Raw genomic sequence first — 72,089 nt, 5'->3', positions numbered from 1 at the left:
GATGTCTTCTAAACTAAATTTTGAAAACAAGCAGGAGAAGGCCTCACATTCTTTAGAGTTAAGGATTCTGGTTTGAACAATGTGAGACATTGAGAGATGAGAGAGAGAGAGAGAGAGAGAGAGAGAGAGATTGAGAGATGAAGGAGAGATAGAGAGAGAGAAAGAGAGATATCTCTCTTTGCTACCTCTCTTCCACACAGGTGAACAGAAACGAAAATGTCTCTCTGCTGCCTCCTTTCCACGTAGACAAAAAAACAGCTACCATTAACGCTCTGTTAGAGCTTGATATTGACGTAGAAGCATTCATGGAACCCAATCCATTGGCCACGGTTTTCGTTCACCTCTATTACCGATTACAAAATTTCCATGTTTGATCAAAACACAGCAACGTTCTTGGTTCAGATTCGAAACTTACAAATCAGATTTTCAATGGAAAATCCATAAATCTTGTGTTCTCTTATTTTTTCAAGAAAAAAAAAGATTGAGATCCTATTCTTTTACGCTGAATCATGAGTCCAACGCCAATCAAAACAGCAACCTAGAACTCTTTCTTCGACAACGAGAGAAAGATTGATTTTTCTCTTGATTAAATCATTTGGACTCTAATCAGTTTCAAGAAGAGCTAATAGATTTCCACTCTAAATCGAAAGAAATCAGCGATTTTTTGTGGATTTTCAAATCAAACGGACTGATTTGGTTTGATCAACAGAGAAGACCGGTTTAGTCTCTATCGAGATAAAACACTGAAACCAGGTGCATAGCCTTTTAAGAAGATAATGTGGGGGGAGAACAAATAGCATTTTATTCATGACACACCAATTACATCAGCACGTTGCTGCTGTTAACGAGGCGTGAAGAAAATTAAAAAAAACTAATAAAAAAACTTTTATTCTTGCCCCCAACTAAGCTTTGCTGTTAACAGAACCCAAACTTTTTTTTTTTTTTTTTTTTGTTTTTTTGTTTTTTTAAATTATCAAATCACATATCAATCATACCTAAAAAATAAAAATAAAAATAAATCAAAATAATCTACACACGTAATAAAATATATGCCCCAATAATCACTACCCCTTCCTTAATAAAACCATGTTGAAATCTCATATTATTTGGGGTCTTTTCGAATAATCCTTGGTTGAACCATAGGAAATCATATGCCGAATCACGGCATTCAAAATCAAATTGAATGATGTTAATAAAAGATAATACAGACCCAATAATCCAAATAATATAAATGGGTCATTCCCCATGTCATTATCTTTCGATATCTTGCATTATCTAGGGTCATTATGAATGACCTCAAATTGAACCGTACCAAAGGTGTGTCCAACAAAAATATTCAACATCCCAATCAATGATCAACCATAGAGCCAAAAGAATGGTAAAAATAATAATAAATACATAACTAAAAATAAAGCAAAATCAAAACTAGGTCCCACTGGCAATGCTTCCCATACTTGAGGTTTTTCAAGTCTGATCCTCAATAGTCCCCAGTGGAGTCGCCACTGAAAGCGCCCTCGATCCGCGGATCCGCTTTTGACCCTTGAGGTTTGGGAGTCGCCACCTAGTTGTTAAGGTCTAGGAACCGAACAATGACTCTAAACGGATAAAAACTAATCTAAAACCAAGAAAACTGAATTCGGGGATCATGTTACGGGATTGGAAGGTGTTAGGCACCAATCCCGCCCGGCCAAAGCCGGTCTCTACTAAATTCCCAAGTAGATTACATTGCTAAAACCTAGATAAAAATAGAAAATAAAAAAATAATACCTTTCCGATGCAAGGACTTTACTCCCTCAGATCTGACAAAAGAGCTCCTTGTACCGTGCTCCCTTGCTACGTTCTGCTTCCGGATTTGACTTCGGATCTCCGAGGTAAGGTATCTCCTTGTTTTTTGAATCTGAACTCTTCAAGTTCGTTGCGGATTTGGGGATGTTTTTAGAAGGCTTTTGGGTGTTTTCTAGACTAAAATTGAAGGAGGGATGTTAGCTAAGGAGTTGGGGCTCCAAAACTAGGGTTTATGGGGGGCTAGGGGAGCTTCTAGACCTACTTCTCCTAGGGTTTATGATTTGATACGAAAATAGGGTGTGAGCACCTCTATTTATAGATGTTTTTTAGGGTTGATTTGGATAGAGTTAGTGTTTAATTAGAGATCTTTCAATTAGAGTTGTGTTTTAATTAAAATTGTTTTAGGTAGAATTGTGTTTTAATTAGAATTGTTTTAGGTAGAATTGTGTTTTAATTCAAATTGTTTTAGGTAGAATTATTTTTAAGTTAGAACTCTATTAGATAGAGTTATTATTTAATTAGATCTCTATTATGACTTTTGGTCTTATTTGATTGACTTTTAATGTTTTGACTTTAGTCTTAATTGATTGACTTTCAATATCTTGACTTTAGTCTTGCTTAATTAACTTTAATTTTGACTTCAGTTTCACTTGATTGACTTTAATACCTTGACTTCAGTCTTGCTTGATTTATTTTTATTTTTGGAGAACCCTCTTCCATTATTTCTTTAATTCTTTGGACCCCCAAATGGAGGGGTCCTTAAAGAAATATCCCACGAACCCTCAACGATTTTGCCTGAGAGCCCGATTAATCGATTTTTTAGGTTCAAATTTTTAAATTAATTTTATTAATGTTTAAATTTAATTATTTAATGTTTTATTTATTAATTTCGAATATTTTAATTATGAAAATTGTGAAATTACCGTTTTGCCCCCAGAGAGGACTTTTCACGTTTTAAGTCAGTTTTTAATGTTCCAGGATGTTTTAGAATCAGTTTTTCGTAAGGAATTCAATGAGAATGTTGGTTTGTGTCATTTATGAAAATTTTTTGTGTGAAATGGTTGTGAACTTTATGAGGGGCATTTTCGTAATTTTGTCAAATTCTGTTAAAATTGGCGAAATGATTTATTTGGTTTCGATTTGTTATTTTATGTGTTCGAATGGGTTTTCCTAAGCGTAACGGAGGCTCTAAGGTTGTTTTGAGGTTAGGGGTATTTTGATAATTTGTTCAATTTTTAGTGATTTTTATCGTGAAACTTCTTTTTGGTCTGCAAGATGATGATTTCTATGTTTCTGGGGTTGTGTTTTCCTAGCGTAGCGTGGTTTCTAAGGTTTTTTCAGTTCGAGATACCTCATCCGGATTTCTGAAACATATCTGGTAACAAAATAAAACAACGGAATACACATCCATCATTGGGAATCATTGCGATCGGGTTGACGAGTTGATTAATCAGGCGAGTGCAAAAATGGGGTGTCTACAGATCCCACTATATTAATCAAAATTCATTCGATTTAATTCTTAATACTAGATCCAAATGAGCTCTCGGGCTTATTTGGTCAAATTGGGGTGTCTACAATATGAGTTAAGTATTTAAGAAAATTTTGATTATTTTTTCAATTGGTACAAATTTCGACAAGAGGCTTCATTTGGTTTCAATATGACTATTTCTAACTCTCGAGGTGTCATTTTCCTAGCGTAATGGGGTCTCTAAGGTTATTAACATATAACAGTCCTAAGCATATATTTTCTACGTTGGGTATAAAATGTGGCAACTGTAGACACCCTATTTCTGCATTCACCTGATTAATCAACTTGTCCACCCGATTGTAACGGTTCCCAATGATGGATGAATATTCCAATACTCTATTTTGTTGCTAGATATGTTTTAGAAATTCGGATAAGGTATCTCAAACTAACAAAACTATAGAAATCACGTTACGCTAGGAAAATATAATCCTAAAAACATAGAAATCATCATTTTAGAGACAAAAAGAAGTTTTACGATAAAAATTACTAAAAAATGATCAAATTATCAAAATACCCCTAACATCAAAACATCCTTAGAGCCCCCCTTATGCTTAAAAAAATCCTTACGAACACATAAAATAACAAAGTGAAGCCAAATAAATCATTTCGCCAATTTTCACCAAATTCGACAAAATTATGAAAATACCCCTCATAAGGTTCACAATCATTTCATACAAAAAAATTTCATAAGTGACACAAACCGATAATCTCATCAAATTTCTTACGAAAAATTGATTCTGAAACATCCCAGAATATCAAAAAATGACTTGAAACGTAAAAGTTCTCTTCAGGGGCAAAACGGTAATTTTTTAATTTAAAAATTCTAAATTTTAAAATTAATAAATAAAATATTAATTAACGTAAAGTAAAACCTTAATAAAATTAATTTAGAAATCTAAACCAAGAAAATTAATCAATCAAGCAATCAGATAAAATTGTTAATGGTTGCTCCTTGATAGTTATTAAAAGACCTTTCCATCTGGGGGTCTAAATAATTAAAAATATAATCAAGGAGTTCTCCACAAAACTTAAAAATATAATCTTTCATTGTGCGTAATAATTAACACCCTAATCTAAAGAAACCAAGTCAATCTCTTAAGACTTAAGTCAAAACCATAATTAAAACCCTAATATAAAAAGACCAAGTCAATCTCATAAGACTTAAGAAAAACCCTAATTTACCTTATCTAAAAGAAACCTAATCAAACACTAACTCTACCCAAAAAATTCTATAAATAAAGAGCCTCCACAACCTAATTTCACAGGTCAAAGAAAATCCTAAAAAAAATAGGTCAAAAACCCTCCCTAACATTCTCAAAACCCTGATTTTGAAGTCCTAACCCCTTACCTATCATCCAAACCCTAGTTTTTATTCACAAACTCCTAGAAACTCTCCACAAAATACCCAGAAATCCATCAATAAATTTAGGAAACACTTTAATCTAATAAAGAAGTACTTCATCTTAGAGATCTAAAGCGGATCTAGTGATAGAAACGAAGTGAGGAGTATCTTATGAAGAACCATTCTAACAGTTCTAAGGGAACAAATTATTACGATCATATAGGTATTTTTTTTTTTTATCTTTTTTATTTATTTTATTTATTTATTTTAGATTTTTTTAGCAATATAATCTTCTTGAGAAATAGTAGAGACCGACGTTTGTTGGGCAGGGTTGGTGCCTAACACCATTCAACTCCGTAACGTGATTCCCGGACTTAGTTTCTTTTTGTAGATTAGTTGTTTTTATCCATCTTGAGTCAATGCTCGGTTCTTAGACCGTAATAATTAGGTGGCGACTCCCAAACCTCAAAATCAAAAGAGGATCCACACACCCCGCTGATCGAGGGCGCTTTCAGCAACGATCCAAAGCGTGTGTAATTTTTATGTATAGTGTACCAAGAAAGGAAATAATGGAGTCACTAAGAACATCGAGTACTTTGAGGGGAGTTCGGAAAAAATAAAAAATGATTCTAGAGAAATTGAGGAGGATTTGGGATAGATTTCATTCGAAATCTTGAATTCATTTTGCTCTCATCATTAGGAATCCACAACAATAATGTGTTAGATTGTCGGATCAGGCGGATTCAAAATAAGGTGCCTACAAATGCCCTTCTTTGACAAAGGGTGTAAGTAAACTAGATGGAAAAAATTCACATTGGTGGATAGTGCAGCATTTGAATACCAAAGCCAGTTACATTTTATTTTACAGTCTGATTTGACAATTCATCGGGGTGTCTGAATCCTTGAGGAAAAATTATCCCCGGACTAAAGGGTGTTAAGTCATGATGAGGGTGTTAGATCCTTGAATCTTGAAAATTCTCCTTGACTAATGCAAAGACAACGAGAATGCATGTGTGTAATGGTGTGATGGTATGATAAAATGATGCAATAATGGTGCATCTCCGTTTTGTACACTCATGATGATAAAACTGAGCAAGAACAATGAGTGAAATAAACAAGCAAAAAATCTGAGCAAAATTTAGTAAGGTCTGAGATAAATCTAAGTAAAAATCTGAGCAAAATCTAAGTAAAGTCTGAGCAAAATCTAAGTAGGGTCTAAGTATAATTTAAGCAAAAGTATTAGCATAATTTGAGTAAAATATGAGAAAAAAAAATCTAGGGAAAAATCTAAGTAAGAATCTGAGAAAAAACAATTTGAGAAAAAAATTCGTGCTAGATTGAGAATCTTATTTTACATGTCTGGGCAAAAGGAATGAGCCAAAAATGAACAGAACTATCGTGAAAATGAAAACATCCTGATTTTTTTTAGGACTTGGTCTTAGCGATTTCAAACCAATGTATGGATTTCATTAACCCTCAAGGGTTTTTCAAAATGTTATCAAGAGGGTAACCCTTAATTCAGGGTTAACCTTATCATTTGTGGTCAAAATCGATCTGGCTTAGAAATTCTGTAAACAAAATGCCCCTAGTTTGACAGGAAAAAGTATATTGAGAATGAACCACTAGACATAGCTTGAAAAACATCCCTAGTGTGAGGGACAAGGCTTCAAATTTCTCATAAGAAAAAAAATGCCCCTTATTTAGGAAAGGTTGAAATCTCGAATTACCACAAGTGTGATAAAAAGTTGACTTTTTAATTCTGATTTTTGTGTTGAAGATTTTGGGTAAGAAATGTTAGAGGTCTACTTTTTATAACATGGTCCTCACAAGAACCTTTTAAGGCATTATTTGAGAAATACTTAAAATAGTCTTTTAAATTAAAATAACTAAACTTTTTGAAGAAAAAACACAGAGACCCTATGACTCATGTTTAGGTGTATATTTGATACACCCCATTATTTTTTGAAATTGATGACAAGCTCCCTTTCTTCTCTCATAGACTGTGAAAATGACCTCAAAGACCTCGTCATCGTTGTCATCCTCATCTTCATTCTCATTGTTTTGTCATCAACGTCATTGTCATCTTTATCATCTAAGAGGTTGAAGATGGTTGGTTTTGTAAAAAAAATCAAGAATTTTTAGGTCAGTTTTCATAAGTCTATAAGAGAAGATAATGGTCACCATTTTTAAAACTTCTCAAATATTCACCAAAAGTGGAGGGTTGTTATGAGCGGGAGACAATTTCTTAGGGCTCTGAATGATATTTTAAATATTTATTTTAGGTATTTGATCAAATAATACTTCAAAAGGTCTCTATAAACACAATGTTCTAAAAAATGGGCCTCAAACTATTTATATTCAGCCTATAAATACTTCTATAAATTTTTCCAAAATTACATTGTATGGTCGTTTTCCCTTTATTTCCTATTGGAAAGACTATTCCTGAATACTTCAAATATAGTACTGATTTTAGCTTTAGTTTGTCCGTTTATTTTTTTAATTCTTTTTTTATCCGTAAGTTGGGGTATTTAAGGATTGCATTAAGCTCTTGAGGAGCAAACTCCCCATTTGTAATTATAGAAAATTCTCTATGAGAAGAACCTAAATTTTTTTATATTTTATTTCAACCACACGGTTGGCTTCTTTCCATTGAAAATCAAATCTGCATTCTTCAAAATTGTGAGAATGATACTTATTGAAAATTGTCATTTTCTAACTTTATTGAAATAAAATATAAAAAAAAATAATTAAATTTACATCTGTCATACTTCCCTGGCAATATACAAAATCAATTTTTAAAAACATCATAAACGAAATTTAATAGAAGTGATAACATTATTATTGAGACTCCCATAAATATCAAATTCTCATTATTACAAAACATTATACATTATTTTCATCCTCAGTGGAGGGGAACACAGAATAAAAAGGTTGACCAAAACTATCATCAATTGGTTAAAATGCTTCTTTGCTACTCATTTTTCTTGTGGGAAGAAGGAAAGAAATGAAATAAAACATATATATAATAAGTTAAGAAAAATTTCTCTAACTAGTCGAATCTGAAGTCAACACTTGGGTAGATCGGATGGTGGAGGTGGCAGCTTCTGATTGGGGAGATCCCCATCCAAGACGACCCAAGCCATTTTCAAGCCCCAGCTTGTGTGGATTTCCAGGTGGCAATGCATAAACCATACACCTGTCATCATTTTCAAAACAATACAATTAGCACAATTGTATATATTGTCATAATTTGAACTTTTTTACATTAGTCCTACATTCATATAAATTCAACATGGATCACTAATATAGAAAGCATAGTATTAAAACTTGTCGAGTTGACTCAAAGTGAGCCAAGTTGTTTGTAAGTAATTTGTATTTCAAGGTGACTTGGCCCCCAAAATTTGATGAAACCAACTAATCGACTTAACTTGACAAATCATTGAGTCAACTCTGAAATTTGATTGAGTCAGCTAAAATATGCCATATAGGTCAGAAACTAGATTAAATTCAAAAAAAATAAACATTTTTTATTTGACTCATCCGAGCTAACTCACAAGTTGTAGGCTTGACTCAACTCAGTAGTCATTTGAGTCGAGTTTTAAAATTTTGATAGAAATATTATCAATTAATCTAATGTAATCCAAGGAACTAATCTTAATTGATGCTCATCTAAATCCGTAAGATATGTTATGAAATGCATTATTTTTACAATGATAGAGTGAATCTCATATACATTATCTCCAAGGAATTACCTCTATCACCTACCAGTAATTCTATTGTCCCTTAAAGAAAAGGAAGGACATGCAATTGTTATAAGAATATCAATAATTCATCTTCATGGTTGGCTGGAAAGTCCAATCATGTTTGCTGGCAATAATGTGCATAAGATATAGAAATATTGACCTAATTATAACCATAGTCACAAATTCGGGAATTTTTTGCACAGAAAGGTGTCTACTATAACAATCAACAATGAATCGGGTGATCAGAAAAATTGACGAATGTTTTTTTAAAAAATCACCATTACTTTGGAAAACTCTCCAAACTTTTTATCTAAGTAACCGTCCTGACCCCATCTGATAATTGCCAAATCTAAACTTGGTTACCAATCATACAAGTATGATATAATAGTTGAATTGATGTCGTACACACCTGGGTTGTCAGCAAGGAAACGAATGGCAACCCATCCACCGGATGGCACACCAATGGTGTTCCTCTCAACAGGGTCGACAAGATTGAAATTTGCAGGATCCGTATTGGGATTATAGTTACCGAATCCTTGCCCCACTACGAAAAAGTTGAAGCCATGAAGGTGAAGAGGGTGGCTCTCAGCGCCAAGTATGCTTGTGTCCTGCATCACTAGCTCAACACTTGTGTTGAAGGGCAATACAACCACTTTTGTTCCATTACTCACCATTGTGTTATTGGGGGGTATTCCTGTGTAGTTGAAAGGAATAATTGGGTTGGTAGGGAAATTAGTTGTGTAGACACCCAAAGATTTTCCCAAGAAATAAGATTGCATGAGGGCTATGGTTGGCATAACAAAGGAGACATTGTTTATAGACGCTGAGAACATAGTTCCATTGGGCCCTTGGCATGTTTGGTTTGTAGGACAAGGGTTTGTGCCCAATCCCACTGTGAAGAAGAATCTTTTATCGACAGTTTGTGGGACGTTAGCAGGGAATTGGGTAGTGGCTAAGCTACGGAACTTCTTTGTGAAATTCATGGCTAATGAAGTATCATTAAGAGAAGGAAGATGAGGTTTGAAGAGTTTGAGTTTCGTAATTGAATTGGGAGAAGAGGAATGAGAGGGTGGTTCGTATTCGAGGATGGCAGCAGTGGTGGAATTGTCGAATGTGCCAAGGCCAGTGGCATATGGTCTTGCTAACATAAGGAATGTGGCATTGGGGAAGTGAGGTTTAGTTTTGAGAAGGACATTGGTGGTTTGTCCTGGAGTGATGAGAAGTGTATTTGTTTCGAAAGGTTTAATGTAGACAGCATCAGCATCGACTATAGTTAATGTGTGGTTTGCGATGCTGAAGAAAAGTTCATCGTTGAGTGCAGCGTTTATCAATCGTAGAAGATATGTCTTTCCGGGCTTCACCTTCAGCTTGAACGTATCTGTGAGGGAGACCACCCCATGTCAAAACAAGGAATAATAATGAAGATTTTACATTCCCACATCGTCTACACCCAGTGAGTAGGGTTGAAACCCAACTACTACACCTCAAATGTTGCCCCCATAGATCTTCTAATAAATGCAATAAAAAGAGATTATTTGAGATAGAGACCGAAGGGGGGATATTTGAGGTGTAAGAGTGGGGTATCAAGTTACAACGTCTAATTAGTTAGGTATAAGATCTGGACTCAATTTGGATATTTAGTTAATGTGAGAAAATTTGGGCAAGCCCTAAAAGGCCTGGTTATGAAAGTGAGAAAGTCATCACCCCTCTCTTCCTCTTTATTAATTTTTTTTATTTTATTTTAAGAATAATGATTTTTTGACGCTCTCCTCTCACATGCGCTCCCATCACAGAACTGTAAATCATTCACCTCGGGATATGCAGAATCATAAATCTTTTTGTTATTAATCGCGATGCAAATGATCCACGGTCCTCTGATGGGGGCTTTTGTGAGAGGGGAGGCGTCAGATTATCATGGCTCTTTTTTTAATTTGCTGCATGTCCCATTTTCTTGGTGTGTGTTTTTATCCTTATTTGGTGTGTAATACATTATTTCATTACTACTATAAATCATCAAAACCCAAGGCTGAGATCAACCAAAAAAACTGTTTCCTAGGGATCTTTCGAAATTCCTAGGGATTCAATTTTTATAGAGAATCTCTAGGAATTAATTTCATGATACTTTGTATTTTTTTTCTTTTCCTTTTTCTTTTTATTTTTATTTTTTTTCCTTTTTTGTTGATAAGATATCTCATATTTAATGCTTTGCTTATTTTCCTAAAAAAAAGGTAAAGGCCATAAAGACCAGCTCGTTTTTAAACAAAAAATGTTTTAGGGTTGGGCTAGTTCTTCAGCCCAAAAGGAAACTTGAATGCCCTGGAGGTTCTACAGGCCCACTGATAGCCCTACTAAGTGACCTTATTTTACAAAATTCATTTGTAATTACCTTTTGCTGAGCAGTTGTACAATGGCCCTGGAAGTCCATTAATGGTATAGGCATCAGAGACGTTTGGGCCTCCTCCTGTCTGCAAAGCCTGACTGATAATTGCCTCAGGATCTGCCTTAAACCACTCTCCTGGATTTTGGATTTATATATAAAAAAAATGTTAAATATAAGAGAAAAAAGTGACATAATTCAATAATTTGATCTTGATAATTGTTACTTACCAAAGATAATTGGGATTTCCTTGTATGGTTTAGTGAATGGGTAAGGAACACCAAGCTTAGGAAGAATGATGATGGGTCCATGAACCGTTGATCTCAACCATGAAATGTGGGCATGCCACCATAGGGTCCCTCTCTGGCCCACAATTGTGAAGTTGTAGGTGTAGGTCTGGCCGGTCTGTATGGGGCACTGAGTCACGTAGGCTGGTCCATCTGCCCATCCACTCCGAAGCTGTCGAATTCCATGCCTGTAATTGCATTATTCACCATTAACCAAAAAGATTAAAAAATAATAATAATAATAATAATATTTGCCACACCAAACTTTGCAAACGGCACCCCAAGATGTGTGTTAATTCTTTGGCGATTTACATATTAATTGGGGTGGCATTAGCAAAGTTGGTGTGGCAATAGTATCTCTCAAAAAATTATACACTTGTATTATTAGTTTCCTCTCAATCACACTAACAAAAATAAATGTAAATTTTATGACAAATAACAGATACAAAGAGAATTGCAATTCGATCTGTTATATATACTTTCCTTTAACATGTCAAGCTTACTTTTGTAATTTCCTTTGTGGTTTTCAATTAGTCAAGCAAGATACTATATTTTCATTCATAGAAGAAAATATTCTTGCTTGCTTACCTAAGAAAATAATAATAATAATAAATTAAGATAACTATATAATTTTCTAGAATAATATTTATTTTTAATGATTTGAGTCACCAGAACTTTCCCATATATAATTTAGGGCTTGAACCCATATATCGCATTGCAAGTTTGAGCTAGGTCATGGATTCAAGTCCAGTTCCTTGTTAGCAATCTCCTATTTAATTCTTGAAAAATTCATGAATTTTTCACTTTTTTCAATGAAAGCATTATTCTTCGGATTATTGAAATATTCTGAATAATTCACGGATTTTAAGTTTGGAAAGAATAAAACATGATTTTTTACGAATTTTACAAATTTTTATAAAATTTGGTAGAAAAAAAAAAAAGAGGCTACTATAACGTGTTGTATTTTGCAAAGTGTAAACTTGTAAGTTGTGACGTGTAACGCAAATAGACTTTGAAGCAGCCATGATTCAAAATTTTCGAGGAATTTACCTTTTTACATGAAAAATGTCCCTTTTTATCTTAAAAAAAAATAATGACATGGTCCTCAACATTTATTTCAAATTACACCTTAATTTTTCAAATTGATGATTTATCCCTTGACTTTGGTCTTCTTTAAAAATCAATGGAACAATAACCTCAATGTCCTCATTATCACTACCATCATTATTACCATCACCATTAACATCACCAATTTCATCATCACATCACTATTAACATCATTATCATATGGCCAAATTTTTTATTTTTCGAATTTTTGAAATGAAACGGATAATACACGTATGAAGCATACGCCGCATATTTTCCATTTATCGAATTTTTGGCCGAATTTTAGACCGGATTTTTACAATCCAGAATTGAATAGAACTTGAATTTTTCACAAATCAAATTTTTGCCGTATTTCGAATTACTAACAAGGGTCTAGTTTACCACATCGAGACCCAAAAAATAAAAGGGATATTTTAATCCCATAAATTTAGAAATATTAGATCAAATTTTAGCAACAAGACTAATTTAGAATGATGGTGTAATAAGATGAGAGTTCCATACCAATGGATAGAGATATTGTTCTGAACATGGTTAACCACCTTAACAACCACCTGGTCTCCTTCCCTTGCCACAATCTGAGGCCCTGGAAACTGACCATTTACAGTCACGATGCTCTTAGTACTACACAAATGAGTGAAGTTCTTCAGCTTAATCTGCAACAACAAAAAAATTAACAGAGAGAAATGAAAACCCATTATTCATTAATTTATAAACAAAAACATGAATAAAATGATTATGGAGCATAATATAGCCATGCAACACGTACATCAAACTTGTAGTGCCTTGTTATGCCTGCATCTATAAGCCCAGGGAAGAGCCACAAAGCACATAATACAAAGATCAAAGCTCCAATGGAGACTTGTGATGAAGAAGGTGCACCCATCCCTCTCTATCTTTCTTAGTCTCTTTGGTGGAGATGATGAAAGACAAGATTGCTGAACAACTAAATGTTTGGGTACAGAAACATGAAAGCTTTGAAGGTTGTTTATATAGAAAAAAAATAATGATAAAAGAACGTATATGGGTTGTTGATTAGGTGATGAGGTTATGAGAGAAATATGTATTAAAGACAGATGGTCTTGAAGTTAAGTTGGACCGACAGTTGGTCAAGCTTAACTTTAGAGTGTTGCCAAAGTCAATCTATCAGATCTCTTTCCTGTTTCCGTCAAACTTTTCCCTAAAGACAAGATTCCTTAAGAATTCTAAAAATGGCACTGTGCTTTACTATAACACGTACATGATTTTGACTCATCTGCTTCTATATCCACACAAAAAAAAAAACAAAAACGAAAACAAAAAAATTGGTTTAATTTTTGGTCTGCTCACTAAAAAACTAGTCATATTTTATATCCACCCTTAAAAATTTGTTATATAGTCACCTTGGATCTTTGACCTTGTCTAAAAACCTCTGGAGTCTGGAACTGGGTGGATCATAGTTTTAAGCTTAATCGAGTCGACTCATATAAAAATTCACGAGTTGACTTGGATGAATCATATAGTACTTAAATATATTAAGTGAATTACTATTGCCACACCAACTGTGTGAATTCTTTGTTGATTTACATAGGAATTGGTGTGGCATTAGTAAAAGTTTGTGTGGCAATATCAACCCTCTATATTAATTTATAAATTTAAAATTTTAAAAATAATTACTCTTCGGTATTATTTGTTTTAAAAAACGTTTAATGATTATCTAACTCGAATCTGATAGACTAACTAAAAAACTCATTGACTTGGCATGTGCAAGAACCATAGATTTTTTTTCCCCTAGTATATACAAATGCGCGTCCCTATGAACATGGGTAGTGGAGCCAATCATCTTTTTATTTGGATTATTAAGACAAATTCGTTTGTCGTGTCCAAGTCTTTGACATAATGCACACTTTCTCTTTTTCTTCTATTAGATCAATTTATTGTAGCTTTTAAATCTACCCGCATTATGAATATTATCTTTTGCCTTTTCATCCTTCGGATTTGCAAATGTAACAATTGAGATGAGTTATCACTACATTTCTCAATTGTAGTTTGGGATGAATTGACGATAGAACCTAACGTTATAGTAGGTAGGCATTTGTAAATTTATTGAGATAGTTTATTCAAGTTATCCATGAACATTTTGAATATCTCTATTGGAGGTGCTGCAACACAAGCCAATTTAGTAGTCCATTGACACATAAAACTGAGTCTCAAAGTTTTTGACTATTCTAATCCATCGCGAATCTTTTGTGAATCTATTACATTAAATTTGTTAGCCTCTTGTCTCCATCTTATAAGAATGAAGTGCGACGATATATTATCAATGTCTAGACATGCGGATAAACACCTGCATAACAAATTATCCCTCAAAACTCAAATTTCTTGCATTTGCATGAACCCTCATAACTATCCAAATTTAAATTCACCATAAACTGCTTGGATTCACCAATATTAACTTTCAATATATAAGTTTGATATCGATCTTGATTCCTCCTTCAACTTTATATCGTTTCACTTTAATTCATTCTTCTTTGAATTTTTCAAACACCTTTCTTGTACACAGTTTCACGACATGATTCAAAAGAAAATTGTCCTCATTTATACACCCATTCTTCATTGAATTTTTCAAACACCTTTCTAGTTGTTTGTCGCGTAAAGTTATCTCTTAAAAAAACAATAACAAATATAAAAATTAAAAATATACTTTAAATTGATAAGTATGATCATTCTACTAAGGACTGGGGAACTAATATTTTAGATTTTAAAAAATCAAAGGAAAAATAATGTTATTTCGAAGAAAAACTAAATTTTATAAAAAAAATAATAATTAAAATTAAGAAAAACTTACAATTTAAGAAAATCTAGAGAGAATAAATCTATCAAAATAATCTAATTAAATTTAATCTTAATATTCAAATTCTTGATAGATAACTCAAATAAAAAATCCAACTAAAGATTTTGACTTTGAATATTTTTCTTTAAAAACCCTTTTAAAATAGGTCTAATTAATTATTTAAAATTTTCTTCTCTTAAAATATTTTATTCCTCAATGATCCTCCATCATGGCAAGCATCTAATATGATGGATTTTTTTCAATAATAACGGATCACGCTAAGCATGGCGGATAAAAAGAAATAACTAAAGAATACTTATGATCCAAAGTTGTTGAAAAGAAATTTATAAAAACCATTTAAAAACACATGCAAAAATAAAAATGCCAGAATTAAATCTAACTAGTTTAATGTGGCTTCATCAATCTCCCTAGAATGGAAAATTAGTCAAGCATGATTAGAAATACGCAATAACAAAAAATAAATAAATTACTTATCTTTATTATTAATGAACTCCTAGAGATCCTTGCATGAAATTTTCTTTGTCTTTAAAAATTGCAACAAAAATAAATACAACCTAAAGCTAAAAGATGAAAAAATAAATAGATAAATAAATAAAGATTAAGAGTTGAGAGAGTGAAAGAGAGAATAGAATTCAAAAACTAGAAAGTTAAGGTATTTTTGTAGATAAAGACTAGGGTTACTTTGACAATAAATTTTTGTCATCTTTTCGTCTAAATTAAATCTCTTCATCAAATAAATATATGTTCCCCTCTCGATTAGAATTCTAACCTTACTGACATTACTACATTTTTGTAATTAAGTCAAAAGTTATATTCAAAATTGTAAAATGTGACAGATTTGGAGTCTCTAACTTATCACGTGTTTTTGACCAATTAAAAGTTCAAATTAATCTTCTTCTTCTTTTTTTGTGAAATACGATTTTGTTCTCCTTTGAATAAATTTTTTAACCCCATTAACTTCGTCTTATAAGTAAAATTGAATGACATGATAAATTTAGAGTAAGGAAAACCTTGATTTTATTAATCTGGGACCATTAGATCTCTTGGATCGTGTATTGATTTTGACATTTTTATTAATACCGCCCTAAATACGAGCGAACTCTAATCTATAATATAGAACACAATAATATATCCCACCAGTACTACAATTTTGGGGTGATAAACATTACATCCAACTAAATGGAAAGGGTCCACATTACCCTCATTTTCTCTTCACCCCTTCAACTTTATTATTTTTTATCTCTTCCCCTCATCCCTTTTTCAATAATATTCTTCTAATTTTATTATCATTCCTTTTTTATGCTCTCTTTTTCAATAATACCCTTTTTAATTTTACTACATTTTCCTATTTTCCTCTTGATCCCAAAGATGATACCCATCAATCAATTTCTTAATAATATCACTCTAACTTCATTATTTTGTATTTTTTTTCATTTAACTACAATATTTCTTCAATTTTATTATTTTTTCATTTTTACCCCTTTAATCCCAGAGAGGATGGCTCTTCAACGGCAAACACTATTAAATGATAAAATATGATTTTTGTTGAAGGGATGCATGAATATATATCTCATCATCTAGGGAGGTTGGTAAAACTCTAAATTATATTAGAAGATCGAATGAAGCAGACAGCCCTCTAAGACATTGTTTATCTCCTAAAACATCTCATTAATTTTGCATGTCACATCATATCAACATAGCCTTATTTAAAAAGTTTCTGAGTCCAAGTTTTATCAAGGTTATGATATACAGAAAAATATAAAATAAAATATTACGACCAAAAATGCAATTTATGGAGTTTGGAAGTGAATTTGCTATTCTCCATCATACAAAAATCTTGATGTCAACACCTGAAATGCCTTTGATCTCATTTTTCTGAATCTGACTGATCTATCAATATGTGTCCTATCTCGTTGTGGACCCATAAAAAAATTTAGCTATATAATTATATTTAAGTGTCCAAAATAATTATTTCGAATGGTTAGAAATCACCCACTAAAAGGACGACAAGTCATCCATCACAACGATATTTTGTGTGGGCCCATCAACAGATCCACGGTCTTTCTAACCATTTTTTAAGCAAACGAGACGTCAAAGTTTGTCGAGAGAATGTTTTTTTAACGAATGTTTTACGAGAATTGATTTGCTCAGACCTCTCCATGCCTGACACGTGCAACTTCATTAGGGTAATTTTGTAAATTTGGGGATGCCTCGATACACCTGACGAGCGTGATAGGTGGATCCCGAAACTTGCGACCATGCAAGAAAAAATGGAGAAAATATTTTTTCTAGTGCAGCAACTAACTTTTGTTAATGCCACATCAATTCATAGGTAAACCGCCAAAAATTAACGCACATATTAAGGGTGGTTTTTCCAAAAGTTAATGAGGTAATAGAGGGAAATGTTCAGCAACAAACATTTTGACAAACATTTTGGCAAAACATTTTTCAAAATATGAGTTAGAGGTTTTGGAATGGGCTGATTTTTGGTGAGGATGATCTCTACGGTGAGGAGATCATCATCACCAAAAATCAGCCCATTCCAAAACCTCTAACCCATCAAAAATGATTTACAAAAAATGGACGGTCCACAATTTTTCAACTTGTAAACATGGGGCTAGAAGTTTTGGAATGGGCTGATTTTTGATGAGGATGATCTCCTCACCATAGAGATCATCCTCACCAAAAATCAGCCCAATCCAAAACCTCTAACCCATGTTTTGAAAAATGTTTTGCCAAAATGTTTGCCAAAATGTTTGTTGCTGAAAGGGACCCGGTAATAGAAGCTCTCTTCAACCACACAATATTTATTAACAAGGTCATATACCCATTTTGGTATATATTTATTTTTACCAAAATGGATAGAAATCTTCTGATTCCTTTAAAAAGGAATACTCATTTAGCTGAATTTAACTTTGTACCTTTATTTTTGACGTATTCGAAATTTTTGTAAAAAAAGACATGGTCTTTTATTTGAAATTCCTAAGAAGGCTAAAAAATAAAATTGCAGATGTGACGTGTCTTATTTTGGTAAAAACAAAATACCTAAAAGGATGTATGACTTTTGATAAATATTTTAAAAACTTGCTTGGGCAACTATTTTTGACCCCTAACAATGGCCGTTTTGAATCATTTTCCCTCTAGTAATTCAATGCATTTCTTAGGGTCATATTAACAAAGTTCTGATTTGATCATTATTCTAAATGGATTTAATTCAGATAATTTCATTAAAAAATCAAAACAAATTAGGAGAATATACATATTATATTTTTGGTTTTTTTTCCTACCAAAATCTATAATATTCAAACTTCCTAAAACCTTATCTTGTTATTGACATTAAATGGTGAAGAAAATAAAATAGTGAGGGTGAAGGGTAAAGATATTATCATATTCTATGGTTAATTGATGAAACATCAACACAAATTCGCTGATGTAATTGACTAAGCCCTTATTTGGAGAATTTTACAAAGTTATTTAAAATTAAAGAGAATTTTGTGACTATATATATGCAGGTAGGGTCATGGTTTTAAAACTCGTCCGAGACCGAGACGTATCTTCCTAGTTAACTCGGTATCGGAGTTGAACAAGACAAATTCACAAGTCACTTTTTTGACTGAGATTTAATATCCCATATTTAATTTTTTTTATTTTTTGAACTAGACGTCCCAAACGTATCGGAAAACTCATCCAAGACGACTTGATATAGGGCCTGGATGAGACGAGACGTGAAGCCCAGTATTAAAAATATGGGTAGGGCTGGTTCAAATGAATTATAATGACCTTTCTGCGTGGCACAGAATTGCCAACCCTTAGTATTGGTAGCCGAGTTAAATGTCGCAAACCAAACTCTTTCAAGTTGTTTTAAGTCGAATTTCTGAAGATGTTTTTTTTTTAATTTTATTCAAGTTCATGAAGGTGCATCTTTGGGCCAACTTTTAAAGGAAACCCTCTGTCAAGTCATTCGATCCAAAACTGTTTGTTATGTGAAATGATGGTTGAACCAAGTTAACTCGGTTTGTCCAGGTTCAATGACTCGTATTTCTCCTAGAACCTTGCATGGGGAACCCCGAACCCATGGTTGGTGATTGAGTGTCGAGTAGTTCCTAACTTAGAGAAGGACTTCTGATCTAACATGCTTAAGTGGAGCAAGAGCTAGTCCTTTTCGCTCTTTGTTCTAGCATTAATTAATTTAGTAAAGATCACCAACAGCTAATGCTTATCTATAAAGAATAAACAAATTATGGAAATTAAAGTGTTTAATGTTTTCTTAATTTCCATAGAGCCTTGAAGATCAGAAGATTTGAAACTGTTGTTGTACCAGCTACCAAGGGCGGACCCAGGTATTTAAAGCATAAATACAATGTTACCCTCACTCTTTATAGCATAGTCTTTATCCACACACAACATATACATATTTATTTGCTAGGCGAGCAATAAAGTGTACCAATGAGAGAGAACTAGTTTAAAGAAGGTAAGGGGAACATAATAAATACCTCCATGAAACAAAAACTTGCAACCAAAAGTGAGGACTTCCCATGGAATTCTCCATACATGATTTCTTGATTTCCTTAACATTAACAATCAACTCATACACCTAATCATGTGTTTATTGTTTTTGGTTTATGACGTGAAAAAAGGTAAATTCAATGCAGAGGTCCATTGAATTTGTTTGGATTTAGCCAACTTTTGATAGATCTTAATTAGTGTCGAATTTACATTTTTTTTTTCTTTTCACATAGTGGTTATTGTTAGCATGCCAGCAAAGTATATGGATATAATATGTGTAAACCTCCCAACTTTTGGGGAAGAACGAAAAATTTTCTTTTGGACTTCCATTATTTACAAAATTTCTTTGGGTTATTCAAAATTTACCTTTTGACATAAAAATTGGGTGTTTTAAGAAAATGTTATGCAGTGTTTTGCAAAAATTACCAAATACTCATGTTCTTTTAATATTTGCAAAAAAGATCTTATACCCAATTTAATAAATAAAAAATAAATTCATGAAAATGGTTATAAGATATAAGCTCACATTTTCTATTTACTTATTTTTCCTTCCTATGAACCCACATTCAACTTAGGGTAGAAATAGTAAAATTATCAAACTACATTAAGTTGACTAATATACATTTTTTCTCTTATAGGTTACGTCACATATGGTTTGTTTACTCTAAGGATCTCAATAATTATCTTAAATTAATGGTAAAATTAATTTAAAAAAGGATTGGGATCTCTTGACTCCTAAGAATGACTCGTGAAAAAATTATATGATCCCAATCCTTTAATTGCAAAATCCAATGGTTGGGATTTATCCTTGGGATAAGAATCTCCGAGATTTGTGTTATTAAGATACTCATAAATCAATTGATAGATAAAAAAAGATACTCATAAATCTCAACCATTGGATTTTGTATCTAAAGGGTTGGGATCATGTGTTTCTTTCCTGAGTCATTCTTAGGAGTTAATAGATCCCAACTTTAGCAATAAAAAAATCACTTTCCTTGGGATTAGTAAAGTTACTAACTCGAGGCACAAGGACCTAATACAACCCGAATCAAAATGGATTGGATCAAGCCCAAAATGTGCTCAATAGGAGGTTCGACCTCCTAGGCTAACCCCTCAACCGAACTTGCTTCACTAGGAGCACTACAACATTTTTGATCTATAGCGGCGGAAAAATCCATCGCTAAAAGGTATTATTTCCGTCGGTAAAAGCTATTGCGGCGATGAGCAGCGGAACCAACGATCCGTCGTAGTTGCCTCCGTCGCTAACTATAACAGCGGATATTCTATTCTGTTGTTGCAGGTAATATATTTAGCGGCGGATCTCAATATCCGCTGCAATAGGTTAATTTTTTAAGTAGTAGAATATAGTACATATAGCAGCGGATCTTACTAGTCGCTGCAATATGTCCATTTTTTAATGAATAGATTATTCTACCTATAGCGGCAGATCCTAATATCCGCTGTCATATATCAATTTTTTATTAATAAAATATACTAAATATAGCGACGGATTTTATTATCCGCTGCAATACATCAGTTTTTAATTAATAATATATACTACATATAGCGACGGATTTTATTATCCGCTACAATACATTAGTTTTTAATTAATAATATATACTACATATAGCAACGGATGGATTTTATTATCCGCTACAATACATCAGTTTTTAATTAATAATATATACTACATATAGCGACGGATTTTATTATCCGCCGCTGCAATACATCAGTTTTTAATTAATAATATATACTACATATAGCAACGGATTTTATTATCCGCTACAATACATCAGTTTTTAATTAATAATATATACTACATATAGCGACGGATGTTATTATCCGCTGCAATACATCAGTTTTTAATTAATAATATATACTACATATAGCGACAGATTTTATTATCCGCTACAATACATCAGTTTTTTACTAATAATATATACTACATATAGCGACGGATTTTATCATCCACTGCAATAAATTAGTTTTTAATTAATAATATATACTACATATAACAGCGGATATAAAGATTCGCTGCAATAGATCAATTTTTAGAAAATAGAATATAATACTTATAGAAGCACATAATATCATCCGCTGCTGTAATTTTTTATTTTTTATTTTTTCCATATAAAATTACAATTCGAAAATGAAATGAGTGAACCTGAAAATTAGAAAATGCTTTAGAATCTGAAAATTCCAAACAAAATGAGTGAATTTAAATAGGCAACTTTCTATTATGATTTCTATTAAGTACTAAAATCATGAAAAATAGGCAGCAAATTAACAAATCAATCTAGGATCCATTAAAGGGATGTATTCCCAACATTCAATACTACATACCAAAAAGAACTAAATATTCATTGTAAGATCATGGTGTATCTGCATTCCTAACTATAATACATATATAATTCTCTATGAAGTATGATCATATTTGAAAAAAAAAAAAAAAAAAAACAAGTTATCATCTAAAATTATTCAATTTCATTGTGGAAACTACATACCTGCTGCAATATCTTGCTCCATTCACTCATTATATTTCCTTCTCAAATCATCTTTAGGTGGATCAGAACAAACATCCAAACAATCAATAAACAAGAAATGCCATGTTAACCAATAGAACAAGCCCAAATTAGTTAAGAAAAATATAAAAGAAAAATAAGTGGGCTGTGCTGCAAATGAAGAGCATCGCACGTTGTCCCCAGACATTTTCCGTACCAGCAGAATGGATTCTGCAATCACAGGCCAAAAAACTTAAAGATGAAAATACTTTGATTAATCTGAAATAAACATTTATGCAGCTAAATAGTCAATTTTATGGATCTTAGTAGATTACTAATTTCTTCTTCTTGTCAATGTAGGCTAGAAGCTCCTCCTGTCGGACAAGCGTGTCCTCCAAAGCCTACACAAAAATGAGTAATAAGTAGACGAAAAGAACCTTTAATTGATAATGTCTTCTCTGTCTTGTGGAATTAGTTTGACATTATAGTTATGTAGTTTTAATGTATTTCTTTCTATCTACTTCAAAATGCCTGTATTTCTATACTAAATTGTAATCACTAATCATCCAATGGATGAAATAGCCAAAAAAGTTAAATAAAAAATAGATAATTATTCAAGAGAGCTTCTATTACCACACCAACTTTTGTTAACACCATCCCAATTCATTTGTAAATCACCAAAGAATTAGCACACGTCTTGGGGTGGCGTCAACAAAGTTGGCTTGGCAATAGAAACTCTCTATATCAATTTTGTGAGAATTAACAGAAATGACAACCATTGCTGAATTAAATAGCTTTAACGTATAATTTCAAAGTAGAAATAAGAAGAAACATATGAAGGGGTTCAATTTTAGTATATAAAAAAATATTACGAGTGTATTCTTGGAAAAGACATTTGTCTCTTAAAACTACTTGGAGAGAAACGATGTAAAATGTGTTCCTCTTAATCTTCTTTCTTCAGCCAAAGTGGTATTTTATACTTAGTAAATGATCTTACCTTCTTAGTTGCCATACGCTCTTGTTCCAAGGCATCAATACGACTTACAGCAGCATTCAACATTTCTTCCTTCTCAGCTGGCATTGCTGCAGGTTTCACACTTAGAACATTAACCTTCTCTTCCAAATCAGCCATACGTTTCATGATGGACAAGTAATCAGTACTGGATATGGTAGGCTCGGTCAACCAAAAATTCTTGGTTGTGTCCACACAGTAAATGGGTCTAGCATAGAGGTGGGCGTCGATAACCTTCGTTGGCATATTATATGCTAGTCGAATCATAGTGACGATGCCCATAACAAAGGCCATGATACCACCAAAGATCTGAGAACTAATCCCTTCAAGAATCTTGCAAGAATCATTTACGGAGAAGCAATCTGCAACACCAAGAGTTGAAAATTGATAGTGGTTCAATGTTTTCGATTCAGAGAGGCTTCAGAAATAAATTCCTTGGTACGAAAACACACACACACACACACACACACACACACACACACCACACACATATATATATATATATTTTCCATTTTAATTTTTGAATTTTTTGGTTCCTCAATTCACTTATGGTACATACATGGCATAAATATAGGTGATATTTAAATGGAATATCTGGAGACATAGTGCATATAGAAATATTTTTCTAACTAACTTGGTAATTGTTTTGCTCAAATGGATTCCTCTAAATTTCATGGAAAAACTCAGATCCAAAAGTTAAAAAATAAAAATAAAAATTTTAAAAAAATGCATTTTGGGCTTGATCCAAGGTATTGAAAATGGACGGCTACTGAACTTCCGTGGGACTCCTAAATTTAAAATTAAAATTCTACGGTGAAGATTTTTTTTTGCAAAGTTCTTAGAATTTTGTCCTCTACAACCCTGTGGGATCGGATTTATAGTTTTGCATGCCACAAGGTGCTTAGTAAGAGTTGAAATCTTACTAAGTTAGTAAGGCAGGTGGGACTCTAGTGCATATGCAGAGAGGTCAATATCCACTATTTGATGGGGACAAAATCATAGAATTTAAGATAAAATTAGAGAGATTCTATTACCACACAAACATTTGCTAAGGCCACCCCAATTCATATGTAAATCATCAAAGAATTAGCACACATCTTGGGGGTGGTGTTAGCGAAATTTGGTGTGGCAATAGAAGCTCTCTAAAATTAATACATAAATTTATTTATTTATTTAAATGGAACTTATTCTGAAAATCAAAATTCACATTTGTATATACTTCTCAAGTTTTAAGATAAGACTTAGAATTCATAAACCATGAAAAAAAATGTATAATCTACCTTTAGAGAATGCGAAGTTGTCATGTTGAATCACTTTATTCCAGGTTGCATCCACAACTTTATCAACCATTGGGATGCAGTTGTCATAATCGTAGGTATTTGGGAAATTTCCTCGACAAATTTGAACCTGCTTATATTTTTTGTAGAAATAAAATATGAAAAAAAAAAAAAAAACACTGAAATAGATGATATTGAATTCAATCACAAGTGAAAGGATCCAGGGAAGTGCTGAATACTTACTTCTTCGTGAACTGGAGATAGTTGTGGATGTTGTATATAATCTCTTTGGATTCTAGGAGAGTAAGATAGCATTTCAACTTCATCTAGAATTGTCTCCCTATTCAAAGAGTCATATCCCTTCATGTTGAAAATAGTACAAAAAAGTCAAATTTGCCTACAAGAATTTGGCTGATCAATAAAAAAGGAAGTCATAGCCCAAGCATGTCATGGACTCAATGCCTCTACTCATTAACAATCACATAGGGGCTGTGGCGTGTGCACTAGTGCATCAGATACGTACTGTCAACTCACTTGCTACCTATCGCACGTGCGACTTTCATGACAAAGTATTCGATTTAATTTGCTCATTCACTGTTACAAAATCTTTTAAAGTATCTTTACTATGGATTCTATACAGAACTGGATTGATAACAGCTTTCATACACGTGGCAGATGACGTAAGCCAGAGCAATCAAACATTTGAAAATTCAACCAATTATTATTTGCCACATGTCAAAAGAAAATGAAGATTCTGTCTAATCCAAATGATTATAAAAAATGACACATCACCAAAAATATGGCACAAAACAAGATCTTAACAAGTTGGGAAACCTGAGGTGATAGACCAGAGACTACCTTTCTGCCTAATATTCATTCCCCCCACCAAAAAAAAAAATCTTATTTTCTAACCTTAAATGTTTGTCAAGTAATTTAGACTAACCGCTGAAAAGACTAACTAATTAACGTCACAAGTGGACTCCCTTGAAAAAGATTACCATAATAAAGTATACCAATATATTTTAAAGTACAAAAGCACAATTGGAACAATAGTCAAGTAGTCCCATGTCTCAATTCCATTATAATTTGGAAATGTAATCTTGAGCTACCCATTGTTCACCAAGTAAACCACCGAATGGAATTTTGGTAATCCCAGCAAATTTATGCTAATAATACAACCATGGCATACTTTCATGCACTTTCTGGCTAAATAAAATCAATACCAACAAAAAAGTAAAGGTCTCTTCGCTCCTTGACATGATCAAGCATATTTTTTAACAAGAACAAAACAAAACCAGCTCACAATAAACAAAGCTAACATCACCTATGAATTCAATGCCTAATGAAAACCCCAATAATTTAATTAGTGAAGAGTCACATAATAACAGAAACCTACCCTTCTTTCCATCCAAAGAGAGTCAATCCTTACCCAACCAATATCGTCAACTAAAACCCTTATCACAATTACTTTCATGCCTCCTCCCCTCTTCAATAAAAAATATATTCAAACACACTCTAGTATTTCCCTCTAATCTCCATAGTTGTGGCTTTAAATTACGATGGATCCCACCAGCATTAAACTACTAGACTTGAAGATATGCACAACATACATCAAGATGTAGTAAATGAGGAGTTTAAGGCAGCAAGCTACATAAATTTTAGCCAAAACTTGGTCACCTTATCAAACTTCACCCATGAGGTTTCAACCCTTGATGTCCCCCCCCCCCCCCCCCCCCCCCCCCACCCCACCCACCCCCCCAAGGAATGATGTAAAACTGGTTTATGAAACGAAGAAAAATATATTCACCAATTGATAATTGCACAACAGTTACAAAAATCCCAAGTTACCATTCTCTATAATAGTCAGACACTTCTAAGGGTAGTTATATGCTTATCAACATAATACAATATTGATCCTGGTACCAAATACTTCTTCCAACTCTGTTATTTGTTCTCTCATTTTTCATTGTATTATGTTCTTAACTCTAAGGTATTTTCTTAATTGTTGGATTGGGACCCTCAGGTCCCATACTCCCATATATATTAGTATCATATATTTCAAAAATTACAAGTCATAGCCTCACTCCTTGTCTCTATGTTTGTACTTTGGCAACATATCTATGGGATCTTCCAAAAGAAGCATTTGCTAACTCTCTTTCCCAAGGAATTCCCTCCGAAAGAATTCCTTTTCAACCCAAATGCAGGTTGCCTCCATAAAAAAGTTGACTATTATGATTAAACAATCTATCCTAAGGCCTCAGTCTAGTTCTATTGACCATTAACAATGTTACCAACAATACACTTAGATATCATAAGGCACTTCATTCCACAATAGTTTAAAGTAACCCAAGTGTTTAAAACTAGAGCAGAGTCTTACATAAAAGTAGATGATAGACAACGTATGTGGGTTGCAAAAAGAAAAAAGTAGTGCTTTTATTGGTAAACTCACCCTCTTCTATAAGAATCCACTGAATATACTATCAAAGATGCAATTCCCATACACACAGAGATTTAAATCTCATTAGATTGTCCAATTGAACTAGAAAGAACCACAAAACATGGAAGTAGTAAAAAAGCCTCTAAAGTCAAAAAAGAACCGACTGAATTTTCCATGAATTCAATTTCATAGAAATATATATAATGCCAACTAAAGATCATAGGCACAAAAAGCCATATAAGTACTAATTTCAATATTGCTTGAGAGGATTGGACAACCCTTAAAAGTTCAACCCATCAACCAGTTAACATGTGTAAAATAATTCAATAAAGTTCAAACATCAACCCTTTTAAATGCCAAAATTGGTCAGTCCATGAGATTGTGCATATTTTTTATGCTCTAAGAAGTTGGCCAGCATGGTTTAAAATATCATATTGATTTGGAGCTTTGGCTTTTTCAAAAACCGAAACATTTGATATACGATACCTTAAATTAATGTTTTAAAAAAAGTCTATCACAAATATTTACCAAACCAAAGGGGTTTTATCTATATATCCCAGTCTTTCCATTGAAGACCAAGGTCAAGGCCATGTCATCCGTTGACCAAATGTTTAAAATTTCATTTTCTCAGAAAAAAAAATAAAAAAAATCGAAGAGAAAGAACTTACCTCAAAAATTGGCAAGAATTCGGCTGAATTCCAGTGAGCAAGGAAAATGAATCTAACTGAATCCTTATAGTAGACTAAGCAGAAAAAAAATGAATGTAACTGAAAGTCTGAAACCTTAAATACTATGCATTTTAATGTATATTTGACTAATAGTTTCACCAAAACACAAGTCAAAGTTCAAATACAAACTAGTCTCATCAATAATGTCCAAATGTATAGAAGCTTCGAAAATGTTAAAAGAAATAATCAATTGACTAAAAGAGATAAAAATATGTGGAATAGGGAACTGAAATGAGCCACCACTTCATGAGTTAAATTGCAAGGGTGAACCAAATGATTAACAAATTCGATACTAGTTTCAAAAAGTGGATAAATTTTCAGAAGTAATATCGAGAACAATGATGGTATCCATAGTTAGGATTCTATCTAAAACAGCCAACCAAATGAGCTACCTTGGAACCCAAAAATCCAAAGATATCTGAGATTAACAAATCACAATATACAAATTCAAATAATTAACAACAAAAAAAAGAGACCTAGCAAATAAAAAATCGATGGAACTCTAGGGTTTGAGATTTGAGTCGTATTGGGTGCTTGAAGCCATGGATGAATAAAAATCAAATAGAAATGGATCGGTTGCAGAGTATCAATTGTAAAAAATAAATTATCGAAACATGAGAGAGAGAGATCTTACCGGATGTTCCAATCGAGCTTTTCGAAGTGTTCTCACAAGCACCAACAGAAGGCAATGAAAATGAGAGAGAGTGATAGAGACAAAGTAACGAGGAAGAGAATGAGAGGGAAAGGGAAAATTACTTTACGTGCCCTCTTCTTTCCTTCTCGAATTGATTTCTATTTCCGCGTATGAAGTTGTAGAAAATTTACAGATGGATCTATTTATCCGCTGTATATGAATGGACCTTTCAACGGCGGAAGAAAGTATCCGCTACAACAAACACACAAAACTGCAGCAGAAGTGCCTATCCGCTGTTATAACCGACAGTATATATAAAATTGATAGCTGCGGAAAATAGCATCCGCTGTTATATTCCATTTAAAAAACAATGTTAACTAAAAGAATTCACAAAGCTGAATTTTATATATAAAACAATTGTAATCTATTATTGCAAAAACCATATTCCGCTGTTATAGTCAATTTAATATATAAAAAATATTGTATTCTATTATTGCGGAAAACACATTCCGCTGTTATAGTCAATTTAGAAAAAAATATTGGCATTTTTTATATACTCTATAGCTGCGGAAAATATATACCGCTGTTATATTCAATTTAAAAAAAATATATATTATACTCTATCGCTACGGAAAATATTATCTGCTGTTATATTTAATTTTAAAAAAAATATTGACGGAAAGAACTCACAAAACTGAATTTTTTATATTTAAAAAAAAATATGTACTTTATAGTGGCGGAAAATATAATCCGCTGCTATATTCATTTAAAAAAACTCAATTACTATATGGATTAATCGTGGTATGGGCGAGCCCTACAGTGGTATAGGAAAAACAATGATTTTGTAGTAGCGGATAATCCTGCTACTATATGGGTGAGCCCTACAGTGGTAAAGGGAAAAACAATGATTTTGTAGTAGCGGATATATTTTTCCGCTGCTAGATAGACTGAATTGGGGGTAAGGGGGCCCTATAGTAGCGGATATAAGTATCCGCTGCAATAAATTCTATTTATAGTGACGGATAATAGTATCCGTTGCATAAATATATATATAGAGGAGGATAAAATTATCCGCTGTTATAAACAGTCGTTGTAGATCAAAAATGTTGTAGTGGAGATTTGGTCTCCTTTGTCAACCCCTCATTCATACATGCTCATTAGATGGTTCGGCCTCCTTTGCCAACCCCTCATCCATACATGCTCACTAGGTGGTTTGGCCTCCTTTATTGACCCCTTATCCATACGTACTCACTAAAGGGGTTTGGCCCCCTTAGTTAAGCCTTCATCTAAACATGCTTCACTAGGTGGTACAACCATCAAACAAAGGAGAAACTTTCACTAAAACTAAATAGAATGGGTTATTTTTTGTGATGATGATTTCTTCACAATAAATATGGCGTTAAATTCAACAGCCCAAGTCTCACGTTTATTTGGACGGCCCAAATTAAGCCCAATAAATTAATTCGACTGGCTAAGCCCAACGAACCACCAGCCTTTTTTATAACAAAAAAAAAATTGAGAATTTTCGTTGAAAGCTCACTGTCACAGGAGTCATTGGAGAAGACGAACGAAAACTCCATTCGAATTTTCATCGAAAACTCACTAGCTGCATCAAAGTTTTTTTTTTACCCCAAAGAACCTAATTTAGTCAAACATTTAAATCTATAACTCAGCTCTCAAACCCAAAGAGAAAGAGAGACACAAATGCGTCGAAAATGGAGATCTCTGCAACTCTTTCGCTACCTTTGATCCTAAAGCGTCACCTTCAATACATTTGGCTTCCTGCAACTTTATTTTCTTCAACAATGGCGGAACCGATCTATCCAAGAAGAGCAATCGCTTGATCTTGTGCAGAAACAGAGCTCAAAGGGGTTTGAATTGTCGATCCATGTTCGGTCTAGGCGTGCCAGAGATCGCTATCATTGTTGGAGTTGCAACTCTTCTTTTCTGCCCAAAAAGTTGCCCGAATTTGGTTGAACTATTGGACATACTGTCAAGAGCTTTCAAAAGGTTCGATAGTTGTTGGTGTTCTTCGTTTATTATTTTGTGGATCTTTTTTATTTTTTTTATTTTTTTAGGGTTTTTGAGTTTTAGGGGTTTAGAGTTTATAGTTCATTGTTCGTATTTCTATGATAGATTGATAATGTTAGTAGCATAGTCACAAAACTCTCCGAATTTTTCCAAAATATTATAAATTTCTCTAAATATTGGACCAGCCGATTAACTAGGAAATTAGGGTTTTTTGAGTTTTAGGGGTTTGGAGTTTATAGTTTATTGTTTGTATTTCTATGATGAATCGATGATTAGCAGTATAGTCACAAAATTTTCTAAATTTTTCCAAAAAAATGTAAATTTCTTTTAATATTGGGCCAAACGATTAACTAGGAAATTAGGATTTTTTTGAGTTTTAGGGATATGTTAAGCAATGTTGAACTATTCAGATATATCATAAGCCAAATACTTTCTCGTAGAACATTTATTTTAGTTACATCCATTTTGTTCTTGTGATTAGGTATAGAGACAGTAGTAATGCAGCATTGGGTGTATATGTTATTTAGTTAATAAATTTTGGATTTGGTTGTTCGGTAACATATGTGCTTTAAAGTGTTCAGTTTGTTACTCTGTTTACTTTTAGAGTTTTAATCTTAGCGATAGTGTTGTGTTTATAACTTTGATTTTAAAGATCCACATTGTTTATTTTAGGTCAGGGAGATTAGTAATGGCTTCAACAGGGTAGTTAGTCGTTGGACCGTTGAAGCTTTGGTTGAACTTCAAGAGGTATTAAAGCTATAAGATACATGTGTGACTTATTTATTGGTCGTTTTCAGTTACTATAGTTGAATAAAAATGGAATGGTTGAGTAATATTGGTTCTTTATATGTCAATGAAGTTAGCTTTATTTAATTGTTTCATCCATCTTTAGAGTAATTTGTGTTCAAGAAGTTATTGGATGCTACAATTGATGTCAAATATGTGTTCGAACCTATAGATGAATTGATTGACCTTCTACATTGCAGCCATGAGGTTGTGGGTTCAACCTCATCTTACACTCAAAAAACAAAGAAGCGTTGTAAAATTTGTGCTTGGGTTGGTAAGAATTCATTCAATCTTAATCATGTGTAAGTTAGTTGTATCTTCTGTTCAGGATGTCATACCTTGACACAACTTTGTCTTGGTTTTTCATACTTTCAATGGTATTCACCTTGGTCTATGTTAGGGCATCATGCCCAAATCTATGCTTATGTACCCACAAGATTGACTAGACCTATATTAGGCTGGTATTTTTCATGACTATCTTGGGACCTCCATAGCCGTTGCTTCTATGCTTGTTCCAAATCTATCACCCATATTGAGATTTAGCCATCTTTTAAATAAAATTTCAAATTAGGATTGTCTTGTCCTATGTCACTCTTGCATCAATGGTCAATGGAAATAGCATTAGAACTTATTCTTGAATCTTGCAAGATTCTTATCTCCTTGAAGAAAATTTCAACCTTTTGGAAGTTATTCATGTATGGTGCGTAAAAAATAGAGCAACTCTTTTTCTCACCAAATTTTGTAATACATTTTCTTTTTCTCTTTTAGATTCTCCCTCTTTCTTGTGCCCCTTTCAAGGTGTCCTTGTTGTAGATGCTAGTAATTGTAAATATTGTCTTATTCCCACCTAAACAGAGTTTAGTTGCCCCCCCCCCCCCCCCCCCCCTCTATCCAAACCCCCTCCTCATTGTTGTTTTCTGATTTTGATCCCTCTTGAGATGGCTCAGTTATGGTTTGCACCATGGGTTTCAACTTAAGTTGGTAATGTTGAACCACTAGTAGATTTTGCAGCATGAGTTCTAGTGGAAGGAGGATGACCATGTAGCTTTCAGCAAATTGCTAATATGATTTGGATCTCTGCCATGGTAAATTCAAATATTTTCCAGATGTCCTAGATTTTTCCAAAATTAATTTTTTTTGTCCTTGTTCACGATCCTGATAACACTTGGTACCATCCGAACATGGGCTAATATTTCTGAAACATAAGTATGGCAATCAAGACCCATGAAATTGACAAAAAAAATCTTGATTAATTGTGTGCTACCTAAGCAGCATAGTCTTGGAAAAAAAAACTAACGTCTGTTTAGAGAAGATTGATTCTCAAACCTTGATCTTTACTTGAAGCTTTGATTTTGACTAATCATGGTTTTTCAATTTTCTTCTAAGTTTCCAGTGACTTTAGGTATCGTGTTGTTTTTGCATGATATTATGTATTTTATAAGGGTTGCAATTCATCCATATACGTGGATACACATATCATGTGAAGGAGTTATACTAAAATAATCATAAATATAGTTGAAATGAAAATATATTTGACATACACAATACCTTAAAATAAAATCTGAGGTTCTAATAGAGGTGCTGAATGTGACAGGATTTCCTAGAGGTTCTTTTTATCATGAGTCATTCAAGTACCCAAATGAACAGGATTTTTCCCCCCTTCAATCGCTGCTTTTTGTTGGTAGTCTTACTTGCAATAATTGCAATTTTGGAATCTGATGTTACAGTTGTCTGTAATTAAACTTTATTTTTCTGATTCCTTAGTATTTTTCTAAAGCACAGTTTCAGAGCTGTAACACCCATTAAATTTGTTGATAAACACAATGATACTGACAAGATTTTCAGTGAAACGTAAATCCATTACCCTCAAACATTCAGCAATAACCTATGTTCTGAAATTCATTAATAGTGAAAGTAGTACATTAGTGTTCTCATGTAGGTACTTCCTATGGTTCAAATCTTTGTTCTGTTTTGGGATCTTTCGAGTAGAGCCTAAAATGGATTGGGTTTTATTCGAATATAAAATGCAAGTGATAAGAATCTGATTTTAGCATATTTGGTTCTTCATTTTGGGTACCTTAATTAGGTATATAACATTTCTATAGAATAGTTTACAAGGGGCTGGGGTTTTCTAGTGATCTGTATTTGGTTGATAAACTCAACCACTTTTCTACTGAAATTTTATTTATAAAAGGTTGTTATTCATCTATAAGATATTTAGTTCATTGGTACAACTTTCTCCTATCGATGTTACTTTAGATAATTGTTCTAGTATATTGCTGAATAATTCAATGCTTAGCATTTTTAATTATGAGGATAATTGCTCTTTAATGGAATTGCCAGATCATTTTGATTTTTAATTCTCAATTAAGTCTTGAAGTTTTATTATTCAAAGTCTAATTACTCACCCATTGTTCTACTTATTTTTCTTGTAGGCACCCCAAGAACACAAACGTTATGGAGGGCATGGTTAAAGCTCTTGCCCGAGTTGTTTCCAGTATATAGGTGAAAAATGTTATACTTCTATAGTCATTTAACCCTCTCTCCACATCAATGGGCAGTATAGTTCATAGAGCAATTAATATCCCTCTACTGTCTCTAAGTGGGAAAAAATTGTAAGCTGGACAACAACTCAGTCAAATCCCTTGATTTTGGCCTTGGCTTCTAGTATTGAAATCTAAAAGCGTCGCAGACTTTTGCATATCAGATAGTATCACCTGAGAGGATAATGACTTGTCCAGCTACAGGCCAAAGTTATGAAGACTGGAAATAGAAAACCTTAGCTTTGCTTTATGCTTGACGGATTTGGATGTTTGTTTTGTTTCCAATAGGCGTTTGTTTTGCAATTCTAAATTTCTAATGACCTCTTGGAAAATCTCTTTTGCTACCACTTCTCCTACTCACTTGCCCACGAAAAAGATTGTTGCTAATCACCGTTGCTACAAAAAAGATGGTGGAAAATCCATGCCTAAAGTATCCATATCATTGACATAAAGAATGATAAAGGCTTGGTACATGATAAATTGATCAAAGCCTTAATATTTGAAGGTGGCATCTCTGTTCTAGAATGCAAACATTACTAATCCTTGTATTCTGTGACTATTTGTAAAAGCACAAATCAAACACCTTATTCGCATATACCTCCTTGTATTTTTTTATTTGACAAAATGGAAGAGCTTTCTAGCTCATCATTCTGCATGATAACCATTTTTGCCAATTTGGAAAAATGTGAAGATTAAAGTTGAGTTTTTTTTAAGGACAAGATCAATGCTTTCTCACTTCTTTGACGATGCCCAGTTCATGTTCTAGGTTCCAGATACAAGTGAGGAGAGTCTTTCAGGTGTTGCCGGAATGTTTAGCAGCAAAGCTAAAGGTACTTAATGTCAATTTAAGTTTTTTATGTTGACATAATATGCATTCATACCTTTACCTTTATGTTAAAATTTAAAACTCAAAACTATCTTGATTTCATTTGTTTTTCTGAATGAAAATCTTGTTTTTTGACTTTTTTATTGGTAACGAGAGAAACTTTCACCAAAGAAAACGAATCAAGGTGAAATTTTGTCCAACGTACAATGTCTGTCTTTTGGTGCTCTCTTTTACAAGAGTTTTTGCTCTCTCACTTATGCCCGTAAGGGTAAGTAGACACAAAATAGCCAAGTTTTGGCTACGCCCTAATTGGTTAAGGGTATCGGGTAGGCCTTTGAGTTAGGGATGAAATAGAGTCTGGCCTGTGGACCGTTTTAGATGGGCATGCTTCAACCGAACCGATTAGAAACATTTTTTTGATAACTGAAGAAATATTAGAAAGTGCAAACAGCACACAACAAGGTGATTTCCCTTTAAGATAGAAAAAGGAAACAACAATTTAGATTGAGATTACATGCAAAAATCAGCTCCTCCCAACTGTGTAGGACACCCATTGTAGAGTTCCAAAATTTGCTCATGATAATTGCCCAATTCCCTGATCAGGATTCATGTTAAGAGCTGGTGAAGTTTTTTTTTACAATGCCTGCACACTTGACATATCCTCCAAGCTTGAGACTTGCAATGTAGTGTAAAAGACACTACATCAAGATTTGGGAATTAAGAAACAATATGTAGGCTAAATTCCTAGGAATTAAAATTTTCAAGATTATGAGCTTAGCTTTGTTTGGGAAAAATGGTTTTGGAGTTCTGGGGAAGATCCTTATAATATTTGGACAGTTATCATCAAGGTTTAAAATAACATTTAGATATCATTGTTTTACTCGATAGAAAAATTGAGGCGAACCAAAACATTGGAAAAGTTGAGGTATTCTAAAATATTTTAAAAGGAACCTTGGAAAACTTGAAACATTGCTTTTGAAGCATATCAGGCAATTTTTGGATGGAAAATTAGTTAATAGATTGCAAACATTGTTTTGATCTTAGATACTTTCAAATGGTCCCCACTCCACTGAATGTTACAAAAGATTCAGGTATTATCGAGGTGGACCTAGGCACCAAAATCATAATCATTAGATGCCCCCGCTAACACATAAAACATAAGTTTTATCACAGCGCTCCCCTAAAAAAGTACCTTTTGGGGCACTTTTTAGTCCTACGGACCACGTGAGCCTTTGGTCCACCTATTTATGGAATTAAACATGTGATATCAATTTGATTGATTATCTAAAAACATTAGATCCAAGCATCCAAAAGAATTCTCGATTCCAATGGCTACAAAATACCCCATGAAAAAGCTCAAATCAAGTAGCTACTAATCATTGATCTAGCGAATTATTGGTCTAATGTCCACCAAGAGTGTTGCTTTGGAGGATGCTTCCTTTTGTTGTTTGTCGAAGCACTTGGAAAGAAAGAAATTGTAATGTGTTTGACAGGCATGAAGATGACATGCATTCAGTTACATAGCATTAAAGCTTTATTGTATAGGCGATTGAAAGCGCCCTCGATCCGCGGGGTGCGCGGATCCGCTTTTGACCCTTGAGGTTTGGGAGTCGCCACCTAGTTATTGTGGTTTAGGAACCAAACTGACTCTAACATGGATAAAAAGAACTACTCTACCACAGAAAATCTGAATTCGGGGATCATGTTACGGGGTTGGAAGGTATTAGGCACCAACCCCGCCCGGCCCAAAGCCGGTCTCTACTAACTTCCCAAATATATCACATTGCTAAAAACCTAGATAAAAATAAAAATAAAAAATTTCATACCTTTCCGATAGCAAGGATTTTGCTCCCTCAGATCTGACAAAAAGAGCTCCTTGTACTGTACTCCCTTGCTTTGTTCTATCTCCGGATTTGACTTCGGATCTCCTAGATTAAGGTATCTCCTTATTTCTGAATCTGAACTCTTCAAGTTTGTTGCGGATTTAGGGGTGTTTTTGGAGGGATTTTAGGGGTTTTCTAGACTAAAATTGAAGGGGGGATGTTAGGTAAGGAGTTGGGACTCCAAAACTAGGGTTTATGGGGGGGTTAGGGGAGCTTCTAGACCTACTTCTCCTAGGGTTTATGATTTGATACGAAAATAGGGTGTGAGCACCTTTATTTATAAATTTTTTTTTAGGGTTGATAGAGTTAGTATTTAATTAGAGTTCTTTTTGTTAGAGTTGTGTTTTAGTTAGACTTGTTTTAGGTAGAATTGTGTTTTAATTAGAATTGTTTTAGGTAGAATTGTGTTTTAATTCAAATTATTTTAGGTGGAATTGTTTTTTAGTTAGAACTCTATTAGATAGAGTTATTATTTAATTAGAATTCTATTATGACTCTTGGTCTTATTTGATTAACTTTTAATGTTTTGACTTCAGTCTTAATTAATTGACTTTTAATATCTTGACTTCAGCCTTGCTTAATTGACTTTAATTTTGACTTTAGTCTCACTTGATTGACTTTAATACCTTGACCTTAGTCTTGCTTGATTTACTTTGATTTTTGGAGAACCCCCTCTAAAATATCTTTAATTCTTTGGACCCCCAAATGGAGGGGTCCTTAAAGAAATATCTCACGAACCCTCAACAATTTTGCCTGAGAGCCCGATTGATCGATTTTTTTAATTCAAAATTTTAAATTAATTTCATTAATGTTTCAATTTAATTATTAATGTTTTATTTATTAATTTCGGAATTTTTTATCATGAAAATTGTGAAATTACCGTTTTACCCCCGGAGAGGACTTTTCACGTTTCAAGTCGGTTTTTAATGTTCTAGGATGTTTTAGAATCGATTTTTCGTAAGGAATTCAATGAAAATATTGGTTTTTTGTTATTTATGAAAAAAATTTGTGTGAAATGGTCGTGAACTTTATGAGGGGCATTTTCGTAATTTTATCGAATTATGTGAAAATTGGCGAAATGATTTATTTGATTTCGATTTGTTATTTTATGTGTTTGAGAGAGTTTTCCTAAGTGTAACGTAGGCTCTAGGGTTATTTTGATGTCAAGGGTATTTTGGTAATTTGATAGTTTTTTTTAATGATTTTTATCGTGAAGCTTCTTTTGGGTCTGCAAGATGATTATTTCTATGTTTCTGGAGTCGTATTTTCCTAGCGTAGCGTGGTTTCTAAGGTTTTGTCAATTAGAGATACCTCATCCGGATTTCTGAAACATATCTGGTAACAAAATAAAGCAATGGAATACACATCCATCATTGGGAATCATTGCAATCGGATGACGAGTTGATTAATCAGGCGAGTGCAAAAATGTGGGTGTCTACAGATGCCCCTCTTTTGGCAGAGGGTTGAAGCAAATTAGATAGAAAATCTATTTTGGTAGATAGTGCGATATCTGAATGCCAAAGCTAGTGACAGTTCATTTTGCAGCCTGATTTAGCAATTCGTCAGGGTGTTCGGATCCTTGAGGATAAAACTCTCCCCGAATTAAAAGGTTGTCAGGTCCTTGAGCGCAAACTCTCACTGACAGTGTCAGATCCTTGAATTTTAAAGAATTCTCCCTGACTAAAAAGTGCAAATGTGCAAGTGTGTGTGCTGTGAAACTGAGTAAAATCTGAGTAAAACAAAACTCAAGAAAATTTGAATGATATTTGAGACAAATCTGAGCAAAAGTTGGGAGAAAGTTAAATGTCCTACTCTACCTACTATAGGTGAAAGAGTAATGAATTTATATTTTTTTTTTAGAGTCTTATTCTACCTACTCAGAATGAAAGAGTAATGCACTAAATTTTTTTAGGAAGTTCTACTCTACCTACCCGGAGTGAAAGAGTAATGAACTATTTTTGTTTTTTTATTTTTTTTTTTTTTTGAAGTTCTACTCTACCTACTTGGAGTGAAAGAGTAATGAACTAAGCTTTTTAGAAGTCCTACTCTACCTGCCCAGGGTGAAAGAGTAATGAACTAATTTTTTTGGGAAGTTCTACTCTACTACTCGGAGTGTGAAAGAGTAATGAACTAATTTTTTTTTGGAAAATTCTACTCTACCTACTCGGAGTGAAAGAGTAATGAACTAAATTTTTTTTTTTGGAAGTTCTACTCTACCTACCTGGAGTGAAAGAGTAATGAACTATTTTTTTTTGAGGTCCTACTCTACCTGCCCAGGGTGGTGAAAGAGTAATGAACTAATTTTTTTTTGCAAGTTCTACTCTACCTACTCGGAGTGAAAGAGTAATGAACTAATTTTTTGAGAGTCCTACTCTACCTGCCCAGGGTGAAAGAGTAATGAACTAATTTTTTTTTGCAAGTTCTACTCTACCTACTCGGAGTGAAAGAGTAATGAACTTTTTTTTGAGAGTCCTACTCTACCTGCCCAGGGTGAAAGAGTAATGAACTAATTTTTTTTTGGAAGTTCTACTCTACCTACTCGGAGTGAAAAGAGTGTGAACGATGACTCTTTTTTTTGGAAAGTTCTACTCTACCTTTGCCCAGGGTAAAAGAGTAATGAACTAATTTTTTTGGGAAGTTCTACTCTACCTACTCGGAGTGAAAGAGTAATGAACTAATTTTTGAGGAACAAAACAAGGGATTAACCTCGCATTTGAATTTTTTTTTTTTTTTTTAAATAAAAAGTTGAATTTATGAAGGTCCGGTAAAATTTTACTCTCTTTGAATCTAAGGAGTTTTCAAAATTGCTATCAAGAGGGTAACCTTTAATTCAAAGTTACCTTATCCTTTGGGGTTGAAATTGACCAGGCATCAGAACAAAAATGCCCCTAGTTTGACAAGGAACATTACACTGGGGAAATTGAATATAATTTGAAAATAAATGCCCTAGTGTAAGGGGGAAACTGCACTCTTTAGAAAAAAGGAAGTGCCCTGTTATGAAAGTTTGAAATCCTTGATTACCGCAAGCACAATAAATGTTTAACTTAATTTTGACTTTTATATTGAAGATTTTGAGTCAGGCTCAAAGAAATTGGAACAAAATATTTCTTTCTAAATTCATCATAGAATTTGTTATTTCTCCCCGTCGGTTTACTTAGGGACATGAAACTCTTCAGATCAATCATAGACAAGATACTTGTATCCACTGAGTCTATATTTGGTTCAAACTGGGTATTGAAACTTAATCATTCGGACTTCTGATATTTCGGCACGGGCTACCTTTTCAGCTTCTCAACTCAATAGAGATTTTCTTTTATTTTTTGATAGCTTTAAGTTTTGCCTAGATTGCCTATTCAGGTTTTCAATCTAGTGAGCATGCTCTAGCTTTTGCCTAGATCGCCTTTTTAGGTTTTCGATCTAGCGAGCTTACAATTTTTTCTTTTTTCTTTGTTCTAATTGTTGCCAAGGTCGTCCTTTCAGATTTTCAACCTTGCGAGCTTACCTTAATTTTTGCCTAAGCCGCCCTTTTCGAGTTTTCAACTTAGCAGGCTTTTTTTCTTCTTCTTCCCTTCTGAACTTCTGGAGTTGCTGTCTGATCATGCTTTGCTATCTTCCTTGACTTCTCGCACGGTACTTAAGAGGACTTTCATGGGTAAGCTTAGGACTGAGTATAAAAAAAAAGGAATCTTGAGGCTCAAAAAACCTGCCCTTGTGTGGCATTTGCTTTTTTTAATTATTCTTTTTTCTTGAATTTTCTTCCCCACTTTGACAATTTTTTCTTTTGAATTTTTTCTTGATTTTTTATTGTGTGGGAAATATATATTTTTATTTTGATGTGGTCGGGCCTAAAGTAACCTCTCAGGTTGCCTACGTACCCAGAATTTTGGGATCAGACCCAAAACGTAGTTCAAATTTTCCCTCCCCTAGGTTAGGTTGATGGGCGGCTGAGAAAGAAAAAGGCATCATTTTTTTTTTGAAAAGACTACAAAGGGCTGAGAAAGGAGATAATGAACTGGGTAACAGAAAAATTGATTCAGCCAAAGATGGCCTCCTTAAATGTAGTACCATTTGATCCAGTCGAATTTTCCCTCCCCTAGGTTAGGTGATCGGGTTGAGAAAGAAAAATGCATCATTTTTTTTTTTTTTGAAAAGGCTGCAAAGGGCTGAGAAATGAGATAATGAACTGGGTAGCAGGAAAATTGATTCAGCCAAAGATGGCCTCCTTAAATGTAGTACCATTTGATCCGGTCAAGGTTGGTTGACTCTTGTAGTTCACTTCTATCATGATCTTGAAGTCTGACGACTTTTCTAGACAGTATTTCCTTAATGAATGAATTTCTCCAATTGGATTCAGACTTTCTCCTATAGTCGAGGAGGGGTGTTCAATTTTCTTTGAAGTCTGATAGTTAAATCCTTGACTTGTAAATGATGAGCTTTGACCTTTTGTCAAATGCATGGGTGACTCTTCTTAGATAAGCTTGCACATGGTATAGGGCTTTAACTCGTTTTCTTCGATCAAGTTTGATTCTTCATACTGCTGACGAACCCAATTTGTTTCTAACAAATAATTTTTCAACAAGACCCTGAGAGACTAAATTTCCATTTCAACTGGCAAGACTGCTTCCATGTCATACATTAAGGAGTAGGGAGTAACTCCACTAGAGGATCGAATTGAAGTTCGATATGTCCATAGCGTGAATGATAATTTTTCTGGCCAATCTCGATGTGATTGACATATTTTCCTGATGATAGTCTTGAGACTCTTACTAACTGCTTCAACCGTTCCATCGATCTGAGGACGGTAGGGGGATGATTTGTGCTTCCGGATATTCAACTTTAAACATAGAGTAATGATTTATGCTTTGAAGTACGACCCATTATCAGATATCAGTTCAAAAGGTACCCCCATATCGATTGATAATATGTGATTTGAAACTCAAGATGTAGTAAGGATAGTGCTGATACATTTTATAACATCTTTTTTAATTCCATCGATATAGACGAGTATCTATTCCGTGTTGAACAACACCCAAGCTTGTACCTAACATACCCTCATATGATCACACGAACAAATCTTTTGAAATTTCTGAGAAAATTCATTATCCCCTTGTGTTCCTCTAGGGATAAGATGGTTTCTATTTGAATCTCTTTAGGAATTATTTTTTGTTTCGAGGTCAAAGACCTTTCTTTCTTGAGCCCGACTCTTATTTTCTTGCTCAGGAGAAAAATCTATCCTTGAAGCCAGATTAGTAGTTAATTCGTTAATGCACTCGAGGTATTCAAAAATTTCATTTATCCGATCAATTTCAGATGGGGCAACAGACACCTTTATAGACTCGATGAACTAACTTGACTCAATAGGAAATAGTAGACTCAATCTAAGGAAGACATGACCTTGCTGGAAAAAAGGACTCGAGCTATCCCAAATGACTCATGAAAACTTAAGACAAGTACCCACACGAGTTTGATTAGGACTGAGGACTGAGATATTGCTTATAACCGGTAAGATTGAAAAACGATGATCTTCAAAGAACAACTCGACGATGTTGAGAAATTTTGAGGTCATTTCTGACTGTTGATTTGATATTGACGTTTACTCTAACTGATCGGATTTACAACCCTAGCTAGACGATGGACGATTGAGCTTAGACACAATGATAACCCTTAAACCTCTTTGAAGGTGAATTTAACCAATTTCAGTGTCACCCCCTTGATAACATTTTAAATGAACCCTGAGATTTTATTGAATTTTGTGCACCAATCCATTAAACAATTCACTAATGTAATGATTATTCAGAAAAAATAATTTTATTGCACTCTTGAAAAATATTGTCAAATAATGTTTCATTGAATAACAACTTCCACAAACATATTTCAATAATTTTTCATGCAAAAATAGATTTTTGTAAACCATTTTTTTTGAAAAATATTTTTATTCCTTTTCTTTTTTTAAAAAACTTTTGGGTAAGCATTTCCTTCTGGAAAATCTTATTCTTCCGGAAAATATTTTACTTTTGAAAAGCATTTCTCTCCTGGAAAGTATTTTTCTTCTGGAAAATATTTTTCTTCTTTTAAAATGAGTTTATAATCCGAATCAGGAAAAATGTTTGAATTTCTTTTGATTCAAATGGCTCGGCCCATAATGATCGTTGGATCGAGATGGATTGGGTCAAGTTTAAAATGGATTTTTTTATTGGGTTAGTGCACCCATTTTAATTTTCAAAATAAATTTTTGATCCTTGAGGACAATCATACACTTTGATCTCATCATTCACATATATTCATCGATCCAAAGGTTCCATTCAATAAACAACCCGGGAACACCCACGATAAGTTCGAGTCGTGACCTACTGGGAAGGTTTCTAGACTCTAAACTTACTACGTGCAATGCATTTTTATCTGGCCACCCTTACCCAAGCACACCTATATACCTTTCGATACGTGGTGACTTGGTTTGATATACCGTGTAGATGATAACCTAAAACCTCAATTCACTTCTCTGAAGCCAAAAACAGTCAGTTTGATCTCCAGTTGAGAGGTGGCGCACAATGCTGAGCAAGGGCCCACTTAAATACCTCTCGTCTAGAATAGAAGTAGTCTATCCCCCTCATGCAGTAGGGTACAGCGGGGCAAGATCTTACTTAGGCACCGATTTTGACCAAAAAGTGCAATTGATATACTTAGATTATCTTTTATACCTACGGGTACGAGTCAAGAGTTGTAGCTTTCATAAATGGTTTAGCATCCCACGAGAGGACCGACCACGTACTAGTACTACGTTGGCAATCGGGACATGTGACTGTGTGGCTTACAATAGGTCAAAGGCTCAGGTTGCTCCAGCCTGGGTGCATCAACATACTTCTCAGAATCACCTGATCAGATGGTATTGATGCCCCCAGTTTGATATACCCTAAGGTACGTGACTGGAGTTGTGGGTTTCATGAATGACGTCGCATCTCCGAAGAGATCGGGCCACGCACTAGTGCCACGTTGGCTAAATGGGACGTGTAAGTGAGTAAAACAGTAAACGTGCATGTAGTGTGTGCAAAACAGGGTGGGTGTGTGCCCGGGACCTTTTTCAAACAAATGGGCCCATGGATCCAATCAAACCAATCATACATTTAATCAAAACAAAAATCATTCAAATCATATGAATATTCAATTAAGATCACATTATTCCCATCACATAAGCACATTAACATTACGATCAACATCAATCATGTATTTCAAGCAAGATCATGTAAATTAATCAATAAATATGGCATATGATAATGATCAAACAAACATTGCAATAGGCATAATTTTTATAATTTTTAAGGTCCAATCAATGATCACTTTTGGGTGATCCAAAATAAATCGATATTCCAATAGGTGTTACATTGATGATAGAATGACAATGGTTGAGATGAGCTCACTCTCAAGAACATTATTGTGCCAACATTAGATAAATTCAGATTTTCTGTGAATTAGGAAAATACAATCTGAACTTGCATCGATGATATCTAAGGCTCCTGATAACGAAATCGTGTGAACTCAAGTTCTAAATTAATCTACTCGATGAGATCCACATTTTATTAATAGGTGTCCAAACTTAGTTCTCACCAGAATGTTCTGTAAAAACGTTTTAACGTTGCTGTCCCAACTTTCATTCAGAAATAATTCCAGATTTATATATTGAACTTGCATCGATGATATCTAAGGCTTCCGATAACGAAATTGAGTGAAATCAAGTTCTAAATTGATCTATTCGATGAGATCTACGTTTTATTAACAGGTTCCCTGACTTAATTCTCACTAGAATGTTCTGTAAAAAAATTTTAACATTGCTGTCCCAACTTTCATTCAGAAATAATTCCAGATTTACAGATTGAACTTGCATCGATGATATCTAAGGCTTCCGATAACGAAATTGAGTGAACTAAGATTCTAAATTAATCTACTTGACAATATCTATGTTTTATTAATAGGCTCCCAGATTTAATTTTCACTAGAATATTCTCTAAAAAAGTTTTAACATTGCTGTCCCAACTTTCATTCAGAAATAATTCCAGATTTACAGATTGAACTTGCATCGATGATATCTAAGGCTTCCGATAACGAAATTGAGTGAACTCAAGTTCTAAATTAATTTATTCGATGAGATCTACGTTTTATTAATAGGCTCCCAGACTTAATTCTCACTAGAATATTCTCTAAAAAAGTTTTAACATTGCTGTCCCAACTTTCATTCAGAAATAATTCCAGATTTACAGATTGAACTTGCATCGATGATATCTAAGGCTTCCGATAACGAAATTGAGTGAACTCAGATTCTAAATTAATCTACTCGACGAGATCTATGTTTTATTAATAGGCTCCCAGACTTAATTCTCACTAGAATATTCTCTAAAAACGTTTTAATATTTCTGTCCAACCTTCATCATTCCATCATTTTCATAGGTCAATTTGAATCTTTCATTATTTAGGGGTCATCAAAAAGTGATCCTTAATTGGAAAAAAAAATGCAATACCCAAAATTATCTACAATCAAGATAAAAAATAAATAAACAAAAAAAATAAATAAAATAAATCCAACTAAATAATAATAAAAACTAGGTCATCTTGGCAATGCTTCCATACTTGGGGTTTTTCAAGTTTGATCCTCAATAGTCCCCAGTGGAGTCGCCACTGAAAGCGTCCTCGATCCGCGAGTGCGCGGATCCGCTTTTGACCCTTGAGGTTTGGGAGTCGCCACCTAGTTATTGTGGTCTAGGAACCAAACTGACTCTAACATGGATAAAAAGAACTACTCTACCACAGAAAATCTGAATTCGGGGATCACGTTACGGGGTTCGAAGGTATTAGGCACCAATCCCGCCCGGCCCAAAACCGGTCTCTACTAACTTCCCAAATATATCACATTGCTAAAAACCTAGATAAAAATAAAAATAAAAAATTTCATACCTTTCCGATAGCAAGGATTTTGCTCCCTCAGATCTGACAAAAAGAGCTCCTTGTACTGTACTCCCTTGCTTTGTTCTGTCTCCGGATTTAACTTCGGATCTCCTAGATCAAGGTATCTCCTTGTTTCTGAATCTGAACTCTTCAAGTTTGTTTCAGATTTAGGGGTGTTTTTGGAGGGATTCTAGGGGTTTTCTAGACTAAAATTGAAGGGGGGATGTTAGGTAAGGAGTTGGGACTCCAAAACTAGGGTTTATGGGGGGCTAGGGGAGCTTCTAGACCTACTTCTCCTAGGGTTTATGATTTGATACGAAAATAGGGTGTGAGCACCTCTATTTATAAATTTTTTTTAGGGTTGATAGAGTTAGTATTTAATTAGAGTTCTTTTTGTTAGAGTTGTGTTTTAGTTAGACTTGTTTTAGGTAGAATTGTGTTTTAATTAGAATGTGTTTAGGTAGAATTGTGTTTTAATTCAAATTATTTTAGGTGGAATTGTTTTTTAGTTAGACTCTATTAGATAGAGTTATTATTTAATTAGAATTCTATTATGACTTTTGGTCTTATTTGATTGACTTTTAATGTTTTGACTTCAGTCTTAATTGATTGACTTTTAATATCTTGACTTCAGTCTTGCTTAATTGACTTTAATTTTGACTTTAGTCTCACTTGATTGACTTTAATACCTTGACCTTAGTCTTGCTTGATTTACTTTGATTTTTGGAGAACCCCCTCTAAAATATCTTTAATTCTTTGGACCCCCAAATGGAGGGGTCCTTAAAGAAATATCTCACGAACCCTCAACAATTTTGCCTGAGAGTCCGATTGATCGATTTTTTTAATTCAAAATTTTAAATTAATTTCATTAATGTTTCAATTTAATTATTTAAGATTTTATTTATTAATTTCGGAATTTTTTATCATGAAAATTGTGAAATTATCGTTTTGCCCCCGAAGAGGACTTTTCACGTTTCAAGTCGGTTTTTAATGTTCTAGGATGTTTTAGAATTGATTTTTTGTAAGGAATTCAATGAAAATATTGGTTTGTATTATTTATGAAAAATTTTTGTGTGAAATGATCGTGAACTTTATGAGGGGCATTTTCGTAATTTTGTCGAATTCTGTGAAAATTGGCGAAATGATTTATTTGATTTCGATTTGTTATTTTATGTGTTTGAAAGAGTTTTCCTAAGCGTAACGTAGGCTCTAGGGTTATTTTGATGTCAGGGGTATTTTGGTAATTTGATAGTTTTTTTTAGTGATTTTTATCGTGAAGCTTCTTTTGGGTCTACAAGATGATGATTTCTATGTTTCTGGAGTCGTATTTTCCTAGCGTAGCGTGGTTTCTAAGGTTTTGTCAATTCGAGATACCTCATCCGGATTTCTGAAACATATATGGTAACAAAATAAAGCAATGGAATACACATCCATCATTGGGAATCATTGCAATCGGATTGACGAGTTGATTAATCAGGCGAGTGCAAAAATGGGGTGTCTACAGCGATCTTCTTTATTTAGATAATATAGGGACCTAGGATGTACTGTTAAGATGGAGACTCTAGGGAGTTCTACACTTCGAGATCTCTGAATTTCTTTAACAGGTGAAATGTTCTAAGGATCTTCTATTCATGCTTAGTTTGGCTTGTCTAGAAAAATCCCAAGCCAACGGTTAATGCGTTGTCAGCACTTTTTGTAGATACGTGGATTTCGCTATTACGACGGTCACCTCTAATAAGGATTGGAGTCGCCACCATTCATTTTGTAAGTAGGTGTGAATGGTCACCCGATGTACATTTTTGGTATAAATGACATTTTTGGTACGTAGTGACTCACGACGGATAAGGACTAATCAAACTTTGAGATTCGGGGTAAGCAGCTCGGTTGGAGAAAAGGGAAGGTGTTAGGCACCCTTTTCTCCCCGTCAAGTGACGGTAACCTCAACTCAACTCGATCATTTTGATTGAAAATATAAAAATAAAAACAAAGTGTCACGTGTCGTGCATTTGTACCTTAAGTAGGGATTTGTTTTTGGCTTTATTATAGGATCATCCCATTCAATGGGATGATCCTTATAAACCTTTGCCTTGGGGACCATTCATCTTAAGTCCATCTAAAATAAAATAAAGAGAGAAGGGGATAATAAAGAAGGAGGAAGAGAGGGTAGAGAGAGAGAGAGGGGGGGGGTCTTTGTTGCACCTACCTTAAAGCTTCTATCTTTCTTTTCTTCTTTTTCTTCAATGTCTTCTAAGGTCCTTTGTAGTTTAGGAAAATGTTACTTTTTTTTGTGTAATTAAAAGAATAGAAAATAGATGATGAGAGAATTAAGTTGAATGTAATATATATTTTTTTGTGAGACTTGGAGAAGAATTTTTGTAGTAGGAGTTGGGCCTTTGGAAAGAGAGTGAGGGGGTATTTATAGATGTTTGACGATGGTTTGAGGAATATAATGGGTGAAGTGGGGGAAGAGTAGTGAATGACATGTTTTAAAGGTGGGGGGTATGAAATTAGGGATTGGGAGAGGGATAATTATGTAATGAGGGTAAATGGGTTATGTTTTGATCCAAATGATTTGGATCTTACCCAAACCATTTGGATGGAGTGTTTGGTGAGGTGAGATGATGGGTGTTTAAGATGGTGGTTGATTGATTGAGTGGTGTTTGGTTTAAGAGAATGGAGGGTGTAAAAGGATGGTTAGGAGGGTGAGAGAGATGGTGACATGTGGCAAGATAAGTGGAGGTTAGGGGTTTAGATTTAATTGATGGGAGAGATTGAGTGTTTGATTTGAGAGGATGGGTATAGGTTTAGGTTGTAAGATAGGTTTATAGGAAATGATGATAGTAGATTAGGGGGAGGTATGATGATGATAAGTTAGGGAAAGATGTGGGTTGATGTGTTTGACTTGAGAGAATAGGGGTTAGGGAATTATGAGGGTAGGTTAGGGAAGGGTGCGAGTTTATGTGTTTGATTTGAGAGAATAAAGGTTTATAGGGAGTAATGAGGGTAGGTTAGGAGAGGGTGTGGGTTGATGTGATTTTTTAGATAAAAAGTGATATGGGTAGTTAATTTTTTAAAGAAAAGTAATGGGGTGGGTGATTTGATGAGGGAGGTGAAATTGTGTGTAATACATAATTTCATTACTACTATAAATCAACAAAACACAAGGTTGAGATCAACCAAAAAACTGTTTCCTAGGGGTCTTTCGAAATACCTAGAGCTTCAATTATTATAGAGAATCTCGAGGAATTAATTTCATGATACTTTGCCTTTTTTTTCTTTTTCCTTTTTTTTTTTTTTTTTGTTGATAAGATATCTTATATTTAATGCTTTGCTTATTTTCCTAAAAAAAAGGTAAAGGCCATAAAGACCAGCTCGTTTTTAAAAAAAAAATTTTAGGGTTGGGCACCATTAATGGGCTAGTTCTTCAGCCCAAAAGGAAACTTGAATGCCCTGGAGGTTCTACAGGCCCACTGATAACCCTACTAAGAGACCTTATTTTATAAAATTCCATTGTAATTAACTTTTGCTGAGCAGTTGTACAATGGCCCTGGAAGTCCATCAATGGTATAGGCATCAGAGACGTTTGGGCCTCCTCCTGTCTGCAAAGCCTGACTGATAATTGCCTCAGGATCTGCCTTAAACCACTCTCTTGGATTTTGGATTTATATATAAAAAAAAATGTTAAATAAAAGAGAAAAAAGTGACATAATTCAATAATTTGGTCTTGATAATTAATGTTACTTATCAAAGATAATTGGGATTTCCTTGTATGGTTTAGTGAATGGGTAAGGAACACCAAGCTTAGGGAGGATGATGATGGGTCCATGAACCGTTGATCTCAACCATGAAATGTGGGCATGCCACCATAGGGTCCCTCTCTGACCCACAATTGTGAAGTTGTAGGTGTAGGTCTGGCTGGTCCATCTTCGCATCCACTCCGAAGCTATCGAATTCCATGCCTGTAATTACATTATTCACCATTAACCAAAAAGATTTAAATAATAATAATAATAATAATATTGCCACACCAAACTTTGCAAACGGCACCCCAAGATGTGTGCTAATTCTTTGGCGATTTACATATTAATTGGGGTGGCGTTAGCAAAGTTGGTGTGGCAATTGTATCTCTCAAAAAATTATACACTTGTATTATTAGTTTCTTCTCAATCACACTAACAAACATAAATGTAAATTTTATGACAAATAACAAATACAAAGAGAATCACAATTCGATCTATTATATATATACTTTCCTTTAACATGTCAAGGTTACTTTTGTAATTTTCGTTGTGGTTTTCAATTAGTCAAGCAAGATACTATATTTTCATTCATAAAAGAAAATATTCTTGCTTGCTTACCTAAGAAAAAAAGTCAAGATAACTATATAATTTTCTTAAATAATATTTATGTTTAATGATTTGAGTCATCCCAGAATTTTCCCATATATAATTTAGGGCTTGAACCAATACGTATCACATTGCAACTTTGAGCTAGGTCATGGATTCAAGTTCAGTTCCTTGTTAGCAATATCCTATTTAATTTTTGAAAAATTCACGAATTTTTCACTTTTTTCAATGAAAGCATTATTCTCCGGATTATTGAAATATTCTGAATAATTCACGAATTTTAAGTTTGAAAAGAATAAAACATGTTTTTTTACGAATTTTTATAAAACTTAGTAGGAAAAAAAAAAAAAGCTACTATAACGTGTTGTATGTTGCAAAGTGTAAACTTGTAAGTTGTGACGTGTAACGCAAATAGACTTTGAAGCGGCCAGTCCTCAACATTTATTTAAAATTACACCTTAATTTTTCAAATTAATAATTTATCCCTTGACTTTGGTTTTCTTTAAAAAATCAATGGAACAATAACCTCAATATCCTCATTATCACTACCATCTTTATTACCATCACCAATTTCATCATCACATCACTATTAACATCATTATCATATGGCCAAATTTTTTATTTTCGAAGGGTAGAAAGGTGATTTGACCATAATGTGTATCAACAAACAAAGGTTAAGTAAAGTAATTCTCCTTAAGTGGAGACCAAAAAGGACTTTGAGTCAAGTTTAAGAGAGTGGGTAGATTACTAAAAGACCCTAGGTGGGAGGGAATTATGAGGTTTAAGGTATGAGTAATAAGGTAATTAGAAAGGGATTAGAAGAGGGAAAATCTAACTTAAGAGGGTGTATGAGATCAATTTCTAGGAAGAAGCTCATGTACACATGGGTTCTTCAACTACCTGAATTGAACATAGGTTAGGAATGTTCAAAAAAATTTATAGCAGTGCAATACTCAACAAATGTTAAAACAAAATATAGAGTGTCCATAAACTGCTAGGCTAAGCCTATGCTTGGTCGTTTGGTCCATAGGGCCAGGCAAAAACTATTTTTTTTTTTTATTATTATTTGGTTTTCCTTGATCAATTTGAGTGGATCCCACTATATTAATCAAAATTCGTTCAATTTAATTCTTAATACTAGATCCAAATGAGCTCTCGGACTTATTCGATCAAATTGGGGTGTCTACAATATGAGTTAAGTATTTAGGAAAATTTTGATTATTTTTTCAATTGGTACAAATTTCGACAAGAGGCTTCATTTGGTTTCAATGTGACTATTTCTAACTCTCGAGGTGTCATTTTCCTAGCGTAGTGAGATCTCTAAGGTTATCAACGTGTAACGGTCCTAAGCATATATTTTCTACGTCGAGTTATAAATGTGGCAACTATAGACACCCTATTTTTGCATTCACCTGATTAATCAACTCGTCTACCCGATTGCAACGGTTTCCAATGATAGATGAATTTTTCAATACTTTATTTTGTTGCTAGATATGTTTCAGAAATTCAGATGAGGTATCTCAAACTAACAAAACTATAGAAATCACGCTACGCTAGAAAAATATAACCCTAAAACCATAGAAATCATTATTTTACAGACAAAAAGAAGCTTTACGATAACAATCACTAAAAAATGATCAAATTACCAAAATACCCCTAACATCAAAACATCATTAAAACCCCCCTTATGCTTAAGAAAATCTTTTCAAACACATAAAATAACAAAGTGAAACCAAATAAATCATTTCACCAAATTCGAAAAAAATGCAAAAATACCCCTCATAAGGTTCACAATCATTTCATACAAAAAAAATTTATAAGTGACACAAACCGATAATCTCATCGAATTCCTTATGAAAAATCGATTTCAAAACATCCTAGAATATCGAAAAATGACTTGAAACGTAAAAGTTCTCTTTAGGGACAAAACGATAATTTTTTAATTTTAAAATTTTAAATTTTGAAATTAATAAATAAAACATTAATTAACGTAAAATGAAACCTTAATAAAATTAATTTAAAAATCTAAACCAAGAAAATTAATCAATCAAGCCATCAAGCAAAATTGTTGATGGTTGCCCCTTGAAAATAATTAAAGATATAATCGGGGGTTCTACACAAAACTTAAAAATATATTCTTTCATTGTACGTAAGAATTAAAATCCTAATCTAAAGAAATCAAGTCAATCTCATAAGACTTAAGTCAAAACCATAATTAAAACCTTAATCTAAAAAGACCAAGTTAATCTCATAAGACTTTAGCAAAACCCTAATTTACCTTATCTAAAAGAAACCTAATCAAACACTAACTCTACCCAAAAAATTCTAAAAATAAAGAGCCTTCACAACCTAATTTCACTAGTCAAAGAAAATCCTAAAAAAAAGTAGGTCAAAAAGCCTCCCTAACCTTCCCAAAACCCTGATTTTGAAGTCCTAACCTCTTACCTATCATCCAAACCCTAGTTTTTGTTCACAAACTCCTAGAAACTCTCCACAAAACACCTAGAAATCCATCAATAAATTTAGAAAACACTTAGATCTAAAAAAGAAATACTTCAACTTAGAGATCTAAAGCGGATCTAGTGACAGAAACGAAGCGAGGAGTATCTTACGAAGAACTATTCTACCAGTTCTGAGTGAACAAATTGTTGCGATCGTACATGTATATTTTCTTTTTATCTTCTTTATTTCTTTTATTTATTTATTTTAAGTTTTTTTAGCAATATAATCTTCTTGAGAAATAGTAGAGATCGGCGTTTGCCAGGCGGGGTTGGTGCCTAACACCTTCCAACCTCGTAACATGATCCCCGGACTTAGTTTCTTTTTGTAGATTAGTTGTTTTTATCCATTTTGAGTCAATGCTCAGTTCGTAGACCGTAATAACTAGGTGACGACTCCCAAACCTCAAAGTCAAAAGTGGATCCACACACCCCGCGGATCGAAGACGCTTTCAGCAACGATCCAAAGCGTGTATAATTTCTATGTCGAGTGTACCAAAAAAGGAAATAATGTAGCCACTAAGAATATCGACTACTTTGAGGGGAGTTCGGAAAAAATAAGAAATGAATCTAGAGAAATTGAGAAGGATTTGGGATAGATTTCATTCAAAATCTTGAATTCATTTTGCTCTCATTATTAGGAATCCACAACAATAACGTGTCAGATTGTCAGATCAGGCGGATTCAAAATAAGGTGCCTACAAATGCCGTTCTTTGACAAAAGGTGTAAGTAAACTAGATGGAAAAAAATTTACATTGGTGGATAGTGCAGCATTTGAATACCAAAGCCAGTTACATTTCATTTTGCAATCTGATTCGACAATTCATCGAGGTGTCTGAATCCTTGAGGGAAAAATTCTCCCCTGACTAAAGGGTGTTAAGTCATGATGAGGGTGTTAGATCCTTGAATCTTGAAAATTCTCCTTGACTAATGCAAAGGCAACGAGAGTGCATGTGTGTAATGGTGTCATGGTATGATAAAATGATGCAATAATGGTGCGTCTCTGTTTTGTACACTCATGGTGATAAAGCTGAGCAAGAACAATGAGTGAAATAAACAAGCAAAATTTAGTATGGTCTGAGATAAATCTAAGTAAAAATCTGAGCAAAATCTAAGTAAAGTCTAAGCAAAATCTAAGTAGGGTCTAAGCATAATTTAAACAAACGTATTAGCATAATTTGAGTAAAATGTGAGAAAAAAAAAATCTGAGAAAAAACAATTTGAGAAAAAAATTTGTGCGAGATTGAGAATCTTATTTTACATGTCTGGGCAAAAGGAATAAGCCAAAAATGAACAGAACTATCGTGAAAACGAAAACATCCTGGTTTTTTTAAAGACTTGGTCTTAGCAATTTCAAACCAATGTATGGATTTCATTAACCCTCAAAGGTTTTTCAAAATATTATCAAGAGGGTAACCCTTAATTCAAGGCTAATCTTATCATTTGGGGTCAAAATCGATTTGGCTTAGAAATTCTGTGAACAAAATGCCCCTAGTTTGACAGGAAAAAAGTATATTGAGAATGAACCACTAGACATAGCTTGAAAAACATCCCTAGTGTGAGGGACAAGGCTTCAAATTTCTCATAAGAAAAAAAATGCCCCTTATTTAGGAAAGGTTGAAATCTCGAATTACCACAAGTGCGATAAAAAGTTAACTTTTTAATTCTAATTTTTGTGTTGAAGATTTTGAGTAAGAAATGTTAGAGGTCTACTTTTTATAACATGGTCCTCACAAGAACCTTTTGAGGCATTATTTGAGAAATACTTAAAATAGTCTTTTAAATTAAAATAACTAAACTTTTTGAAGAAAAAACACATAGACCATATGACTCATATTAAGGTGAATATTTGATACACCCCATTATTTTTTGAAATTGATGACAAGCTCCCTTTCTTCTCTTATAGACTAGTGAAAATGACCTCAAAGACCTCATCATCGTTGTCATCCTCATCTTCAATCTCATTGTTTTTTCATCATCATCATTGACATCTTTATCATCTAAGAGGTTGAAGATGGTTGGTTTTGTAAAGAAAAATCAAGAATTTTTAGGTCATTTTTCGTAAGTCTATAAGAGAAGATAATGGTCATCATTTTTAAAACTTCTCAAATATTCACCAAAACTGGAGGGTTGTCATGAGCGGGAGACAATTTCTTAGGGCTCTGAATGATGTTTTAAACATTTATTTTAGGTATTTGATCAAATAATACTTCAAAAGGTCTTTGTAAACACAATGTTCTAAAAAATGGGCCTCAAACTATCTATATTCAGCCTATAAATACTTCTATAAATTTTTCCAAAATTACATTGTATGGTCGTTTTCCCTTTATTTCCTATCTGAAAGTCTATTCCTGAATACATCAAATATAGTACTGATTTTAGCTTTAGTTCGTCCGTTTATTTTTTTAATTCTTATTTTATCCGTAAGTTGGGGTATTTAAGGATTGCATTAAGCTCTTGAGGAGCAAACTCCCCATTTGTAATTACAGAAAATTCTCTATGAGAAGAACCTAAATTTTTTTATATTTTATTTCAACCACACGGTTGGCTTCTTTCCATTGAAAATCAAATCTGCATTCTTGAAAATTGTGAGAATGATCCTTAATGAAAATTGTCATTTTCTAACCTTATTGAAATAAAATATAAAAAAAAATAATTAAATTTATATCTGTCATACTTCCCTGCCAATATACAAAATCAATTTTTAAAAACATCATAAACGAAATTTAATAGAAGTGATAACATTATTATTGAGACTCCCATAAATATCAAATTCTCATTATTACAAAACATTATACATTATTTTCATCCTCAGTGGAGGGGAACACAGAATAAAAAGGTTGACCAAAACTATCATCAATTGGTTAAAATGCTTCTTTGCTACTCATTTTTCTTGTGGGAAGAAGGAAAGAAATGAAATAAAACATATAGAAAAATAATAAGTTAAAAAAAATTTCTCTGTAACTAGTCGAATCTGAAGTCAACACTTGGGTAGATCCGATGGTGGAGGTGGCAGCTTCTGATTGGGGAGCTCCCCATCCAAGACGACCCAAGCCATTTTCAAGCCCCAGCTTGTGTGGATTTCCAGGTGGCAATGCATAAACCATACACCTGTCATCATTTTCAAAACAATACAATTAGCACAATTGTATATATTGTCATAATTTGAACTTTTTTACATTAGTCCTACATTTATATAAATTCAACATGGACCACTAATATAGAAAGCATAGTATAAAAACTTGTCGAGTTGGACTCAAACTGGGCCAATTTGTTTGTAAGTAATTTGTATTTCAAGGTGACTTGGCCCCCAAAATTTGATGAAACCAACTAATCGACTTAACTTGACAAATCATTGAGTCAACTCTGAAATTTGATTGAGTCAGCTAAAATATGCCATTTAGGTCAGAAACTAGATTAAATTCAAAAAAAATAAACATTTTTTATTTGACTCATCCGAGCTAACTCACAACTTGTAGGCTTGACTCAACTCAGTAGTCATTTGAGTCGAGTTTTAAAATTTTGATAGAAATATTATCAATTAATCTAATGTAATCCAAGGAACTAATCTTAATTGATGCTCATCTAAATCCGTAAGATATGTTATGAAATGCATTATTTTTACAATGATAGAGTGAATCTCATATACATTATCTCCAAGGAATTACCTCTATCACCTACCAGTAATTCTATTGTCCCTTAAAGAAAAGAAAGGACATGCAATTGTTATAAGAATATCAATAATTCATCTTCATGGTTGGCTGGAAAGTCCAATCATGTTTGCTGGCAATAATGTGCATAAGATATAGAAATATTGACCTAATTATAACCATAGTCACAAATTCGAGAATTTTTTGCCCAGAAAGGTGTCTACTATAACAATCAACGATGAATCGGGTGATCAGAAAAATTGACGAATGTTTTTTTTAAAAATCACCATTACTTTGGAAAACTCTCCAAACTTTTTATCTAAGTAACCGTCCTGACCCCATCTGATAATTGCCAAATCTAAACTTGGTTACCAAGCATATAAGTATGATATAATAGTTGAATTTATGTCGTACACACCTGGGTTGTCAGCAAGGAATCGAATGGCAACCCATCCACCGGATGGCACGCCAATGGTGTTCCTCTCAACAGGGTCGACAAGATTGAAATTTGCAGGATCCGTATTGGGATTATAGTTACCGAATCCTTGCCCCACTACGAAGAAGTTGAAGCCATGAAGGTGAAGGGGGTGGCTCTCAGCGCCAAGTATGCTTGTGTCCTGCATCACTAGCTCAACACTTGTGTTGAAGGGCAATACCACCACTTTTGTTCCATTACTCACCATAGTGTTATTGGGGGGTATTCCTGTGTAGTTGAAAGGAATAATTGGGTTGGTAGGGAAATTAGTTGTGTAGACACCCAAAGATTTTCCCAAGAAATAAGATTGCATGAGGGCTATGGTTGGCATAACAAAGGAGACATTGTTTATAGACGCTGAGAACATAGTTCCATTGGGCCCTTGGCATGTTTGGTTTGTAGGACAAGGGTTTGAGCCCAATCCCACTGTGAAGAAGAATCTTTTATCGACAGTTTGTGGGACGTTAGCGGGGAATTGGGTAGTGGCCAAGCTATGGAACTTCTTTGTGAAATTCATGGCGAATGAAGTATCGTTAAGAGAAGGAAGATGAGGTTTGAAGAGTTTGAGTTTCGTAATTGAATTGGGAGAAGAGGAATGAGAGGGTGGTTCGTATTCGAGGATGGCAGCAGTGGTGGAATTGTCAAATGTGCCAAGGCCAGTGGCATATGGTCTTGCTAACATAAGGAATGTGGCATTGGGGAAGTGAGGTTTAGTTTTGAGAAGGACATTGGTGGTTTGTCCTGGAGTGATGAGAAGTGTATTTGTTTCGAAAGGTTTAATGTAGACAGCATCAGCATCAACTATAGTGAATGTGTGGTTTGCGATGCTGAAGAAAAGTTCGTCGTTGAGTGCAGCGTTTATCAGTCGTAGAAGATATGTCTTTCCGGGCTTCACCTTCAGCTTGAACGTATCTGTGAGGGAGACCACCCCATGTCAAAACAAGGAATAATAATGAAGATTTTATATTCCCACATCGTATACACCCAGTGAGTAGGGTTGAAACCCAACTACTTCACCTCAAATGTTGCCCCCATAGATCTTTTAATAAATGCAATAAAAAGACATTATTTGAGATAGAGATGAAAGGGGGGATATTTGAGGTATAAGAGTGGGGTATCAAGTTACAACGTCTAATTAGTTAGGTGTAAGATCCGGACTCAATTTGGATTTTTAGTTAATGTGAGAAAAATTGTGCAAGCCCTAAAAGGCCTGGTTATGAAAGTGAGAAAGTCATCACCCCTCTCTTCCTCTTTATTAATTTTTTTTTTTTTTTTTTTTTTTTTTTAAGAATAATGATTTTTTGACGCTCTCCTCTCACATACACCCCCATCACAGAACTGTAAATCATTCGCCTTGGGATACGCAGAATCATAAATGTTTTTCTTATTAATCCCGATGCAAATGATCTACGGTTCTGTGATGGGGGCTTATGTCAAAGGGGAGGTGTCAGATTATCATGGCTCTTTTTTTGTTCTTTTTTTAATTTGCTGCATGTCCCATTTTCTTGTTGTGTGTTTTTATCTTTATTTGGTGTGTGATACATAATTTCATTACTACTATTAATCATCAAAACACAAGGCAGAGATCAACAAAAAAATAACTGTTTCCTAGGGATCTTTCAAATTTCCTAGGGATTCAATTTTTTTAGAGAATCTCTAGGAATTAATTTCATGATAATTTGTCTTTTTTTTTTTTTTTTTTGTTGATAAGATATCTCATATTTAATGCTTTGCTTATTTTCCTTAAAAAAGGTTAAGGCCACAAAGACCAGCTCGTCCTTGAACAAAAAAATTTTAGGGTTGGGCACCATTAATGGGCTAGTTCTTCAGCCCAAAAGGAAACTTGAATGCCCTGGAGGTTCTACAGGCCCAACTAGGTGACCTTATTTTACAAAATTCCATTGTAATTACCTTTTGCTGAGCAGTTGTACAATGGCCCTGGAAGTCCATTAATGGTATAGGCATCAGAGACGTTTGGGCCTCCTCCTGTCTGCAAAGCCTGACTGATAATTGCCTCAGGATCTGCCTTAAACCACTCTCCTGGATTTTGGATTTTGGATTTATATATAAAAAAAATATTAAATATAAGAGAAAAAAGTGACATAATTCAATAATTTGATCTTGATAATTGTTACTTACCAAAGATAATTGGGATTTCCTTGTATGGTTTAGTGAATGGGTAAGGAACACCAAGCTTAGGGAGGATGATGATGGGTCCATGAACCGTTGATCTCAACCATGAAATGTGGGCATGCCACCATAGGGTCCCTCTCTGACCCACAATTGTGAAGTTGTAGGTGTAGGTCTGGCCGGTCTGCATGGGGCACTGAGTCACGTAGGCTGGTCCATCTGCCCATCCACTCCGAAGCTGTCGAATTCCATGCCTGTAATTACATTATTCACCATTAACCAAAAAGATTTAAAAAAATAATAATAATAATAATAATATTTGGCACACCAAACTTTGCAAATGGGCACCCTAAGATGTGTGCTAATTCTTTGGCGATTTACATATTAATTGGGGTGGCGTTAGCAAATTTGGTATGGCAATAGTATCTCTCAAAAAATTATACACTTGTATTATTAGTTTCTTCTCAATTACACTAACAAACATAAATGTAAATTTTATGACAAATATCAAATACAAAGAGAATTGCAATTCGATCTGTTATATATACTTTCCTTTAACATGTCAAGGTTACTTTTGTAATTTTCTTTGTGGTTTTCAATTAGTCAAGCAAGATACTATATTTTCATTCATAGAAGAAAATATTCTTGCTTGGTTACCTAAGAAAAAAAAAAAAGAAAAGTTAAGATAACTATATAATTTTCTTAAATAATATTTATGTTTAATGATTTGAGTCATCCCAGAATTTTCCCATAGATAATTTAGGGCTTGAACCCATACGTATCGCATTGCAACTTTGAGCTAGGTCATGGATTCAAGTCCAGTTCCTTGTTAGCAATCTCCTGTTTAATTCATGAAAAATTTACGAATTTTTCACTTTTTTCAATGAAAGCATTATTCTCCAGATTATTGAAATATTCTTAATAATTCACAGATTTTAAGTTTGAATAGAATAAAACACGTTTTTTTTATGAATTTTTATAAAACTCAGTAGATAAAAAGATAAAAATAAAAAATAAAAAGTTACTATAACGTGTTGTATGTTGCAAAGTGTAAACTTGCAAGTTGTGACGTGTAACACAAATAGACTTTGAAGAGACCATGTTTCAAAATTTTGGAGGAATTTACCTTTTTACATGAAAAATGTCCCATTTTATCTTTAAAAAAATAATGACATAATCCTCTACATTTATTTGAAATTACACCTTAATTTTTCAAATTGATGATTTATCCCTTAACTTTGGATTTCTTTAAAAAATTAATGGAACAATAACCTCAATGTCCTCATTATCACTACCATCATTATTATCAACACCATTAACATCACCAATTTTATCATCACATCACTATTACCATCATTATCATATGGCCGAATTTTTTATTTTTGAATTTATGAAATGAAACAGATAATTTACGTATGAAGCATATGCCGCATATTTTCCATTTATTAAATTTTTGGCCGAATTTTAGATTGGATTTTTACAATCCAGAATTGAATAGAACTTGAATTTTTCACATATCAAATTTTTGCCATATTCCAAATTGCTAGCAAGGGTCCAGTTTACCACATCGAGACCCAAAAAATAAAAGGTATATTTTAATCCCATAAATTTAGAAATATTAGATCAAATTTGAGCAACAAGACTAATTTAAAATGATGGGGGAATAAGATGAGAGTTCCATACCAATGGATAGAGATATTGTTCTGAACATGGTTAACCACCTTAACAATCACCTGGTCTCCTTCCCTTGCCACAATCTGAGGCCCCGGAAACTGACCATTTACGGTCACGATGCTCTTAGTACTACACAAACGAGTGAAGTTCTTCAGCTTAATCTGCAAATAAATAAATAACAGAGAGAAATGAAAACCCATTATTCATTAATTTATAAATAAATAAAAAACATGAATTAAATGATTATGGAGCATAATATAGGCCATGCAACACGTACATCAAACTTGTAGTGCCTTGTTATGCCTGCATCTATAAGCCCAGGGAAGAGCCACAAAGCACATAATACAAAGATCAAAGCTCCAATGGAGACTTGTGATGAAGAAGGTGCACCCATCCCTCTCTATCTTTCTTAGTCTCTTTGGTGAAGATGATGAAAGACAAGATTGCTGAACAACTAAATGTTTGGGTACAGAAACATGAAAGCTTTGAAGGTCGTTTATATAGAAAAAAAAAATAATGATAAAAGAACGTATATGGGTTGTTGATTAGGTGATGAGATTACGAGAGAAATTGAGAAAAATATACATTAAAGACAGATGGTCTTGAAGTTAAGTTGGACCGACAGTTGGTCAAGCTTAACTTTAGAGTGTTGCCAAAGTCAATCTATCAGATCTGTTTCCTGTTTCCGTCAAACTTTTCCCTAAAGACAAGATTTCTTAAGTATTCTAAAAATGGCACTGTGCTTCACTATAAGACGTACATGATTTTGACTCATCTGCCTCTATAGAAAGTTTGGATAGTTTTTGCTTTAAATTGCTACTTCTAGTTTCTTTATTACTCTAAATCCATTTATATCGTGCTTTAGATTCAAGGAAAATTTTATTTAAGACGCACTACGTCTATCAACAGCCCTACATGCCAAAAACAAAAAACAAAAAAATTGGTTTAATTTTTGGTTTGCTCACTAAAAAACTAGTCATATTTTACTTCGACCTTTGATTAAAAATTTGTTATATAGTCACCTTGGATCTTTGACCTGGTCTAAAAACCTCTGGAGTCTGGAGCTGGGTAGACCATAGTTTTAAGCTTGATCGAGTCGACTCATATCAAAATTCACGAGTTGACTTGGATGAATCATATAGTACTTAAATATATTAAGAGAATTACTATTGCCACACCAACTGTGTGAAGATTTACATAGGAATTGGTGTGGCATTAGTAAAAGTTGGTATGGCAATATCAACTCTCTATATTAATTTATAAATATTAACTTTTAAAATTTTAAAAATAAATACTCTTCAGTATTATTTGTTTTAAAAAAATTTTAATGATTTTCTATCTCAACTCTGATAAACTAACTAAAAAACTCACTGACTTGGCATGTGCAAAAACCGTAAATTTTTTCCCTCATTATATACAAATGCACATCCCCATGAACGTACATGTGTAATTGTGTATCCCAAGGCAAAAATCTACGATTCTTGCACTTGCCACATCAATGAATTTTTTAGTTATTCTTTAGATTGAGTTAGAAAATAAGCAACAAAAACATGACTACACTTCAGCTATGAAATGCTCACATGGCCCATATAACACCTCAAACCTTTAGATTAAGTTTTTAAAAAAAAAACAAAAAACAAATTTTTTTACCAGATATATAAAAACATACCTAAAGTATAGGCAAGGGTTTGTGATCGTTCTTTGTGTCTTCCACACCTAATCCTTGAATATCCTCATTATTTACAACTATTTAAAGAGATAAAAATAAATAAATTAAATAATATAATATATTTCATATGATATGAATGCTCTAAGGTAAGAGTATTTTTATGAATAGACTTTCATTTACCTCGGGTAGTAAAGTCAGTCATCTTTTTATTTGGATTATTAAGACAAATTCGTTTGTTATGTTCAAGTCTTTGACATAATGCACATTTTCTCTTTTTCTTCTACTAGATCAATTTAATGTTGCTTCTAAATCTACCTGCATTATGAATATTATATTTTGCCTTCTCATCCTTTGGATTCAAATGTAACAATTGAGATGAGTTATCACCACATTTCTCAATTGTAGCTTGGAATGAATTGACGATAGAAGCTAACATTATAGTAGGTAGGCATTTGTAAATTTATTGAGATAGTTTATTCAAGTTATCCATGAACATTTTGAGTATCTCTATTGGAGGTGCTACAACACAAGCCAATTTAGTAGTCCATTGACACATAAAACTAAGTCTCAAAGTTTCTGACTATTCTAATCCATCGAGAATCTTTTGTGAATCTATTACCTTAAATTTGTTAGTCTCTTGTCTCAATCTTATAAGAATGAAGTGCGATGATATATTATCAATGTCTAGACATGCGAATAAACACCTGCATAACAAATTATCCCTCAAAATTCAAATTTCTTGCATTTGCATGAACCCTCATAACTATCTAAATTTAAATTCACCATAAACTGCTTAGATTCACTAATATTCACTTTCAATATATAAGTTTGATACCGATCTTGATTCCACTTTCAACTTTATATCGCTTCACTTTAATTTATTCTTCGTTGAATTTTTTAAATACCTTTCTTGTATACACTTTCACAACATGATACAGAAAGAAAAATTAAAAATATATTTTAAATTGATATATAAATTGATAAGTATGATCGTTCTACTAAGGATTGGGAAACTACTATTTTAGATTTTAAAAAATCAAAGGAAAAAATGATGTGATTTTGGAAAAAAACTAAATTTTATAAAAAATAATTACAATTAAGAAAAACTTACAATTTAAGAAAATCTAGGAAGAATAAATCTATCAAAATAATCTAATTAAATTTAATCTTAATATTCAAATTCTTGATAGATAACTCAAATAAAAAATCAACTAAAGATTTTGACTTGGAATATTTTTCTTTAAAAATCCTTTTGAAATAGATCTAATTAATTATTCAAAATTGTATTCTCTTAAAATATTTTATTGCTCAATGATCCTCCATCATGGTAAGCATCTGATATAATGAATTTTTTTTCAATAATAACAAATCAAACTAAGCATGACGGATATGGTGAAATAATTAAAGAATACTTATGATTTAAAGTTGTTGAAGAGAAATTTATTAAAACATTTTAAAAACATATGCAAAAATAAAAATGTCAGAATTAAATCTAACTAGTTTAATGTTGCTTCATCAATCTCCCTAGAATGGAAAATTAGTCAAGCATGATTAGAAAGACGCAATAACAAAAATAAATAAACTACTTATCTTTATTATTAATGAATTCCTAGAGATCCTTGGATCAAATTTTTCTTGTCTTTAAAAATTGCAACAAAAATAAAAAATAAAACCTAAAGCTAAAAGATGAAAAAAAAAAGAAAAAAAATTAAGAGATGAGAGAGTGGAAGAGAGAATAGATTTCAAAAACTAGAAAGTTAAGGTATTTTTGTAGATAAAGACTAGGGTAATTACTTGGACAATAAATTTTTGTCATTTCTTCGTCTAAATTAAATCTCCTTCGTGAAATAAAAATATGTTCCCTTCTCAATTAAAATTCTAACCTTACTGACCTTGCTCCATTTTTGTAATTAAGTCAAAAGTTATATCCAAAAATTGTAAAATGTGACAGATTTAGAATTTCTAACTTATCACATGTTTTTGACCAATTAAAAGTCTTAATTAATCTTCTTCTTCTTTTGTGAAATACGATTTTGTTCTCCTTTGAATAAATTTTTTAACTCCATTAACTTCATATTATAGGTAAAATAGAATGACATGACAAATATGAGTAAGGAAAACCTTAATTTTATTAATCTAGGACCATCAGATCTCTTGGACCGTGTTTTGATTTTGATCATTTTATTAATACCGTCTTAAACACGAGCGAACTTTAATCTATATAATAGAAAACAATAATAGATCCCATCGTTACTACAATTTTGAGGTGATAAACATCACATCCAACTAAATGGAGGGGGCCCACACTACCCTCATTTCCTCTTCACCCCTTCAATCCTATTATCTTTTATCTCCTCCCCTCCTTTCTTTTTCAATAATATCCCTCTAATTTTATTATCATTCCTCTTTTATGCTCTCTTTTTTAATAATACCCTTTCTAAATTTATTACAATTTCTTCTTTTCCCCTTAACTCCAAAGACGATGCCCGTCAATCAATTTCTTAATAATGCCACTCCAACTTTATTATTTTGTATTTTTTTTATTTAACTATAATATTTTTTAATAATACTCTTCCAATTTTATTAGTTTTTCATTTTTACCCCTTTAATCCTAGAGAGGATGGCACGACAACAACAAACTCTATTAAATAATAAAATATGATTTTTGTTAAAGTGATGCATGAAAATATATCTCATTATCAAGGGAGGTTGGTAAAACACTCAATTATATTAGAAGATCCATCGAGGCAATGACATCACTTTAAGACATTATTTATCTCTTAAAACATCTCATTAATTTTGCATGTCACATCATATCAGCATAGCCTTATTTAAAAAGTTTCGAGTCCAAGTTTTATCAACGTTATGATATACAGAAAAATATAAAATAAAATATTACAACGAAAAAAGCAATTTATGGAGTTTGGAATTGAATTTGCTATTCTCCATCATACAAAAAACTTGATGTAAACACCTGAAATGCCTTTAATCTTATTTTTCTGAATCTGACTGATCTATCAATATGTGTCCTATCTCGTAGTGGGCCCATAAAAAAATTTATTTATATAAACATTATATTTAAGTGTCCAAAATAATTATTTCGAATGGTCAGAAATCACCCACTAAAAGGACGACAAGTCATCCATCACAACGACATTTTGTGTGGGCCCATCAACAGATCCACGGTCTTTCTAACCATTTTTTATGCAAACGAGGCGTCAAAGTTTGTCGAGAAAATGTTTTTTTAACGAAAGTTTTACGAGAATTGATTTGCTCAGACCTCTCCATGCTTGACACGTGCAACTTAATTAGGGTAATTTTGTAAATTGGGGATGCCTCGATACAACCTAACTAATGTGATGGGTTGATCCCGAATCTTGCGACCATGCAAGAAAAAGTGGAGAAAATATTTTTTCTAGTGCAGCAACTAACTTTTGTTAATGCCACACCAATTCATAGCCAAAAATTGGCACACATATTAAGAGTGGTTTTTCCAAAAGTTAATGAGGTAATAGAAGCTCTCTTCACCAAAATGATCCAGTATTTCGTTAAAATTATTCCTACAATCACACAAAATATTTATCAACAAGGTCATATACCCATTTTGGTATATATTTATTTTTACCAAAATGGATAGAAATCATCTGATACCTTTAAAAAGGAATACCCATTTAGCTGAATTTTACTTTGTACGTTTATTTTCAACCTAAAATGACCCTAAAACCTATTATGATTTATTTGAAAATTTTGTAAAAAAAGACATGATCTTTTATTTGAAATTCCTAAAAAGGCTAAAAAGTAAAATTGCAAATGTAACGTATCCCATTTTGGTAAAAACAAAATACCTAAAAGGATGTATGATTTTTGATAAATATTTTAAAAACATGCTTGGGCAACTATTTTTGACCCCTAACAATGGCCGTTTTGAATCATTTTCCCTCTAGTAATTCAATGCATTTCTTAGGGTCATATTAACAAAGTTCTGATTTGATCATTATTCTAAATGGATTTAATTCGGTTAATTCAGATAATTTCATTAAAAAATCAAAACAAATTAGGAGAATATACATATTATATTTTTGGTTTTTTTTCCAACCAAAATCCATAATATTCAAACTCCCTAAAAACCCTATCTTGTTATTGACATTAAATGGAGAAGAAAATAAAATAATTAGGGTGAAGGGTAAAGATGTTGTCATATTCTATAGTTAATTGACGAAACATCAACACAAATTCGCCGATTTAATCAACTAACTTACGAAGTTATTTAAAATTAAAGAGAATTTTGTGACTATATATATGCAGGTAGGGTCATGGTTTTAAAACTCGTTCGAGACCGAGACTTATCTTCCGAGTGAACTCGGTATCAGAGCTGAATGAGACAAATTCACAAGTCAGTTTTTTGATCGGGATATAATAGCCCATGTTCAATTTTTTGATTTTTTGAATGAGACGTCTCAAACGTATCGGAAAATTCATCCGAGACAACTCGGTATCGGGCCTAGACGAGACGAGACATGAAACGGAGTTTTAAAACCATGGGTAGGGTTGGTTCAAATGAATTATAATGACCTTTCAGCGTGGCACAGAATTGCCAACCCTTACTATTGGTAGCCGAGTTAAATGTCGCAAATCAAACTCTTTCAAGTCGTTTTAAGTCGAATTTCTGAAGATGTTTTTTAAAATAATTTTATTCAAGTTCATGAAGGTGAGTCTTTGCGCCAACTTTTAAAGAAAAATCTCTGTCAAGTCATTCGATCCAAAACTGTTTGTTATGTGAAATGATGGTTGAACCAAGTTCACTCGGTTTGGCCTGGTTCAATGACTCGTATTTCTTCTGGAACCTTGCATGGGGAACCCCGAACCATGGTTGGTGATTGAGTGTCGAGTAGTTCCTAACTTAGAGAAGGACTTCTGATCTAACATGCTTAAGTGGAGCAAGAGTGAGTCCTTTTCGCTCTTACTTCTAGCATTATTTAATTTAGCAAAGATCACCGACAGCTAATGCTTATCTATAAAGAATAAACAATTTATGGAAATAAAAGTGTTTAATGTTTTCTTAATTTCCATAGAGCCTTGAAGATCAGAAGATTTGAAACTGTTGTTGTACCAGCTACCAAGGGCGGACCCAGGTATTTAAAGCATAAATACAATGTTACCCTCACTCTTTATAGCATAGTCTTTATCCACACACAACAGATACATATTTATTTGCTAGGCAAGCAATAAAGTGTACCAATGAGAGAGAACTAGTTTAAAGAAGGTAAGGGAAACATAATAAATACCCCCATGAAACAAAAACTTGAAACCAAAAGTGAGGACTTCCCATTGAATTCTCCATACATGATTTCTTGATTTCCTTAACGTTAACAATCAACTCATACACCTAATCATGTGTTTATTGTTTTTGGTTTATGACGTGAAAAAAGGTAAATTCAAGGCAAAGGTCTATTGAATTTGTTTGGATTTAGCCAATTTTTGATAGATCTTAATTAGTGTCGAATTTACATTTTTTTTTCTTTTCACATACTAGTTATTGTTAGCATGCCTGCAAAGTATATGGATATAATATGCGTAAACCTCTCAACTTTTGGGGTAGAACAAAAAAATTTCTTTTGGACTTCCATTATTTATGAGTTATTCAAAATTTACCTTTTGACATAAAAATTGGGTGTTTTAAGAAAATAGTATTGAGTGTTTTGCAAAAATTACCAAATACTCATGTTCTTTTAGTATTTGCAAAAATAATCTTATACCCAATTTCATAAATAAAAAATAAATTCATGAAAATGGTTATATGATATACGCTCACATTTTCTATTTACTTATTTTTCGCTCCTATGAACCTACATGCAACTTAGGGGAGAAATGGTAAAATTATCAAACTACATTAAGTTGACTAATACACATTTTTTCTCTTACAAGTTACGTCACATATGGTTTGTTTACTCTAAGGACCTCGATAATTATCTTAAATTAATGGTAAAATTAATTTAAAAAAAGGATTGGGATCCATTGACTCCTAAGAATGACTCATGAAAAAAATATATGATCCCAACCCTTTAAGTGCAAAATCCAATGGTTGAGATTTATCCTTGGGATAAGAATCTCCGAGATTTTTGTTATTAAGATACTCATAAATCAATTGATAAATAGGAAAGATACTCATAAATCTCAACCATTGGATTTTGTATTTAAAGGATTGGGAACATGTGTTTCTTTCATGAGTCATTCTTAGGAGTCAACAGATCCCAACTTCAGGAACAAAAAAAATCACTTTCCTTGGGATTAGTAAATTTACTAACTCAAGGCACAAGGACCTAATACAATCCAAATCAAAATGGATTAGATCAAGCCCAAAATGTGCTCAGGAGGTTCGGCCTCCTAGGTTGACCCCTCAACCGAACTTGCTTCACTAGGAGGTTCGGCCTCCTAGGCTGACCCCTTATCCATACTTGCTTTACTAAGAGGTTCGGTATCCTCCGTCAACCCCTCATCCATACATGCTCATTAGATGGTTCAGCTTCCTTTGCCAACCCCTCATCCATACATGCTCAATAGGTGGTTTGGCCTCCTTGATCGACCCCTTATCCATACGTACTCTCTAAGGGGGTTTGGCCTCTTTAGTTAACTCTTCATCCAAACATGCTTCACTAGGTGATACAACCATCAAACAAAGGAAAAACTTTCGCTAAAACTAAAGAGATACTCTTATGTTAAGCTACCCAAGTAACACAAATTACACCTGATGCCTGAAGGAACCCCGGCTACTTAACTTGATTGAGTTAACTCAAAAATTGAGTTGCCACCAAATCAAGTCAGTTACATATTTAAGTCACTCCTTATGTAGATTACAAGAACCATGAGAAGTGGGTCTTCATTATCATCAAAACATCATAGACATTAATTGTCATAAATACAAGACAACATGGGAAAAAGGTTTCAGCTAAGTTTACTACCTCCTTCAATGAATCCAATCTATAAATAGAGATACTTCTATCAGTCAAGCTATGAGGCTCGAGCCGTACATAATCCTCTTATACTATTTTTCTTATTTTTATTTTGCATCTAAGCTAAAAACTAACTTGATCGTTGAATAATCCTTGGCCAGCACCCCACCAGTGTCTTTTTAGTTTAAGGTGATCGAAAAATCAAAAGTTTCATCGAAGTAGATGACGGGATCTTAGAAGTTCCATCGTAGAAGACGATCGAAGTTGTTCATTTATTATAATACACATCCTTAGGATTTATCCATCCTTTATAATACTTATCTCAAGTAAGATTTGATCATCTATTGTAATATGTATCTCGAGGAGTGGGATATCCAAAAAGTCTCCCACATTTTTTGGCGTCGTCTATGAGATGCTAAGAACAAAGCCATAGATAGATCCGACCAACCAAAAGCCTTCTTCTTCACCATCTTCCATCCTAAGTATACCCTTCTTCACCTTCAAAGGCATTCAACCGTCCAAATCCTTAGCCTCTCTTTACTAACTTTCCTTTCAAAGAAATTCACAATACTCACCTAGCACACTCAATGTACGATCAACCTAAAGGCCTACTTTGCAAAGTAACACTCTCAACTAAGAAGACTCTTAATCCTTGTCAAGGTGGTTATCTTTTTAGCTGAAGTCAAATTAGCAGGACATTTTTCTTTGGCGATCTTGCACAAGTAGTACAATACTTAAGAAACTTCTCACTTTCTCCTTCATATCATCCTATGTCTGGTCCTTCTAACCCACCTCAAAGCCAAGCAATGATCTTTCAGACTCTGCAAGAGCAACTCCAAAGGATTCAAACCCATATGTAAAAGCAAAAACAAATTCTCAAATTTCTATGCCAAAAGAATGTAACTTTACTCAACTATATGGGGCAAATTACCCTCAAAATCAAGTCAATACTCCACATCTGGATACCCAATAAAGAGAAGAAAACAACCAGCCTCTAGAGAGTACTAACGTTTTGGCTCAACAAGTAGATCAAGATATAAATGAAGAGTAAAAAATAATGACTCACCAAGGAGTAGACCAGTCAAAGGCAAGGCAAAACAACGATGAGTTCATCAACGAAAATGAATTAGATTTATGCTGAAGAAGCAAAAAAGAGGAACTTAGCATCCTGGTAGTATTTGAGAAGGGAAAGTCAGTCGAGCAACTTTCTTGATTGGCAATCAAGGACTTTAAGGACTCTCCATTTGCAACAATAATCATGGCTGAGGAGCAACCTCGAAAATACTTCATCGCTAAGTTCTAACTCTATAGCGAATCTACAGACTTGATGGAACATCTCTACTATTATAAAGAATTCTATGGCACTTGAAGAAGAAAAATATGCTCTTTTATGTCGAGTGTTTCCCTCCAACTTGCATGGAGCAATCTTGACGTGCTTCCACAAACTTGTTCCAAAATTAATCAATAAATTCTCTAGACTTTACAAGAATTTCTTAGCATAGTTCATGGGAAGTTGATGATAGTAGAAGGGGGTGGATTTTTTATTTAATCTCAAGAAGAATATTGGAGAAACCATAAGAAAACACACTCAAAGATTCAAGACAGAGTTTCTTAAGGATTCCCCAACAATCTCAAACTCTATGATTCTTTGGTGAAGAACAACCAAGAGGAGATGGAGGATCTCCTACTAAAAGTGGAGAAGTATGCCAAACTAGAAGTAGACAAGTTGAACGCTACCACAACAATTGTTTCCATCCTCTAGACAATAAAGAAGATATCTCGGCAAGGATAAAAATGGCTAGTCAAACTAGAAACAATGGAGGAAAGGAAAGAAAAAAAGCACGAGGTCCAGACTTGAGGGTGCTCAGAACTACACTCCTATTAACGACTCACTGGATCACATCCTACAATGAATTCATAATAAATTATTCATCAAGTGGCCAAGGCAAATGGTTCTAGATCCATCATGAGAGATGTCACGAAGAAATATGCCTTTCAATAAAATCATGACACCGAACAAAAGATTGCAAATCTGTAAAGACTCTGATCCAAGATCTTATAGATCGAGGATATCTATAGGAGTTCATCCCTTGTCCAAGGCATACACATGCCAACCAACAACGACAATGCCTTCATCCACTACCTCAAAGGGGCCTGGGAAATAGAATCAAAGAGCAAACATCATCAACGTTATACACAAAAAAGTAATAAACTCAGATAAATCACGTAAAACATCTAGGAAAGTGGAATCTAATCAAGAAGGCAATAGAAGTGCAGGAAATTTATCAAATTTGACCTCAGCCTAGATGGAGTCAACCACCAACGAAATATGTACGATTTTCTCATCTTTTTCTTGGATCAAGATTTGGAAAGAATACATGGGCCACATGAAGACGCATTGGTCCTAACACTACCGATAGCCAATCATGACGTTCATCAGATCTTGTTGAATTCAGGAAGCTAAGTTGATATTCTTTTTATCAAGGCATTCAAAAAAAATGAACGTGGGTGAAGGCGTAATGGAATCAAAGATTTCCCCTATTGTGGGTTTCGATGGAGATACAACTAGAACGTTGGGAGAAATTACCTTGCCAGTCTTGACAGGACCAATAATGGTGATGACAAGATTTTTTGTAGTGGATGCTCACTAACCCTACATCATAATCTTAGGGCAAACTTGGATACACAAGATGAAGGTAATTTCCTCAACTTATCATCAACTTGTAAGATTTCTAGCATCAGACTGTGTCCGGGAAATCAGAAGAGATCAAGTAACTACAAGGCGATGTTATGTCGCCTCACTTAAGAAGAAAGAGCTAGAGTAAAGGTCAACTCCTATTGGAGAACCCATCTAGTATAGTTAATAGAAATCATAATTAGACTCCCCTGCCACAAAAGCTCGAGCAGAAGAGTAAGAGGAGTCACTCGTAGTCAAACCAATAAAGGCGGTAGACATTAGTATAATACATGAGCTTCAAAACCATGGGTTTAAGAGTTGTAACCATTCAATTAAAGTGAATGGACACTATAAAAATATTTTTAATATTTATTTTTCTTGACTTTTAATGACTCACATATCCAAAAGGATAATAGGAAAAGTGTTCTTAGAAAACTAAGGTAAAGAGGTTCAATTGAGGGATAAGAAAAGTGTTAGGCATGTTATCCCTCCCATCCTAAGATGGTTACCAATAAATTGACCTTAGGTAAAGTTAAAAATTCTTTTTTTTTTTGGATTTTAAAAGTAAATGAAGTTATAGAGAAGAGTTAAGAAAAATTGACTATAGTTTTATTTTGAAAAATAAGCAAAATTAAAACAATGAGCGTTCTACTACTAAAAGTAGGTGCTTACTAGACTTTTTTGTGAACTTAACACTCTGATGAAAATCCACATGGATTTCATCATTTGAGGTCCCAAAGCTTCAAAACTAGCTTATTTGCTCCCTTAGGAGGCTTTGTTTATTGGTTTAATCCTTTGGTGAGGTTCATGATTTGAACCACACCATATAAGAATCAAGACTACAACATGAGATTTTATCCATTTTTGGACTATTTTTGTTGGCTTTAAAGGTTGGATATGTGCCTTTAAAGACCTATATCCT

At 33.5% G+C, this 72,089-nt stretch overlaps 3 protein-coding genes across 3 annotated transcripts; all 3 read right to left on the bottom strand.

Annotated features, from left to right (window-relative positions):
- Positions 1 to 7,507: 7,507 nt before the first annotated feature.
- Positions 7,508 to 13,111, bottom strand: LOC147384535 (laccase-17-like). Its single transcript, XM_086425601.1, has 6 exons — positions 12,936 to 13,111; positions 12,671 to 12,822; positions 11,006 to 11,250; positions 10,785 to 10,913; positions 8,808 to 9,776; positions 7,508 to 7,851 (listed from the first exon to the last, which is right to left on the bottom strand). Exons 1-6 carry the CDS (start codon positions 13,050 to 13,052, stop codon positions 7,721 to 7,723), a joined length of 1,743 nt encoding a protein of 580 aa, XP_086281727.1. The 5' UTR covers positions 13,053 to 13,111; the 3' UTR covers positions 7,508 to 7,720.
- A 9,218-nt stretch (positions 13,112 to 22,329) lies between these two features.
- LOC147384534 (phosphatidylinositol/phosphatidylcholine transfer protein SFH12-like) lies at positions 22,330 to 24,661 on the bottom strand. Its single transcript, XM_086424949.1, has 4 exons — positions 24,539 to 24,661; positions 24,299 to 24,425; positions 23,004 to 23,380; positions 22,330 to 22,407 (listed from the first exon to the last, which is right to left on the bottom strand). Exons 1-4 carry the CDS (start codon positions 24,659 to 24,661, stop codon positions 22,330 to 22,332), a joined length of 705 nt encoding a protein of 234 aa, XP_086281075.1.
- A 30,015-nt stretch (positions 24,662 to 54,676) lies between these two features.
- Positions 54,677 to 60,352, bottom strand: LOC147384533 (laccase-17-like). Its single transcript, XM_086426588.1, has 6 exons — positions 60,149 to 60,352; positions 59,881 to 60,032; positions 58,207 to 58,451; positions 57,979 to 58,107; positions 56,011 to 56,979; positions 54,677 to 55,053 (listed from the first exon to the last, which is right to left on the bottom strand). Exons 1-6 carry the CDS (start codon positions 60,263 to 60,265, stop codon positions 54,923 to 54,925), a joined length of 1,743 nt encoding a protein of 580 aa, XP_086282714.1. The 5' UTR covers positions 60,266 to 60,352; the 3' UTR covers positions 54,677 to 54,922.
- Positions 60,353 to 72,089: the final 11,737 nt, after the last annotated feature.

The sequence above is a fragment of the Akebia trifoliata genome, chromosome 15 (assembly GCF_017979445.1).
Source record: "Akebia trifoliata isolate Shusen 1 chromosome 15, ASM1797944v1, whole genome shotgun sequence".
NCBI lineage: Eukaryota > Viridiplantae > Streptophyta > Magnoliopsida > Ranunculales > Lardizabalaceae > Akebia > Akebia trifoliata.
The sequence above is the reverse complement of the archived record's forward strand: the minus strand, read 5'-3'. Positions and strand labels throughout refer to the sequence as shown.

Excerpts from the sequence above, each read along its gene's own strand:
- LOC147384535 (XM_086425601.1), bottom strand. The coding sequence starts at position 13,052 with ATGGGTGCACCTTCTTCATCACAAGTCTCCATTGGAGCTTTGATCTTT. Across the intron at positions 12,823-12,935 it reads CAAGGCACTACAAGTTTGAT|ATTAAGCTGAAGAACTTCAC; the intron begins GTACGTGTTGCA and ends TTGTTGTTGCAG. Across the intron at positions 9,777-10,784 it reads GTACAACTGCTCAGCAAAAG|ATACGTTCAAGCTGAAGGTG; the intron begins GTAATTACAAAT and ends TCTCCCTCACAG.
- LOC147384534 (XM_086424949.1), bottom strand. The coding sequence starts at position 24,661 with ATGAAGGGATATGACTCTTTGAATAGGGAGACAATTCTAGATGAAGTT. Across the intron at positions 24,426-24,538 it reads TATCTCCAGTTCACGAAGAA|GTTCAAATTTGTCGAGGAAA; the intron begins GTAAGTATTCAG and ends AAATATAAGCAG. Across the intron at positions 22,408-23,003 it reads AGCGTATGGCAACTAAGAAG|GCTTTGGAGGACACGCTTGT; the intron begins GTAAGATCATTT and ends ATTTTTGTGTAG.
- LOC147384533 (XM_086426588.1), bottom strand. The coding sequence starts at position 60,265 with ATGGGTGCACCTTCTTCATCACAAGTCTCCATTGGAGCTTTGATCTTT. Across the intron at positions 58,108-58,206 it reads GGAAATCCCAATTATCTTTG|GAGAGTGGTTTAAGGCAGAT; the intron begins GTAAGTAACAAT and ends TCCAAAATCCAG. Across the intron at positions 56,980-57,978 it reads GTACAACTGCTCAGCAAAAG|ATACGTTCAAGCTGAAGGTG; the intron begins GTAATTACAATG and ends TCTCCCTCACAG.